The sequence below is a fragment of the Phaethon aethereus genome (assembly GCF_964289735.1).
Source record: "Phaethon aethereus genome assembly, chromosome: 3".
NCBI classification, from domain to species: Eukaryota; Metazoa; Chordata; class Aves; order Phaethontiformes; family Phaethontidae; genus Phaethon; species Phaethon aethereus.
Window position 1 is genome coordinate 3,649,811 of NC_138576.1, and position 71,452 is coordinate 3,721,262.

Genomic DNA, 71,452 nt, shown 5'->3' on the forward strand with positions numbered 1-71,452 from the left:
GACTTTCCGTGTTCCGCTTAATCGGCGTGGGGTGTTCTGGCATGCATTTATACCCCGGACTCTCAGCTGAGATGCTGTCCTCCCCAGCGCCTCTTAAATAAGCTCATGATATCCCAGGCTGAGCATCCCACTTCTGCACAATTCGGGCTGCGTGTTCGTTGCAGACAAGGCTATCAGCTCTTTCTGCTTTCTGGCTTTCTTCCCCATTGACCTTTTGGCCTTTAATTCTCAGTGGCACCTTTATGGACAGGTCAGAATCCAAAAAGGTCTTGAGGCTGTATTTAGGTGCAGACCAGGCTTTTTTGTCATCTCGGTCAGGTGTGGAAACAGGTCACCATGGATTTCACGGGGGTCACAGCACTGTGTTGAGCAGAGTACAAGTTTTTGGGCACACTATTACTTCATCATTATTTGCTTTCCTTCCTTCTCATTCTTTCCATTCTCTCTATGTTAAAAAAGGAGTTTCCTCATTGCTCTTCCGTGGTTGACGAGACTCTGGAGGCAACCAAGCATTGACTCCATCTGGGTGAGCTCCCCTGTAGTCAATCGTTTCCTGCAGGCTCATGGGGTTCAATCATGGGCAAAAATTTTGCAAGATACCTGGGACTAACTCCTGCTAGAGCCCTCGGGAGCCCCAAAGTTTCCATTCATGGCTTCATTTTATGTGGTGCAAGTCAGCTTTCTCATTAGGTCTGCACCATACTGCAAGATTAGAAGTAGCTGAGGGGATACAAGAGGATGCAATTCCCCCTTGGCAGAGGTCTTGGCAACAAATTACAGCCTCAGGGTACTGCTGCTCATTGTGGAAGAAGTGGCTGCCCTGCTGGACTTCACTGTGAAATTCAAAAGAAAGTACATCACCGTATGAAACAAGATATACAGGGTCATGGTTATTGCTTAAAAATAAATGCTAAAGCGCAACATATGCAGTACAAACGTAAAACAGACCTCCAGTACTTCATGCTGGACAAGCCATTTGCTTCTCACAGGTCAGCCTGTCTTCCATGTCAGGGTTAAATCCAAATGAATTCATTTCACTGGCCAGCCAAAAATATCCCCCCAAAAAACCCAAAGCTCAAAAAACAGCAGCTCCTTGTGTTGAAATAAAAAATAGATTTCTAATTATAATTTTTTCCAAGAAAATGTTGCAATTGAGTGAGAGAACAATGTTTCTGTGGTTTTTACAGAGCAATTTTTCTTTTGTTCATGGTGGTCAGTTTTAATCCAGAAAACATTGTGGGCTTGTCTATTCAAACTTCCAAACCCAATTATAAATGCCCGAAGGAAAGGGACACAGTTGAGCAAAGGTGTGGAAAGTGTGATCAATGAGGAATCTTTGCAAGAAGTAATGTTGCTTCATTTGCTAGAGCCACTGCAAAGAAAGAAGGAATAAACTTCGTGTCCATCATGGCCAGGAAAAGCAGCAGCAGACAAGGAAATTAGTGCTGATCGTTGGGAAGTCATTTTAAGGTTATGGGAATTGGAGGACTGGCATAGACTGATGAGGAGCAGTGGGAATTTCCATCATTAAAAACTTTGAAGAGCAAGTTAGGTAGTCTCTCAGATGCAATGTAGGTCCACCAGATTATGACATTCTAGGGATCAGTCCTGTATTTCTGCCATCTTGTGAAATATGTGGTCTCTACTGCATTTCCCCCTCTTTATTTATTTACATATTTATGAAAATGTTCTCCAAATTTGACCAAATCTTGCTGATCATTTTGGCTCCTCTGGAAACCATGAAATGTGGATGAAAAACTGGACATGAGCCGGCAACGTGCGCTCGCAGCCCAGAAGCCACCCGTGTCCTGGGCTGCCCCCAAAGCCGCGTGGCCAGCAGGGCGAGGGAGGGGATTCTGCCCCTCTGCCCCGCTCTGGGCAGACCCCCCTGCAGTGCTGCGTCCAGCTCTGGAGCCCTCGGCACAGGAGAGACACGGACCTGCTGGAACGGGGCCAGAGGAGGCCCCAGCAATGCTCCGAGGGCTGGAACAGCTCTGCTGGGAGGACAGGCTGGGAGAGCTGGAGGGGCTCAGCCTGGAGCAGAGAAGGCTCCGGGGAGACCTTAGTGCAGCTGCCAGGGCTTGGAGGGGCTGAGGAGAAAGATGGGGACAGACTGTTTAGCAGGGCCTGTAGTGACAGGACAAGGGGTTGTGGTTTTAAACTAAAAGAGGGGAGATTTAGACTGGATAGAAGGAAGAAATTTTTCCCAACAGGGGTGATGAACCCCTGTCCCAGGTTGCCCAGAGAGGTGGTGGATGCCCCATCCCTGGAAACAGCCCAGGTCAGGCTGGACGGGGCTCTGAGCAACCTGCTCTGGTTGAAGATGTCCCTGCTCACTGCAGGGGTTGGACTAGATGGCCTTGAAAGGTCCCTTCCCACCCAAACTATTCTGTGATTCTGTGATCCTATGTCTTATTGATCAAAAAGCAGCGTGCATGACCCCTTGGGTCCTGCCCATCAGGCACGCAGGAGACAGAGCAGAAATATAAAACACATGGTTTACGAATGAATCCCTTGCTACCTAATGAGAGGAGGAGTCTGAAAAATTATTCAGTTTTCTGAGATGTCTGGTCTGCCTTACCGATGGTTGAATATGTGACACTTTGGGTGGATGAAGGTTGTTGAAAAAACTCTTTGTGCCGTCTGTTTAAGGGTCCTCATGGCCAACAGGCAGAAGAGGCAACTGGCCCTGTGCCCAGGTTCCAGGGGTCCCAATTTCCTACATTATTGTGTATCCTCATACACAGAAGGTCACATCCTTCCCTTTTCTCAGACTTCTGTGCTTCACTGTGTTATGGTGAAGTAGTGAAATAGTAGTGAAGGACCATCAGGTCACTCCAGGTGTCCTCATAAGAAGGTACGCCTCTTCACAACAAAACCATAGGGTGAGAAAGAAAAACCTTGACAAAATGTTGTGGGCAGAGGAGCTGCAGGAATTTTTTCAGCCCATCTGGTTGCCTGCCCAACACCTGAGCTGTGATGGCATCCATGTTTATGTGTATAACTACTAATGGTGAATGACTTGGAACCATAAAAATTTGGGGCAGAACATCTCAAAATATGTGTATGAGAGGATGACGCTTGGGAAGTGGGCTTTGAATAGAGGTTAAGTTTGATCTGTGGAAAAATCAAAGCATCACCACAATACGTGCTGGAAGGAGGGAGAGCTAAGGTCACCCTAAGCAAATGGAGAAATTGATATAAAAGCTTTAACTTGACTTTTATCTCAAGAGTTTTTCCCATCTGTCTCTTACGTATTTGGCCTTCACAATTTTAGAAGCACAGGAAGAAGACTGCAGCTGCTTGAGACATTAATACAGCAAACTTGCATGGGGAATTATTCTTTTTCCAGTGGAATATGCCAATATGCATGGTGTTTTAGTGACCGAACCTTTTCAAGGATGGTGATTTCCCATGGAATGCTTTTTTTCCTGGAAATTTTGGTGGTGAAGTGGGAAAAAACATTCTGTGTAAAAGTTGCTGTGCAGGCTGCCAATTAATAACAACTGTGCACAGAAAGGAATTGAGATCATGGGACTCTGTACAAGGGAGGTCTTAGCCAGGTGGGAAGAAAACCTGATTGCTTAAACCCAGTGCTGCACAGGCATTAACTTGATGCTAGTGAGAGTATGGACACTGGGAAAGCAAGAAACTCAAGGAAATAAGATTTCTTCTGTCTCTAATGCAATAGAATTAGACCAGGTCAAAAATGAAGTAACCTGACAGCGGATCAGCCCCATCACTTCTGTGTTATAAATAATAACTTCTGCAGTAGACCTGGCTGTGAGATTTGACCTTGTTCTGCCACATTTCTACCTCCCTTGAGCGCCCTAGGGAAGTTTGAATATTCTTTTAATTCTGAAAGTCAAGCTCATCTTCCAACTGTGAATAAGGGATTAAAAAATGGTGGTGTTTTGCTTTTTTTTTTCTTTACTAGAATCAAAAGGAAAATAATATTGAGGCAGGGTCTTGGCTGCTGCAAGTAGCCAAGAATAGGCATGGTGTGAGCAGTGTAGAGGAAACCTGGCAGGGAGGACTGATGCAGGGAGGAGAAAAGAATCAGCACTGTCATGTCCAGCATGGGCAGGCTCTTGGGAGCAAGGACCATAGGCTCCTCCAGCAAGACTTTGTGAGGGCTGATCCTACCTCGGGGCAGTCTGTTTTCTGCAAGTGGTTGTACTGATTCTGGACAGTGGAAATTCCCACTTCCATGAGGTGACCAGAAAGGTGTATTAAGATATTTGCATTTCTCCTCATTAGTTGTCTTATTTATATGCAAGAATAGGGGGAAGGTCGGGGAAGCGGGGGCAGGTGGAGCCCATCTGGAGTCACCCAGGAGCTGCGTACGAGAGACTTTCTCTCTTTTTAGTGCCCATTTTCACATGCTTTCTCAGTGGTGTCCCACCAACTGCTTTCAGAGGACATCCCTGGGCTGTTGCTTCATGATTTCTGAGTAAGCAAATAGCAGAAGGGCATTCTCTGCCTGGGCTTCTTGACTCCACATCTCATCTCATGTCCATGAGATGCCCAGTCTGGAGGAAACAGAGGAGGCACAGAGATGAAGGGATGTGCCCCAGGTGACATGCAGAGGCATAGCCGTGATACCGTAAATACCAAAGAACCTCTGTGGGGCAGACTACACTGTATCTAATGCTTTTTATTTTTACTTCTTTTTTCTGAGCCACTTGAACCATGGCCGTCACAGGAGGGGTCTTGGCAGCAGCCCGGCTGCAGCTGCTGGGTTTCCCCATTTTCAGCATCAGGAACGTGTCTCAAATCAGAAGCAGGTTTCTGTCTGGAGCTGCCACACTATTGCCCCATTTCCCAAGATGGCTTGGTAGCTGCCAGCCTATTTCTCAGTCTTCGCTGCACCTCATGGCAGCTCCTCCTTCCTACCACAGTGGTGGATGACAAGCAGGTTTCTAAAAAAGCAACTTCCCTTTTCATAGGAATAGGAAGTGAAGCTCGCTTAGCAAAGAGCGATCAGGTACCTGAGATGTGCTCTCCACCAAAGGACAAGCCCCTGCCCTAAAGCTCAAAGTGCTCCAGCTAACCCTGAAGCTGCCCCCTCCTTCCTCAGCCCCAACCCCACTGTCCCCATCTGTCCCCCATCTCCCTTGCCCTTAGCTGGAGGAGAATTGAGCCAGCAAAACGCAAACCGGCAAGGGAGATGTTTGATGAATCTGCAAGGGCTTCCTCATTTCTGTATCTCCTTGGTATGCAAACAGCAGGCTTGACTCTGCTGAGCAGTGATGGGGTGGGTGGCTGTCCTGGCTGTCTTCAGAGTCACCTTGTGTTGACCCTCTAGGGTAAGAGGCATAGCATGATGCCCGAGAACTTGCCATGGTTGCAGACCACGCTTATGGCCCAGACAGCCTTGCAGCCCTCCACAGGGTTTTCTTCCTTAGTCAGGAACACAGAGCGGTTGCAGAGCCACAGCTGATTTCCATGCCTTGTGTCCCATGGGGCTCTACCGGAGAGGGCACTTCACAGCCCCACGAGCAGTGCTGGGGCATCAGGCACCTGCATCCTGGAGCAGCTGCTCCCATCTCACGTAGCATCATGTCCTCATCCAGCCCCGTCTTCTCCTTGGGTCTTATAGCTGGTAAATGTCCTTTGCCTTGACCTCAGCTTAGATCTGCTCCATGAAGCCTTTCCTCCTGTAAACAGCATCATCAGCTTGTGGGTGACCTTTAGGTTGTGCATCACACTCAGTGGATGTCAGCTTGTGTTTGTCCTTCTCAGTGAGAGCAGCCGAAGTGCAAACTACATGAGGTCATTCCAGCCTCGAGGTGGCTGAGACCAAGAGTCCCTTCCCTCCTGCTGCCCCATATAACGCAAAAATTATGTCATGCAGTTACCACAGGAGTTTACACAGTGGTTTTTTTTTGGGGGGGGGGGGGGGGGGCGGGCTCATCTCTGCAAGAGATTAAACAAATAAAAAAAAAAAAAAACCCAGAGAAGCCAGCTCTCTACGCACCCTACAGGAAGCCTCAGGAGTCTGTAGAAACAAATCTTGCTTCTTATACAACTTTTAGCTCCTAAGGCAGAGGCGTTTCAGTCTCCCTATAGAACATGCTGAGGCAGAATGAGAAAGTCGCTTCCTCAGAGTCACCCACAAGTCCGTGTCCAGGTCTTCATTCGTTAGACCACGCTCAGCGCTACAGATGAGTAGGTTCATAGAGGATTGGGGCTCACTGGAAGAAGATGCATTTCATCTGAAAAGGTCCTTTTTTTAATCGCAGAAGGGAAAGATCATTGCAAAGCCAGTTTGTTCAGCTGTTTCCTAAACTTTGGTGGTTTGCATAGTGGAAGCACAGCCCATTCACAGTCACTGTAGCTGTTTTTAATGACAGCTGTTAATAGCCTGTGGGTTTTGCTGGGTTTTGTGTCTGGATTCTCTTTGGGTTTCTCGCCTTCCTCGCTGCTGTTTTCATTGGCCAGGTTGTCTGGGAAGTGCAACTCCCACCCCCTCCCAGATGATCATTTTTATATTCAAAATAGAGCAAGAAATCCTTGGGGGGAAGAAAAGAGTCAGTTCTGACACAAAGACCTAATTAAAAAAAGAAAGTCCATTAAAAGCATTTGCAAAATCAGGCTGCTCCTGCAATCTGGGGGTGTAACATTCAAAGCGGTCGGTCTCATGGATGGTGTGGACACGGTGGGAGCCAGAGGTCTCTAACAGAGAAATTCTGCAAGGGCCCTCATCCCCATGGAGCATCTGTCATGGGTCGGACCAGTGGTTCGTCCGTCCTCGGATCGCGTCTCCAGGAGCAGCTGCGTAGGAAGCAGGCAAGTAGGGAACATCCCACCCTCATCCACATTCCCCTGAGTGTGGGGAGAAGCCCAGCAGGTTTTTCTCTGTCCTCTTCCTCTCTCCCATCTCTCCTTCATGTGATGCCCACCCTGCCCTGTTTCCCTTCCCCAAGATCTGTTGGGTAGAGAGACGCTGGGGGCACTACCCAGCAGTTGCTAAGGTCCAGCCCTGGGGGTGGTTTGCAGGGATGCTGTTCCCTTGGTTTACTGCAAAAGGAGGGGACAAATAAGCGCCAGGCATGCACGCCCTGGTACTTCCATCCTCCCCTGTCCCCCCAGGGCTTGGGAGGGAAGAGGGGGTATATGTGTGGGGAAGGCTGGCCGAAGCTGGACACAGATGTGATGAGTAGGGGAAGGGCTCTGACATCCAGTAACTATTTCTGACATGGCTTGCCAAGAGGTTAGAGGTGTTCAGGTGGGGCACTGGAGTTGTACATCTTTCCCTACAGCCCATTGCCTTGTCGTGGTGGGAGGGAGCATCATTCCCAATGAGACCTGACCCAAGGCAAGGAGGGGGTCTCTGACAGCATTGGGTGCCTGAGCACCAGCCTACCACCAGCTTCATTGCTCCTCTTGGGACACGGCTAACAAGTCCTACAAAATGCTGTCCTCTTGCTAGGAAAGGGCAGCCTCTGGGATGTAGGGCCTCCAGGAAGGGCCTTTTCCAGGACAGAAATGTGGGTGGCTACACACAGAGGTGTGGAGAACAGCCTATCCATCTCCTCATGTTCCCTGGGCTGTGAGGGCCAGGGCCTCCCCACATCCCTACAGGCCACCGTGATGTACCCTCAAAGCTCTGTGAAACAGAACATCAGGGGTTCTGGCCAAGCGAGCATGGCCTGTGCCCACTTCCATAGGACTTAGATGTCAGACAGGGCTGGCCTGCAAAAAGGATTTCTCCCTGCTGTGCTCCAACTCACCCATAGCCCATCCACAAGTCTGGCCCACACCCACATTGGGCAGCAGATAGATCTGAGCTGAAATTTGGGTTGAAATTCCAGCTGTTGCAGAAATTGCCATCAAGCAATGCACTTTCGTGATAAAACCTCTCACACCTGAAGAACCCCAGAGGTGCTCCAGGTACCCAAAGAGACATGCCTGCTTCTCCTGGCCCCATCCTCCTTCTTCCCCCTTTCCAGTGCATCGCACCTCCCTGTGCTGCAGGACCTCAGGTTCCGCAGAGCCATCCCCGACAGACGTCCCAGCTGCCCGACGCAATGCCTGGGCAGAGCTCAGGAGGAAAGTATGTTTAAGGGAGGCGGGATAAGCAGCCTGCCCTCCTGCTCTTCCCTCCCCAGGACCCCAAGCCCTGGCTCTGCGTCCCGGCCCGCAGCCTCTCCCAGCTCAGCCGAGCATCTGCCGGGTGCCGGCAGGGTGCGGTGCTCGATGTAAGCAGCCATTTTTCCTCCAGACAGATGTTTTGATTAGTGAATGACCCCTCTGGCAACAGGCGACTGTCTTCTACTTCTGGAGATAGCAAGAAGCTTTTATTTTTTTTTATTTTCCCCTGTTAAGAAACTTTTTGCATCCATTTAAACTCGGGTCCTGGAAACCCGTGTGCTCCCACCCCGAAGCTTCGCACACAGCCTTCTCCCATGGCATGACCCTGCTCTTCAGAAAGGCCTGAAACAGCCCGATTTTCTGCTTGGTTTGTTTGCTTGGGCCAGATTCACCTGCAGAGCATGGCTTAGGAAAGACGATAGATTCGGGGCAGACTTAAGTGGCGACGGCAATGGCAAGCTGGCTGGGATTTGCTTGTAGCAAGGGATCCCAAAATAAGGCAGTGGTCTCCAATCTCATTTCTGCAGTGCGGACCTTCACCGAGGGGTAGATCACAGGAGCACAAACCTCCTCTGGCTTCGTCTTCCGGCTGCCCTGGGCCGGCTGGGGACAGACGTTGCCGAGACCAGTTTGGCTACACTGGCTGTGCTCGAGACTGGGAGCTGCAGCGGCACAGCACCCATGTTAGCTGGAGAGCCTGGCTGCTCCTGGGGATTGCCCTTCGTGCTCCCTCAAAGACCTTTGGCACGGGCCGGAGTGTTTGAAAGAGGCCTCAATGCAAGCACGAATACAATCTGGTATATTTATCCAACAAGGACTGGGACTGGGTGGGAGCTGAACATTGCTAGATATTCCCAGTTCTCCAGCAAGGATGGAACATGCAACTCAGCCGTTGCTTCGCTCCCCAGCAAAAACCATGATGCTTCTTGCTCTGGGCGCTCCAGCTCTTCATGGGGACTTTCTACATTGCTGTAGTTCCTCCTCACATGGCCTGGTCCTACTGAGCAGCAGCTTTTGGCCATGAAATTCCCCCTCATGCTAGCTGGAGACCCGGCACTGTGTGTGTCATCACAGGACGTCTTGCTGCCCTCCCTCCTGCAAGGAGGGGTCTTCAGCAAGACTTTGGCCGTAGCCTCTGAGACAGACCTTCTGCATGGTCAGTGCTGTTTATGGCACAGCACACTCGTTTGTAGCTGTCTACCACCTCCTAGCAACAAAGTTCCTAATAATTAAAAAAAAAAAAAAAAAAAAAGAAAAGAACAATTTGACCAAAATCCAGCAAAAGTAGAAAACAGTCACAAGTATAAAATGCTTTGGTAGCAAGTAAGTAGCTGATCTCACCAAGATCTTCAGTAATTATCCGCTGTTGTGTCTTGCAAAGCAATCCAAGGTTGCCAGGTTGGGAAATGTATTGAGGAGCTATTTTATTGAGGAAAGAGAGAATTTAATGCATCTGGGATGTGCCTAGAACTGGGGGAAATTTTTTTTCTACTGAACTCTTTTGCTACTTGCTGATGCAAAAATGCAATCTGGAATACTTAAATTATTGTATCCAAAGTGAGCTGAATTCAGCAATTTTTTCTGGGCAGGGGACGACTTTCAAAGAGAAATTCAGTATTCAAAACCCTTCATAACTGGCTATATCTGCATTTTCAAAGTATTTTTTTTAGGGTTTTTAATGCCATTTCCTTTTAAAATGTGTTTTCTTAAAAAAGACATTCTGAAGTTTTAAAATGAAGTGAAATATCTAATCTTGGTGAGCTATGAAAACACTTTGTTGGACCCACCCTAGAATGTGAGTGGAAAGGGGGCTCATTTTGTGATTTTTGCTGGGTTTGGGGGTTTTTTGGAGCTGCCCTCACAGTGAAACACTATTGGCTTGCTTGAGTCTTAACCTATTTTTCCATGGCACAGTTTCATGGGGGTGAGGCAAATGATGAGCCGAGACTTCTGCTTTTCTGCTAGGTTCTGTCTTGTTTTTTCCCCGCGCCCGCCCATGCAATCCCAAGGCCGTTTGTCTACGTCATCCACATCCCTGTTGCAGAAGACCCTGCTGCATTCACATCAGAAACAACTTGTGAGCTCTCTTGCTCTGCTAGCGGAAACCAGCCAACCGCAGTAGATGGTGTGCCCATGGTGCAGCGCTGCTTACTGTAAAGATGGGATGGGCAGTAAGTCCATTCTTGCAGTGTCTGGCTTAGCCCAGGTACCTCCATCCTACCTTCTGATCTACTGCAACAAGAGGAGTGAGTGCATCCAGTAGGACCGCTTTGACACTGTCCTGTTTGCTTTAGTCCACCCTGGGCACTCAAAAAAGGCCAAATACAAGTACAAAGCAGGTCTCCAAACCCTGCGGTTAGCAAAGACTTGTGTCCATCTCTACTGGACCTTGGTCCCCCTGGAGTTCCAGGTTCAGCTTGATGGGTTGCTCCTGTAGGGTATGTTCTGCAAACCTTTTTGAGGATGGGGGAGTGACAGGACATCTTGTCACATCCTTTCCTCTCCACCACAAAGATGTCATCCAAATGCCATGCAAAGCATTGCTGGACCGGGGCCTTTTGGTGGGATCTTCAGAAGACCTCCCCTTGGTCCACTGATGCAAGAACATCTATACCTGCATCCAGCTCTTGATAGCCAAAATGTCACCTCAACTGGCCCTCTGAAGGTTACTGAAATCACCTTCTGTTGTCCTACGACACAGGACACACAGCATGTCTTCGGGGTCCTATACATGCATCCAGTGTTCCTGTGACATGAGTGTCTGTCCCACACGTGTTCAGAGCTGGATGCTACACAGATCTCACTGTCCTGGTGTCTATTGACTTCTTCAGCAAAGACTTCCTTGACTCTCCCAGGAAAGCTTCTGTGTCAAATATTTTTACTCAAAACTTATCAGCAGCTAAGCCAGTCTGGTTTTTGCTAAAACTTTTCAAGCATATGGAAAAAATTTGCGTTGCCTTAAAATTTTTTTGTTCCATTTTGATTTCTGGTTGCTTTAAAAAGAACTTGTTTTATAAATCTTCTTTTTTTTTTTTTGAACTTGAATAAAGCTGAGGAAGTTAGTTTCCCCACTCTCAGTTATTAAAAATAAACAAACATTTTTAGATGTGAAAAACTGTAAATTCACAAAAGGAAATTTTCATGCTTTTCTGAGTTACTATTTTCTCCCCAGCACTCTTCTACCAGGAAACAAACAAACAAACAAACAAATTGCTGTAAGAACTATCAGTTACTTTTCTCAAAATATTTTTGTGACGCTGATTTTAAAAAACATTAATAAGAAGCAGAAACACTGCAGAACAACGTACATTCAACTCAGCCACCTTTTTTTGGAAAAAAAATAGAAGTATTTTTTAAGAAAGGAAAACTCCACCAGCTGTTGGCTGGGAGCTGACCAGTAGCTCTCCGCATCTGACAACATTGTCAGATACGTCACTATTTGGGGATTTTGTGTAGCACCTGCCAGCATGAAGGATGGTCACATTGGCTGCCAAAGGCTGCGGAGGCAACCTGGAGAGCGTGAAGGGTGGATGTCGTAGGGACTGTGAATACCCAGAGCTGTGCTAATGCTTTTTGTGCGTGGGTGGGAGCGAGTGACCTTTGTGGGAGACTCTTCGCTGGTTCCATTTCCCACCCATGCTGGGAGATGCTCTTCACTTCTCTGTACCACTTTTTGCACGAATGTCTCTTCGACACGTGTGCGGGGAGACAGCTCAGCTTGTGCAAGCATGCAGAGAGGTGCTTCCAGTCTCAGCGTGGTGCAGAAAGGATTTAAATTTCCCCTTGGACACAGGGGCACCCTGAGGAGATGCACAGAGCATGGTCCCCACTCCGCTCAAACCCTGTCAGAGGAGTTGGGATGGCCACAAGCCCCTGGTGGGACTTGCTGAGGTTGACCTTCTTCCACGCCCTTTCCCACTCTGTCCCACCACTGGTGTCACTGAGAGCAACTCAAAACCCCAAAACGTGCATCCGTCATCCTGCACATGGTCCATCAATCCTCTCGTAAGATCATTCTTGTGACATGACCAGTGGTGAAAGCATATTGCTGACTTGTGCTATATCTTACGACCCCTAACTGCTGAAAAGATGGTAGTTGATATGTCTGTATCTCCCATTTGAGAGCAGGGTATATCAAAGATCCCGAGATGCTCCTGTGAGATAGTAACAAGGACTGTAGATAGATGCCCAACACTTAGGTGGACTTTGTGCCTTTCATGGTTGGCAATGAGTGGTATCTGAAACTTGTCTATCATCCAGCCTTGACTTAAAATGATACCTTGCAGTTCCCTGGATGAAAAGGGAACTCCGGCTACTCTCACTTACTATCCCGGCAAATAACACCATTCAGAATCATAAGCCTTGGCACAAAGTTATCTGCCAGCAGTTTGCAGGTGGAAGAGTGGGAAAAGCTCACTTAGTAAATCATCTGCCATTGCATGGCAACCAGATCTTCTAAGCAAAGCAAACCCTGGTTGCAACCTGGAGGTGAGGCTGCCAAATTAAAATGAACTCGCTGCAGGAAATGCTGTGGCTGATTCAGTGGGCGACACTTCCCTTCCAACTGTGTTGTCAGTGCCCGGAGCGGTGCTGAAACCTGGGTACAGATGGACGGGCCATCTGTAAACTCAGGGCAGAGAAGAGCTGAGAGAAGTTTGGATGCTGAAAAACTTTTGATTTGGGGGGGAAAAAAATGCGTATTGGGCTATCCTGAAATATTTCACCAATTCCTTCCATTTTGCTCACTTTAGTGAACATAACAATGAGGCGGAAGGGAGAAGATATTTCAAAAAAATAACACTTTAAATATTGGGATGGCTCTATTAGAAACCTCATTTCACAGTCCCGTTTTTTTAAATATTAGATATGTGCTAGAAAGCAAATAAAATTAGCTTTTACCGGAATATTTTTCCCCACAACTCTGGTTTGCTGGAAGCTTTTTTGAACACATCTGTGGGAGTCTGACTATTACGACGCAGCACCAGACTGACATTTGAGGAAAATGACTAACCACATTGATCCTTGGACCTCCAGTCCCTGATCCTCCATGTTCATTGCAGACCTTGAGGTATTTTGGCAAGAATAGAAGCCAATGTGTCTGCTTAGCTGCAAGTATTCGAGGGCTTGTGGTGGGTTTTTTTGGACATGTAACCCACACCTTTCAATGCCTTTGGTTCAAAGCAGGGGCTGGGGCAGAGTTTGGTGCTTGATGATGCGAATACCTTATATACCCATGGCAACACCACCGGTAATGTTGGCTTCAGCTGCTCTCTATTTTTTTCCAGGGGCTAAGCAGGCTGAGTGTGCAATGATTTTGTTATTTTGGCTACCCAGACCCAGTGTTATGCTAGAATTATTGACCAGAGCTAAAATTACATTTCTGGGTGGCAAGTTAAACCAGCCCTCAAGCTGTACAAGTGTAGAAACCCTAGTGTGGACTAGAGGATAGCGCATGGAAAGGTTTGATTCATTTGTATCTAGTGCTACTTGAGGTGTCCAGAAGTTCTGAGACATACACATGGGGCTGGGAAACAAAATCCAGGATGTACAGGAGACTCGTGCCTTGTGAAATGCCAGGGCACATGAAATGGTACTAGGGCATTGCATATGGACAACTGAGTCAAGCCTTAGCCCCACACTTTACAGGCAGGATGGATGCAAGCTACACCATGTTTGACTCCCTAAGATCCTTGCAGTCCTCCAAAGTGTCCCACCAGGTCCCATGCCTTCATGGACAAGCTAAGAGTGTGTCTGCGCTGCTTAAGCACAAGGAAGGGTGGGACCAGTACCGTGCAGGTAGCGACCAAACGTGTGTGCTGCTCTTGCTGTGTGGGAGAGGCATGATCTACTGAAACATGGTGGGATGTTTCTCATGACTGGAGTGCTGCAATGGATGCCTATAAGCTCTTCCAAAGGGATAGGCAAGGAGGCCAACAGCATCCTGGCCTGTATCAGCACTAGTGTGGCCAGCAGGAGTAGGGAAGTGATCGTGCCCCTGTACTCGGCACTGGTGAGGCCACAGCTCGAATCCTGTGTTCAATGTTGGGCCCCTCACTACAAGAAGGATGTTGAGGTGCTGGAGCGTGTCCAGAGAAGGGCAATGGAGCTGGGGAGGGGTCTGGAGCACAAGTCTGATGAGGAGTGGCTGAGGGAACTGGGGTTGTTCAGTGTGGAGAAGAGGAGGCTGAGGGGAGACCTCATCGCTCTCTACAACTACCTGAAAGGGAGTTGTGGCAATGTGGGTGTTGGTCTCTTCTCCCAAGTAACTAGTGATAGGACAAGAGGAAATGGCCTCAAGTTGTGCCAGGGGAGGTTTAGATTGGATATTAAGAAAAATTTCTTCACCGAGAGAGGGGTCAAACATTGGAACAGGCTGCCCAGGGAGGTGGTGGAGTCACCATCACTGGAAGTGTTCAAAACACGTGTGGATGTGGCGCTTCAGGACATGGTTCAGGGGACAGGGTGGCGCTGGACTAATGGTTGGACTTGATGATCTTGAAGGTTCTTTCCAACCTTAGTGATTCTGAGATTCTGTGAAAGCACTGAGCAGCATGAGTACACCTCAGTCTTGGTCCAGGGACTCTGTGACACTCTTGAAGCCCTGGTACACCTGAACAGCTCAGCAGAGTGATATTCCCCAGGATCTCCAGCATCCCCTCTTCAACCCTTCAGCAGTGCGTGCACACAGCATCGCCTGGCTCTGGAGCAAGTCTGCTCAGTGCCAGCTGGGGATCTCTGCATGGGAGAGGGGACATATCCAAAGCAGTCATTTGTGCCCATTTTTTTCTGGTGACTTACAGTGTTTGTCTGAGCCTCATCTGCAAAGCGTGAAACACCAGAGTTACAAGAGAACAGAAACTATGGGGTTCACGAGGTCCAAGTTAGTAGGAGGACTGTATGTGGGATGATTTTAGATTCTTTTCTCCACAGTACCATCGCCCTGCATTCTCACCTTCTCCAATTTGTTCTTCATGAATGAGAAGAACATTTTGTCCCTCAGTGCCTGCCCCTTTCCTCAAGAGCAGTCTCATTAAAAAGTCATTTTTGGTCCTCCTTCCAGGATGGGGTTGCTCGGGAGCAAAAATCAGCTGATGTTGAGTGAAAAACACACTTCTGGAAGCAACCCAAAAAACAAGACTAAACCTCCTCCTGCTCCACCCAAGGTAAGCCTGTCCTTTTGGGAACTTCCACAGCTCAGTTAGTTAGTCTGGAGTGATGCAGGCAACTCTTGTGTGTGCCAGCAGGAACTTGAGTACTTCTATTTCCTAAAATTTGGTCACCAGTTGGAGAATGTTGTTCAAAGGGCAGAAAACAAATGCTTATGCGTGGCTTCCACCCGCCTCCACAAGCCTCTTAATACAAGGTTCAATCAATCCTCTTTTGCTCTCGGTTTTTTCTCTGTCATAAAGGATGCCATCTTCTCTTTGGAGATGCGCTATGGCCGTGAATTGTCTGAGTGGGCTGGGAATGGTGGTGTTCGGCAAGGCTGTGTTGTGTTGCGCCTGGCATAGTTATTTGCATGGGCTGGACTGGAGAGCAGGGCAGGAGACAGGGAGAGAAGGTGCAGAGGCCACTGCCCCGTGTGCCCTGCAGAGCTTGGACACAAGTCCTCCGAGCTGATCCCCACACCTTTTCGACAGGGCTGCTGCCCTCAGCACGCTGCAGCCCAAGCTGATGCGCTGGCTCGCAGCCAGCACGCAGATGGGTCAGGTTCAGGCAAACATTCAAAGCGGCAAACCACAGCGGAAACTTTACCATCAGGGAGGACAACAGGCTCACTGAAGAGGGTCTACAGCTAATCTGTGTTGGGGTGGGCTGAGAATCAGCGACACTGGGCATCTGCTGCTCCCTTTGAACTCACACAGCCTCTCCTCATGTGGACACAGATCAGTAAGACACTGGGATAGGATTTAGGAGACCTCAAAAGACAGACTCCTTGTTTAAACCTGGGAAATCATTTTATCTACCTGTCTGTTGCTGTACAGAGGACATGAAGTGGCTTTCTCTTTTCTTGCCCTTGTCAACACTGCATCCAGCAGCTAGCACAAGAGAAACTCTAGGTGCAACCGTCATGTGAAAACCATCTCGAGTCTTGAGCTCTGAGAGGGGGGAGGAATTGCCTATCGTTGCTTTTGATGACAGGTGGAGATGTTTTTTGCTCCTTTAGTTTAATTTCCGAGTTATCCCATGGTTATGAAGCACATTTTTCATGACAGCACATGTGAGATTGACCAAGAGGATGTTCTTTTCCTAAATTTCCTTCTCTCCAGCTCACTGGAGAGGAGCTGCTATCAGTGTGAATACAGTACCATCAATCACCTTCTGACGCTCTTTTTTTATTTTTGCCACAGGCACTAAGCTCTGACATATCGGGGGAAGTCCATATTTCTTTCAGTTAAATTAGAGCACTGGGTGAGCAGCTCTCCCGCCGCACACTGATGCTAAGCAGGAGGCAAAGGGTGATGTGGACAGAAAGCACTAAATGTTTTTAATTTAGTTAATTTAATTTAGCATCCATAGTTCACTCCTTTTGCATGTGTATGAAAGTATCTGGCAGTGGTCAAACATCGACTTTAGTCACTAGGTACTGTATCTTGGACTGATCACAGGAATGGCGTTTGAAGTTGCGTAGAGGCCAACAGAGCCCACCTGGACATTTCCATAGTGTTAAACTCTTAGCCCACAAAACAAGGTAATTGCATCCCAGCTGCAGATTAGGAGCGGTCTGTGGTCAATTGGCCGCTCTCAGGGTCTGGGCCAAACCAAACTATGGACCATGTCAACATTTTAAAAGTATGCCTAGATGAGTTGCAGTACTTTGCTGCTGTTTAATTTGCTAATATAATCACTGCCTCCATTTTTTGAACATACCCCTGAGCAAAGGATATTCCAAGAGCCCTGGGACAATTACTGCAAAGAGTATCCTTGGTTTTCTGCCTCAAATAGTATTGCAATTGTCATTTCTCAATGGGACCATTCATGTCTCCCCATTGACCCGAAATCTGGCATCAGTGAACAAGAGGTAGAGAGACCAGGGTCTAAATGAGCGGGTAGCAGATTGATGCTTTTATTTAGAGGGGAACCAAGGATTAATCAAGCTGACAGACAAGACAGCTATGAACACATCATGGCAAAATGTGCCAAAAGTATCACGACACATATGGAGCCAGATGCAGGGATTGTAGACTGACTACAGTGGGCTCTGGATCAGACTCCCACCCATCTGTGAAGCTGAGAGCAAGTCTTCCTGCAAACACAGCAAAGTAATAAATGTCTTATTTTTTTTTTCTATTTCTATCAAAGGGCAGACAATTTATCAACATCTCTCATCTAAACCAAGCCTCTGTACAAGGTAAGATTCTTAGCTCAATTGCTGTTTTCTTCGCCTTCCCGTGGGGTTTTGCAAGGTGGTGGTCCCCCAGCAGCAGGTCTTGAGAACAAGCCGTCATGTAACAGGCGTGCGGTTTCTGTATCTTTAGCATTGCCAGGCAGGGAGTTTATCAGTGTGTTTCGGAAGGTTCAGTTTACATCACTAACTGTTTGTAGCTGCCAGTTTCCCCTGCTCATCAAAGAAATTAAGAGGGAAAAGCACTCCTTTTTCATTGGTTGAGCAAAGTGAGATCTGAGACATCAACTGCATGAGATTTCTCTGTCTGCTGCCCTGTCTGCAGCGTGACAACTTGTTGATGGTATATCCAGCCAGCTGGAAATTTCAGAAGAAATAGCAGGCATCAGAGAACCCAGAGAGACTACAAAGAGAATGAGAAGAAAGGAAAGAGTATAAAATAAGGGTGCACAGAGCCACTGCTTGGAGGCTGTTTCTTGGCTTCATCCACCTCTGCAATTATCTGCAGGTCGCAGATGGCGTTTTGGTAGATGATTGCCTTTTAGCACGAAGCCCTCTGCTACCTCTGCCCAGCCTCCGTCAGCAATCTATATATATTTGTGGCAAAGAAGTTTTGCAGATTAAGGGCAAAGAGAGACTGAAAATTAGAAGAGGACAAAAAATAGAGGAGGCTTGGAAGAAAGCAGTTAGCAACATGCAGAAGTTCCTCACATGGGTGAAAGTGAAAGCTCCCCTAGGATTAGGGGAGGCAGGGCATGAGGAGAGAGAAAAGTGGGGTGACACATAAATAAGATGGGTGGAATGGCAGACTTCGATCCTTGCGGTATTACGGATGATGATGGAGGGTCTCTGCCATGGGGCAAAGAGAGGAACTCCTGCAACATCAAAATGTTCTTCAAAATTGACATTTGTTGTGGAGATCAAATTTGTGGGAGGTGTAGCTCTTCAACCATGTGAATCAGGATATGTTTCTGTGGAGTACCATTTTTCCAGAAACCACGCTTTCTGTTGTAAAATTGTTTTCATGGCACATTTCCAAGCGGCTGTGCTCTCCTACCTCCACAACCAAGCAGACGTTGCCAGTTCTTCATGGGGTTTTTATCAACCTTCTCACTCTGGTGAGAAGCACAACAGAAGCTATATTCAGGGAGGCAGCTTTTACTTCTGCTTCATGCCAGAAGGCAGAAACAGAAAGATGCTAAAAAATGCATTAAGTACCATGCTAGCCATTTTCAGCTCTCAAAAATATTTTGGTTTGTTAGGTTCAGTTCCAGTTTTGGAGCAATATTCACAGTGACATTCTGGGAAATATCTTATTTTGCTCTACCAGTGCCTGAGTTTCCAGAAATGATGCTATGTCTGACTCTGTCCTATGTGTCAAAATGGGCTGATAGGAAGCATGCAAGATCTTTGAGATATGAGACATTCTCATGAAAGAAGGCAATTCAAGTGAGTTGATAGAGGAAACACAAAATCCAGACAATTCAAACACGTACAAAAATCAAAGAACTGAATTATATCCTGTGAGAGCACTTCAAGTTCAATCAGGCAAAATGATTGACTACGGAAGTGTGGCATGTAATGTAAAATAAAAACCTTTTTCTTTCAGCTGGTTTTTTTTGTTTGTTTGTATTTTTTTGCATTCCTTGCTTTTTTTTTTTCTGATCTCGGTGTTGTGCGATTGCACAGTTGCCAGCTTTCCAACTGCTGCCTCAGATTTTTTATTTTTTTTTAATCGTTAACAAAAGCCTAATTCCTCCTGACATTATTTAGCTCAATGGAGATAACACAGTCAGGCAAGCAGTATGTACCTCTGGATTCGACATCAATCGAATGTCAGCATCACCAATCCACTTCTCACTTGGGGTGGGTTCTTCCTTCGTGTGAGTCTCTCATTCGTTCTACTGTGGTTCCCTAAGCACTGATGATGTCTTTAAGGCTGGCTCTATATCTCTATAGGGTCAAAACTTACCTTTAACCCTGCACCCCTAAAGCTCCCGGCACAGCAAAGCCTTGGCCCGTGATGGTGGTTCCCAAACTCAACAGCTCTATTGCTACAGCTGCTGTTATTCGCTTGCATGAGATAGATCACAGCTGGATTTATCCAGCTGTTCACAGCTGGATTTAAGTGCCACTGGTGGAGAGAGCTGGTTGTTTTGGGTGTTTGTCCTCAGGCATTATAACAACCTGCAGCTGCACATGGAATCGGCCTCTCTTGGAGGCCGTTTCATCTGATAGAGGAATTGCAACTTCTTCTTTTCACTTGTTTTTTTACTAACCATAATATGAATAGGACTGAGTTTCAGGGGTGGGAGCTAAGCATGCTCTGGAAGTTGAGGTCTTTTGAGGTGTCTCAAGATTAGCATCAAAGCCCTTCGTTGTTTTTATTGTTGTTCCCCGAATATGGAACTGAGTTTGAAAGGAATGCTATTAGAAATGTGGTTTGGAGCTTAACTGGAAATAGGAGGGGTTGCTTCTACCGAAAAGGCTGACTTTTCATCAGAAACGGGCATTTCTAATCAAAGTAAGAGGGGGAAGGAAGATTAGAGGGAATTGCCCAAAATGCTGATTTCCTAACAAAAAAATTATGAGTTTGGGTCTGATATGATTTTGTGAGGGAAGCAGAAATTACCCGCAAGAGCATGCACTGTGTCAAAACACAAGGCAGAAAGGTATTTGGCAGAAGCATTCTCCCAGGGCAAGCCTGGGTGTCCCAGGAGATGTCACCCACTGACACACGCGGGCTTGCTGGACGGCTGGGAGATGCGAGAGTCCCGGCCCTCAGTCCTCTGCATCTCCACCAGTGGGATCTCATGGTGCTCCTCTTGGTGACAGCAGCAAGGAGGCCGACGCGCCGCCAGCAGCTGTGTGGTTTGAAGGCATGCTTTTCTAGCACACGCTTACCTGGGTGAACCAGCCCGTGCCGCGCTGAAACGGAAAGCTGGACCCATTTTCAGCAACAGTAACTGATAGTTCAGTGCACCCGGCCAACACGTGCTGCGACTTGTCATTCGCCCCACAACCATCCTAGCATGGCTCTAAACCAACTGACGGTCCTCTGGGGGACCATGGCACAGTCTCAGCCTGGCTCCATAGCCGTGAGGTGGTTGCAAAGACCTTCCATTCATGATGGGAGGACTGGTTGAATCATTTCTATTAAGCCATCAAACCGGCACTCAGCCTATGCAAACCAAGCTGGTATCTTTAACTTTCCTGACAGCAGCTCTGAGCCAAGATGTATTTGGCTTGCCATCAAAGCCTCCGGGCTGCTAGCGTTATCTGCAAAGCTGTCACTCCTAGCAGCCCCGACGGCTTCTCTGCTGGAGAGTCACTCATGACCCAACTTGATCAAATAGGCCAAGAAAGTATTATCGACTCTGTTTCTCAGTGGGGCGACGGCTGAGACGGCAAGAGTCACTTTCGTCATAAGATGGCAAGTCTCGCTGGCTGGCGCAGAGAGAGCTTTTCTTCTGGTTCACCGAAGTGTGCAGTGTTTCTAACATCTATTTGGAGAAGGGGATAAGAGGCGATCATAACATTTTTTCAGTGTATGAAACTTTTTGTCCTTGCTATATTTGCTCTCTTTCTTTCTCCTTCTCTCCTTTTTGTTTGTTTTTTGGGGTTTTTTTGTTTCATTTATTTGTACTTATGTCCGTCACTTCATGATCAAAACTACATTTTTCGTTTTACTTTCTGGAATACACAGCCACTCTGTTCTTGAAGATGTTCACACATGTGCGCTATTTTTCAAAGCAAAAGTGTGACCATGGCATTATTTTACTTCTAAGAGGAGCAGGATGGTGCTTGTACATGAACACATCCATTGTAGACACCTTGCAGCAGGCACATGCCCAGAAACCTCTCATGCCAGTGAAGCTGCGTGATAACACCTTTCTCAAGGAGGCAACAAGAATTTGGGTGCATTGCTAATGCCAAAAGCTTTCAGATCCCTCACGGGGAAGCCTCCAACCATGCAAGCTATTTCAAGACTTCAAAGCTTCTCCCCTGCGACCAATCATCCTTTTCCCCATACGTAGGAGAGAGCGAAGCTCTGCTGAAACTTCTTATGGATCTCCAAGTTCCTCCTCACAAGCCTGAAGGGAACTGCTCAGGGCTTGGGTTTACAAAGCTGCATTTTCTCCCACGCTGACCCTTTCTCCTCCCTCCTCTCCAATAAATGGCCAGCAGAGCAGCAGCCCAGCCTTGCACGGACACAAAACCCAAGTTGCCCCAGAGACACGTTATCTTGCGATGACAAAGGGCCAGTCTGGCTCTCTTGCTGGGGGCATTATTTGGAAAGGTCACACAGACACTGTGGCTTGACAGTCTGTTTTGAAAAATGCTATTTATAGACTGTCCATCACTCTCAGTGCATTAATTAGGCTGTGTACAAGCTAAAACCTTTCTGCAGCAAATGGTCTCCTTTTCCTTTTTCTTTTTTCCCTTTCCCTTTCCCTTTCCCTTTTCCTTTTCCTTTTTTCTTCCTCTTCTTCTTCTTCTTCTTTTTCTTCTTCTTTTTCTTCTTCTTCTTCTTTTTCTTCTTCTTCTTATTCTTTTTCTACTTCTTTTTCTACTTCTTTTTCTTCTTTTCCTTCTTTTCCTTCTTTTCCTTCTTTTCCTTTCCCTTTCCCTTTCCCTTTCCCTTTCCCTTTCCCTTTCCCTTTTCTTTTCCCTTTTCTTTTCCCTTTTTTCCTTCTCCTTCTCCTTCTCCTTTTCCTTTTCCTCTTCCTTTTCCTTTTCCTTTTCCTTTTCCTTTTCCTTTTCCTTTTCCTTTTCCTTTTCCTTTTCCTTTTTTCTATTTCTTTTTCCTTTTTTCAATTTCTTTTTCCTTTTTTCAATTTCTTTTTCTTTTTTATTTTTTCCCTATTGTTTAAATTGTTTTATTATTTATTATTTTCTTTTTCCTTTTCACCATTGTGTTTTGGTTTGATTTTTGTGTTTGTGTGCATGTGCTGAGCCTCTTCATGAAGTTTGATCTGCCCCAAAATAGCTGCTTATTTCTGCTTCAGCGGCTGCGGGCCCGCAGAGCACATGTGAGCAGTTGTGCAACCCTCTCCGAGCGCAGCAGTGGCACAACCCGGGCGTGCAAACGTCACGATTCGGCTCCAGCCACAGAGACCTGCCCCAGAGAGGGTTCGCAGCCTTGCAGCGCACGTACCAGGCGGCAGCTTTGCCAGGCACAACGCCGGAGGGCGAAAGCTCGTTTTGCTCTGCCAAAATCCAGGCTCGAGCAACGTGGCTAGAGCACAAGCGAGGGTGTAACCTGGTGGCACATCTGCAAGGAACATCGCATAAAAGGGATGGCAAGATACAGGCTGAGTCGAGAGCATCTGCAGGGAGAGCTAAATCCCAGCGATGGGCTCAAGTAACAGAAACTGAGATGACTTCATGCCTATTTCAACCGAGAAAGCCTCATCTTTTTGAGTCAAATCCCAGAGCCACCCTGGGAAATGTTTCATTTACTGCCATGTAAAACTCGGCCAAACACCGACAGGTTATTTATGACCCTTCTTATTCTTCACAAACCCGTTTTTCTTGTTGACACACTGGGGTTTGTGGATAGCGGGGTCTGGAGTGCTTTAAAAACACGCAGAGAGGAAACACTTTGGTGAATCAGCGTTGGTCCCCAAGCAGGGGTTGTGGTTGGCAGGAAAGCTGGCTTGGTGGAAAGCTTGGCTTTTGGGGGAAAGGGGGGGTTGACAGCCCCGGTGTGCAGGGGCTGAAATGTCCCACCACACACCCGGGTGTGTATCACCCCCCGGGCAGGGAAGCGGCTGGATTCAATGGTGCTGCTGCTTCTTTCAGATCACTTGGTTGTGATTGCACTGTACGACTTTCCTGCCTCAAGTGACCGTGACCTGCCGCTGGTCAAGGGGGAGAAACTCCAAGTCCTCTCCAAGTAAGTGACCTGCTGCCAGAGGGAGGTTCAAAGACAAGCGTGGTGAGGCTGGGAAAAGGAGGACCTTGGAGTCAGGCACCAATGTGCAGCTCACCATAGCTGAGCCTGTGTCTTGGCTCCAGCGTGTGACTGTGGGTGCCCTCTTCTCTCTGCAAGGTGGAGAAGGTGACACTTCCATGCTTTCCTTGGGTTAAGGAGGGGTCAGGTGGTGTCCCTGCCTGGTTACTACTGGGGCCTTCTTCACTGCCAGTGCACATGGGCGCAGAAGTACCATAAATAACAACAATAACCTATCTCCTGTTTCATATTTTGTGCTGATTGTGCTTTTGCAAAGGATGTGGGTTGGGTGTAGTCGGAGGAAAGGACAGAATCGAGCCAGAGAGGTGTGTGGTTTCATTTCACCTTCTTCTCAAACTCATGAGAGAAAAGGCGGGCAGTCCGTCTGCCCAGTCCATTACAGGGCAGAGGTGGGTTTGGGTCCCCCAGTCATGTGGCCTTGTAGGGATGTTCCAACCTTGACCTCTCTGAGACGTGGCCTCCGGAGGTGACATTTCTCACCCGGATGCCATGGGCTGGGGCCCATGGGGCAGGGGAGACCGCTGGGTGGGGCTGGCTTTTGGTCACGGCTGATGGCTGAGTCAGTGGTGGGAGAGCAAAGCAGTGCGGTGTCTGGCAGATGAAGGAAGGAACAGAAAGGAGGAGCTCCGATGTCCCTCTGCAAAAGACAAAGTAAACCCACAGTGACCCAGATTTCCCTCCTCTCGCTTGGGGCATGTAGCAGAGGTTTGGGTCCGTGGTCACTCTGCGCTTCCTCTGCATTCATGGAAAGAGGCTGTCACCTCCAGAAGTCCCTGAGAGACCAACAGCCTTCAACTGGTGGTCCTAAGAAATCGAGCGAGACCTGTAAAGTGGATTACAGAGTGCTGGCCTATTTGCAGGGCTCAAAATCCCAGAAGCCATGCCATCCCCGCAGCCTCAGCCTGTCATGAAACCTCCTCCAGGCACTCATGCTTTCTCTTCTACTTGCTTTGCAGTGAGGGGGACTGGTGGCTGGCAAAATCCCTCAGCAGCGGGAGGAAAGGCTACATCCCTAGTAACTTCGTCGCACAAGTAGACAGTTTGGAAGAGGAAAAGTAAGTGCGAAAGCTTATGAATGGTGAACACTAATGCAGGGCTTTGCTTTCCAAAAGAGCTCAGTCCCTCAACAAGCTACAGGAACAGCTTTACTCGACGGCAGGAAGACGTGAGTGCTGGGCTGGATGGCAAGAGGTTTTCCACCATCCCCAACAGTGCTGACCAAAAGTTCAGGAGAAGTTTTAAGCACCATGTGGGTGCAGAGCAGGAAGGATGAGGTTGCAATCGGGAAAGTGGGCAAAGACTCCTGTCCCAGCGATTGCACCCACCATGGAAAACAAGAATTTTGTGGGACAAACATAAAGGTTATGTTTGCACTGGTAAATTAGTGGTGCCAGGGACCATCATCTGGCCCCACTGGGCCAGTCCACCCACACCCATACTGTTAAACACCCTCAGCCTCCAAGAGGGTGTCCGTATGCAAACTGGGACTGGGGATCACGCGAGAGGGGTTGCGTTGATCCAGGTCTTGGATGTGCCAGGGACCACACAAACAATTCAGTGGGGCGGACAACTGAGTGCCAGTGCCCAGACCCACAGCCTGGTGCTATTTGTTTCATTATCCCAGAGGCAGCTTTCATGTTTGGCTCCCTGCAAAGAGGGTGGTACGAAAGACTTAGGCCAAAAGGGTTTATTTTGCCTATAATACAAACAACAGAGGAAATTGTGTCCATGACTTATTCTCCTCTATGGCATTCAGCTATAAACGATCATCCCTGCTTGCAACCTCCTCTTGGAGGGTCACAACCATCATTGAATCCAGCAAATATTTAACAGCGCACAGAAATGTAGTTGAGACATAAATGTTCTTTGCATCCAAAGGGTACATTTAAATGGTTATGATCATCCTATGTTCAACGTCCAGCCCACGTATCTGCTTTATTTGCAGCCTGCCTGGGCACTGCTCAGGGCTTGCTCACTTGCCAGGTGAGCTGTGGGTCCCTGCGTGCCTCAGAGGCTGTGCTCTGGCTGAGTCTGCACCCCTCTCCTGTACAGGGTACTGCACATGCCACACTCTCTGCTCTGGTTGAGTTGCTAAGCTGTGAAACAAACCCAAAACGACCCAAATCTGGTGTTAATCTACTGAAAACAGTCTATTACTGGCACTTTCCAGCAGATAAAAAACTATTTGCTGATAAAAATAACCTACAGTTTCAGACTGTAATGGTAAAAAAAAAAAAAGGAACGAACTGGAAAGAATTTGCCTTTTTTTAGAGCTTTTCCTTTTCAAACAACAATTTTGCCTTTTCTGTCTCCCAGGTGGTATTTTAAAACTCTGAGCAGAAAGGATGCTGAACGGCTGTTGTTATCTTCCGGCAACAAAGTTGGCTCTTTCCTTGTCCGAGAGAGTGAAACCAGCAAAGGTGAGGTCCGCAGAGCAAAGGTAACTCCTCGTTCTTGCCACGGCTTGGAGAACCTTTCAGACCTGAGCTGCAAGGTCCAGCTTTGTCAGCGTTTCTCTGATCTGGCTGGGCAAAATGGCTTTTGTTGGGCTCAGCAGGGCTGTAGCAGTGAACTGGGGATTTGGAGGGCAGAGATTTGCTCATGATGTGACTTGTACGAGTAGTTCAGGCTGTGGTAAGGGTGGCTCTTGCCACCATAGTTTGTGGCAGAGATGCAGGAACACCAATAAGCAGAAAAGATTTTCCAAAACAGTGTGTAGGGTGTTTCTTTTCCTTTTCTCCCCAAGGAAATGTTACTCTTTTGGCAAATGGAGATTATTTTATGCACTCTTGAAGAAGTATTTCTCCTGCTTGCAGCAGAAACTTGCAGAATTGTGGGAAAAGCCTTTTGGTGAAACATTTTCTCAGAGGAAACATTTTTCCTGATAGTTTGTAGCTGGTGGAATTGACGCAAACCAGGAGTTTTGGAAGGAGACTGACTGGACCAGGAAAGATAGACTTCATCCACTTTCCTTCCCCACAAACATGTCTGACTTTTGAAGACATGACCCAGTGAGGATGGAAAGGGCAGAGCACTGTGGTCACTTTTCTTGGGCAGTGGATAAAGTTATTAACTGTAATACTTAACCATGTAATTGCAATTTCTTTGTTCTGTGCTGTTAATTTGTAGACAATCTGGAAGTTAGTTTAGGTTCACAGAATCACAGAATCACTAGGCTGGAAAGGACCTTCAAGATCACCAAGTCCAACCATTAATCCAGCACCACTGTGTACGCTGAACCATGTCCTGAAGCGCCACATCCACATGTTTTTTGAACACTTCCAGAGATGGTGACCCCACCACCTCCTTGGGCAGCCTGTTCCAATGCTTGACCACTCTCTCGGTGAAGAAATTTTTCCTAATACCCAGTCTAAACATCCCCTGGCGCAACTTGAGACCATTTCCTCTTGTCCTATCGCTGGTTACTTGGGAGAAGAGACCAACACCCACCTCACCACAACCTCCTTTCAGGTAGTTGTAGAGAGTGATAAGGTCTCCCCTCAGCCTCCTCTTCTCCAGTCTGAACAACCCCAGTTCTCTCAGCTGCTCCTCATCAGACTTGTGCTCCAGACCCCTCACCAGCTCCATTGCCCTTCTCTGGACACGCTCCAGCACCTCAACGTCCTTCTTGTCATGAGAGGCCCAAAACTGAACACAGGATTCAAGGTGCAGCCTCACCAGTGCCGAGTACAGGGGCACGATCACTTCCCTACTCCTGCTGGCCACACTAGTGCTGATACAAGCCAGGACGCTGTTGGCCTTCTTGGCCACCTGGGCACGCTGCCGGCTCATGTTCAGCCGGCTGTCAACCAGCACACCCAAGTCCCTTTCCGCTGGGCAGCTCTCCAGCCGCTCCTCCCCAAGCCTGTAGTGTTGCATGGGGTTGTTGTGACCCAAGTGCAGGACCCGGCACTTGGCCTTATTAAACCTCATACAGTTGGCCTCGGCCCATCGATCCAGCCTGTCCAGATCCCTCTGCAGAGCCCTCCTACCCTCCAGCAGATCAACACTCCCACCCAACTTGGTGTCATCTGCAACCTTGCTGAGGGAGCACTCGATCCCCTCATCCAGATCATCAATAAAGATATTGAACAAGACCGGCCCCAGAATCGAGCCCTGGGGAACACCGCTTGTGACCGGCCACCAGCCGGATTTAGTGCTGTTCACACAACTCTTGGGGCTCAGCCGTCCAGCCAGTTCTTTACCCAGTGAAGAGTAAACCTGTCTAAGCCATGAGCCGCCAGTTTCCCCAGGAGAATGCTGTGGGAGATTCTGTCAAAGACTTTACTAAAGTCCAGGTAGACAACGTCCGCAGCCTTTCTCTCATTCACTAGGTGGGTCACCTGGTCATAGAAAGAGATCAGGTTGGTCAAGGAGGACCTGCCTTTCATGAATCCATGCTGGCTGCACCTGATCCCTTGGTTGTCCCATTTCATACTGTTTCTTTCCTACTTTGCTCCCCTTGCATCCTCTGGGCCAGAAAGTGTGTTTTCAGCATGGAAAAAATGACGCTTATGGTAGTCTCATGGCTACATCATTACCAGTAAATTAAATAGTGCCAGAGCCTGAATGCGACAGCTGGGTCATCCACACAGTCTCTGTACAGGTTTTATCCTGGCATCAACCAGACGCCATTCCCAATAGTCAATTTGAGTGCGATCACCCTGTTCCAGAGGTTGAGAGAGTTTCATGATGTGACCCCAGGACTAGAAAGCAGGTTCTGGCATAGTGTGGTTTACTCACAGGTGTAGTCTGAGCCCTGGCTATGTTGCAGACCTGACCGTTTCAGGCACCTCCAACGGCAGGATTTGACAGAGTTAAGCTGGAGCACTGGTGTGATATCTAGTGTGCTAAGTGGGGCAACAAGATGCTCATCTTCCTGTAGGTCTCTCCCTTAGCCATCAGGCAGGGGTGCTGTGTTAGTGTTATAGCAGCCTACTTTGACTTACCCCCCTGCCCCATGCCTGGACTCACCTCCACATGTCCCTGCTGAGCTCATGCCACGTAGGAGGGCTGCTTTCCATGCAGATTTACAGTTTCCAGAATTTTTAGGGAACATTCAGGCCAGGAAACATTGAAGAGACTTCTTTTTAAACATTTCTCCTTACTTGTTTTACTTGTACATTGCATTCCCCACTGCCTTTGTGGTGTCATTGAAATGACTAGCTGCAGACTAGTCACCACATGCTGCTCTCCCATTTATCCCCTTCCCACTCCCCCTTTCTTTGCTGGGTTATTTGGGTAGCTCGCATGACTGTCCATTGCACCAGGAAGGGTAGGGAGCAACACACGTACCATGCACAAGCCCAGCAGACACTTGTGTGTTGTACCTGAAGGTCTGGGAAGGAGTGAGGCCCTCTGTCCACACATGATCCAAGTCTCTGTGGCATCTCTAGATGCCGCACATGGATGGGATCAGGCCTTGCCCTACAGTTGCTCAGGACAATTGCCCCCTACTTCTGCTAGCCATGAACTGCAAACACAGGATGAAATAATTCCTTGCAATTCTCTGGAGTGTGGCTGGGTCTAGGTCACATGGGGTTTGGGCAGAGGTGGTGGAGTCCTGGAATTCAAGGAGAAATAACTAGACTAGACTCGATCTTTAATGCCCCGTCTCTACTGTCTAGAGCAGACTTAGCTGGAGGTGTGTGATATTCTGCATTAGCAGATGTGGCATATTGCACTCCATGAAAGTCCCATGTTAATCCCATGGTCACAGTGGGTTAATCCCGCTGTGGGCTGAGACAACCCAATATGAGACATCACCCTCCAGTGCATGCGGCTAATGGGGATACTGCCCTTAGTTTGATTCAGTGCTCGGCCCCGAGGCTTAAATGTTGCTGGTGATGTGTCAGCATGTTAATGGTCAAAGATCAGCTTCCACTCTGAAATCTGAGTCTCACCTGTGCCTTTTCTGATATTTAGTATTCTGTCTCAAAACATGGCTGTTATTCCTTCAAACACCTCATCCTTCTCTGAATCATCCTGTGTGGTCAGCCTCTGCCTCAATACCCTGTGCCTTAGACTGCCTGAACGGCCATGGGGACACCAATCGATCCATCTTAACCACAGCGCCTTTGTCTCTAAAGAGAAGGGGAAAAGAGAAAACCCTGCATCTCCAAATGTGCTGTGAAGGTGTGTTCCCTAATGTAAAGCACCCTGTGATCCACCAGGAGATGTTCAGAACAATGTCATGGAATTAACCCTGCCCTTCAAGCCCCACAGGTTCTTCCTGTTTTCTGCCTCCACGACTATATTTTCCTTCACTTTGCACATCACCAGCAACATCTAACCCTTGGGGCCGAGCACTGAGTCAAACTAAGGGCAGTATCCCCATTACTGGAGGGTGATGTCTCATATTGGGTTGTCTCAGCCCACAGCGGGACGCATTCTGCACCCTGCCAAAGAGCAGCACCTATTCACAGCCCTTCCTAAGCAGTGTCTCATTTTGCTTATGGTTAAAGACACAGAAACTCTGCAAACCTGGAGGCTTCGCTTCCAGTCAATGTTTTGCAAAGACCATGAAAGGCACATTCAACATCCCAGGAAGATGGGTCCTTGTCGAGACAGTGTGGGAAGGACACCAGCAGTGAACTCACAGGCGAAGAGCCAGCCTTGTTGAAGCTGCTGGAAATAAACAAATCTTCCCTCGAAGTAATAATCATTCTGAAACTTGCAGGAACACCGTCACACAGCTGTGCCGAGTCACGAACTCCTGGCTCGCAGCAAGACTGCTGCGTCTCTGCTCCCAACAGGAGGGACCTCGCAGAGCTCAGCCGCTGCATCCAGCTGAGCTCCTGCATTTCCCATCGGGAAGGAGTTAAGAGCCTGATGAGACCTATAGGAACATGCCACACGTGGTGGGACTCAGTCAGGGATGCAGGCATCTGAAAGGTAGCTACCATACGTGGCAGTTGCCTGAGCTCCCACTGTGGCCAGTGGGTCTTGACTTGGTTGCCAAAACCTGGATGTCCTAGAGCCATCTCCAGGTACTCCACCAGCAGGTATGTTTTTGTACCATATCTGCCAAGCCCATGTAGATGTCCCAGAGCATCTCAAGAGGTACCAGACACCCGTGTCTAGGTGACTGAATCAGCCCTAAGTATGATGTGAAGTTGAATCCCACCCTTTACGCCTTCTGTTGCTCTTTCCCGTACAAAACTTGCCACCCTTTGAACAGCAGGGATCTGAGAGGGAATCTCTGAGGGATCTGAGAGCCCTTGTAGGAATGTTTGGGGATCCCAGACCCAGAACAGGAAGGTCTGACACCCAGAGCCGACCAGAGCAAGATTCGGTTGTGCTCATGCGGCTCTGAGCTGGTGTTGAGGGCAGGTGTGGACGGCTGTGTGCCAGCCCAGCTCGTTGCCACCATGCGATGCAGGACTGTAGGACAGGCAAATGTCCCTTGTGGCTGAGGAGCAAGAACTCCTTTCAGCTATCCTGGCTATCATCGGGGAGATTAGGAGTCCTGCCATCTGTCTGGCTCCACTTAACATTTTTCATTTGCTGCTGTCTTTGGGAGAAGAGAGAATGGAAGCTTTTCGGCCCCAGTGCTTTGCCTTTACCCTGGGGCTCCCGCGGGAACAGTAATCAGCCACGGTGAATGACAGGGAAAGCTCTACCACTCTCCAGCAAACTAAACTCCGACCTGGGGTGAAATACAGTCATTCGCTCTAATGATGGGACAAGTATTAATGCTGGTAGTAGGCAGCTGATCGACCCGGAGGGTGCCCGGAGCCCCTGTCACCACTGCGTGCTGCATGTCACTGGTTTGAAAGATGTGGGAGGGTTTAAAGGGTCAGTGGGGTCTGGAGAGGAGGTCCTGCAGGAGAGCAGATGTTTTGGGTATGACCACACTAACAGATCAGGCCTCCTCTTCTCGGCTGACTCCCGGCTCCCAAACAGCCGCTCGCACACGTGTTGGTTGTTGATTCTTGCTCTCCTTTCTGCAGCGCTGTCTGTCGTCAGTACAGCTGGGTTCACACCACGTTTGGCTCCTTCCTCTAGCAGGCCTTGCGTTGTAAAGACCCCATGCATGCCCTGAGCCTTGTCCCAGGCATGCAAAGCACCCTCCCAGACTTGTGCCATATAAGCCCAACTCTGATGGGCTGCAGCCTGGCCTGCACCTTGTTTCAATCACTTTGGAATTAAAATAACATCATCATCAATAATAGAAGATGATAATAATAATTATTGTGCTAGTGAGCGTGAATGTGACTAATCCAGTCTAGAAGGACTTATGCTGAGCACTGCGAACACAAGTCATACCAACACCTCTCTGCACCCATCAGGGACCAAAGATCACTCCCTGGGAAAGACATCCTTAGCTGTGAAGTGACCTTTGGTCACCCAGACATGGGCTGCAGAAATGAGCCTCTCCTTTGTCCTTCCCTGGAGTTTTTTGTTGCCCTGCTGAAGATGCTGCAGGGCTGCTTCTGAGAGGTTCAGCTGCAGGAGTGATAGACCCAAAAAGGCTTCTCAGGTCTGTCTTCTTCCTCACGCTCACAGTGAAGGAGAGTTTCAGAAGAGCAACCTTTGTTGAGAAAGAGGCTACCACGCCGAAGCTGTGTGCTTCCAATTTTGAGGTTCCCTGGCTCTGCATTTAAGCCAGCAGGTCTTCCATGAACATTATGCCACCATATCTCATAGTCTGGTCTCTGCAGAAAGACAGTCCCCCCAAAATGACTGCTAGCACTTGGAAAAATTTTAGACTCTCCCAAATTCTGCTTGTAGAGATTTATAATCACTTTAACAGAGCAAATATCTACAGAGGTGGTTTTCTTTTGCTACTTTTTAAAAATGCAAATGGTTTCCAGCCACAGTGTAGGGAACTGCTGGGGCCAGCGAGTGTTGTATGTTAGTAAACTTTCCCCACGCACGCAGGATGAGGGTTTCAGAGTCACTGTGGAAGGGCCCACTTCTGCTTATGATCCTACATGACAGATACGTACTTTTCAACACATAAAGCTTTGCCTTTTCAAATGTTAGAAAAGGCAGACCATCAACCCGGGTGACGTATTAGTCTTTTCACAGCCCAGCAGGCTTGTAACAACTTACTCTGGAAATATGATCCAAAGGGAAAAAAACCCACTGCTAAGCTGTATTGAAATTTATACTGACATAGGCTGGAAGTTCCTGCTCTGTAGCAACATCTAGTGATGTTTTTGCACACAAAAAACCAACCCCAGGGTTCAGATTATAAACCCATTATAAGGAGAGAATAGCAGGTTGGAGTGGTAGATCATTGAGTAGCTCCCCTGAGATCAAAAGGCACCTGAATCTAGATGCGGATCTAGATGTGGTTTAGCCATAGTCACAAGTTTATGGCTGAAGAAGACAATTCTCCTGAACCCCCTTTCTGTATCTCTTTCTGCACCTCCCAGCTGAACCACTGACATTGGCACAAAGTTTATAGGGGATAACAGGGACATGGGGACCTTGGATAATGCTGAGAAGGGACATGCAGCCCTTGACCTTGTCTCTCCCGCTAACTGCAATTCTGGTTGTGCTGGCAGGGTGGTTCAGCTCCTTGTCAGTCCTGTGTTTGTACGAACTGGTGAGACTGCAGTCACTTGTTTTGTCCAGATGAGATGGTGGGGTTGAGAGAGCTCACATGGGAGATGTGGAGCTGTGGGAAGACCATCATGACCTAAGCAGCGTCTGATTGCTCTGGCTGGAGATGTGCTATTGATTGCCGTGTTGCTTCCTTGGGGCTGTTGACCATGGTGTAGGCAGGTCTTAACCAAGCTTCGACAAGCCCAGTTAAGCTCTGATGAACTTTTATCCTCTCCACTTGCCTTGGAGACAGGGAGCCTTGTAGCTTTGCAGTCTGGTGGGACTTGCCCTGAGAAGGCATCAGCAAGGGCTGGGAGAGGTGTCTGCAGCTGTAGGCAGGCGAGGAAACAGGAGGTAGCCAGTCCCTGAGTCTTCTTGTTCTCACAGTTCCTTCTTCTGCTCATTCTCCAGGTGCCTATTCCTTGTCTGTGAGAGACAGCAATTCCGCTCATGGGGATATCATCAAGCACTACAGGATCCGCTCCTTAGATGGTGGGGGGTATTACATCTCCCCCAGGATGACTTTCTCCAGCCTGCCAGAGCTAATCCATCATTACAGCCGTAAGTTTCTTGCCTTCTCTAATGGGTTTGTCTCCTAGCAGAAGGTGGGCCTGAGGGCAGAGGGAGGACGGGCTTACGAGCCACCACCATCACTCCACCCACTCTCATGGGCCAGGTGTGCTTCTCCAAGCAGACCTTGGGCACCCATGTCCCATCTTTCATCCTAGAGCACGGTGAGTGTGAGCTCTGCCCATAGCCCTATCACCAGGGCATTTTTCCCACCAGCAAAGGAAGGAGATGAATGCTGAAGGGATATGCAGAAGGGATGCTTGGAAAGCAGGATTTGGACTTGCTGGGCAGGAGAACCTTCTCCTCTATGGCTCCCTTTGAGCTTTTTCCTTTCATTGGGTCCATTCTGGGTGCCTTGATCCCCATGGCTGAAACATATGTGTGGCTGTGGAGGTTTCCCATGGGTTGACTTTTTCGTGGCTTGTGCAGATGGAGGAGGTTAGCTCTGGGGCTGAAAGTTCAGCCCACCCTATTGAGCTGTCCTGTGCTTTGTCCTTACACAGAGAAGGGGGATGGCCTGTGCCAGCGGCTCACAGCTCCCTGCATATCCCTGGCTCCCCAGAGGCCCTGGGCACAGGATGAATGGGAGATCCCACGGGAGTCTCTGAAGCTTGTAAAGAAACTTGGCAGTGGGCAGTTTGGGGAAGTGTGGATGGGTAAGTATAATTCCCCCCATTCCAAGAAAGTAATATATAAACAGAGGAGATGGAAAGCCCTCTTTCCCTAAGACAAGACCAGTCTGGGTGTGGGGATCCTAAAGTATGAACACATATTTATGGGTACACAAGCAGCAGTAGATGCTACACTCTACAGGTTGTGTTTGCACAGATCAGTGGTTGACCGTGGGTTTCATAGGCTAGATGCATGTGAGAGGTGTGCTTATCTCCTGAGACATGCTCTCATTCTTCCTGGGAATCCTGGGTGTGGTTCTAGGATCCTAAATTACACACAGCAGGGTACCTGTGTGACACTATCCCACTTTTTCTGCTTCCCTGTTCCACTTTGTAGCCCAGATCTGAGTCCCTTGCGCCTTCCTGCCCACTGCTAATCAGTGGGAGAGGAAATGGGGTGAGCTCAGCTTCCTTTGCTGTCCTCTTTGTGGTTGCCTGTTGCCTTGGTAATTGAGATTGTGGACAGGACCAGTGAGTCCTGACTGCAGAGTCATGGCTTTTTTGATGGTAGTTGGATTATTTGAGAACCCAGCTGGTGGGAGGCCCCTGGGGTTTCACCCAGAAAGAGTCTTGCAGGGCTGGGATGACTGTGTGAGAATGGGCTCATTGCATGGGCATCCACCACGCAGAGTAGGGATGATCCCTGATGAAGCCACATGGACTGACAGTTGTGCCATGTCTCTCTCTTCTCCTCTCATACCTACTGGTTGCTCAGAGCCCACTGGCACTGAGATTTTCCATTTGTTCCTCATTGGGAAATTGAAAGCTGTTGCTGTAATCCACAAGCTCTTCTGCTCCTTGTTGCATGGCCTGATAGAGCCCACAGAGAGGCCAAAATTCCTCAATGCGTCATTATCTCTCTGCAGGCTACTACAAGAACAACATCAAGGTGGCTGTGAAGACCATGAAAGAGGGCAGCATGGATCCTGATGCCTTCTTGGCAGAGGCAAACTTGATGAAGAGGCTCCAGCATAACAAACTGGTCCGGCTGTATGCAGTGGTCACAAAGCAGCCTATCTACATTGTGACAGAATACATGGCCAATGGTAAAGAGCCTCACTGACTTATTTGTTGGGTTTCTGCAAAATCACATCAATGATCTGGCTGGTACTCCCATCATGATGGGGATGAGGAGGAGGGCATTGTACCAAATCCGTAAGCAGAAGGACTAAGTGATCCACAAGTTTGTTTCCAATACTGGAAGGGACTTTCTGGGTGATGAAATCCTGCTTCTCATGGTCTCGTATTTCATAAACTACTTCACAAGATGGTGATGTTCCATTTGAAGAATATTTAAAGCTTGCATCTCCACTGTTCCTACTGGAAGTTTGTTTCAGATTTTTACTCCCCTCACAATGAAATTGTCCTTTCCTTTGTTCCTTTTTTCTATAAGGCTTTGAGTGAAGAATGACCAGCACCTTGCAAAAGGTCTGTGCAAAATAGAGGGGGAAAATGGGCTGCATTTGGGAACTGTCCTAATGGAAGATGCTCCAGCAGACACTGGAGGTGTCCCACTGTGGTTCCTCAGATTTTCTCTAGGCAGATTTCTTGTATATATTCAGAGAAGCACCAGGAGAAAGCAAATGCATAGGCTTATTCAGAAGAGTCACAGCAGTCTTTCCTTTTTTACAGGGTGTTTGCTGGATTACCTGAAGACAGAAGAAGGAAGCCAACTGAATCTCCCAAAACTCATTGACATGTCTGCTCAGGTTAGCGAACAGCCTCTGGGACACAGGCTCAAGACCATGATTTGTTATTGCCTCAGTGAAATTCTTGCAAGCCTGAAGTCTGTCAGAGCATGTATTCATGGAGAAAAACAGCACCTCCTGGTGTGCTCTCTTAGGGTTTCTCTCTCAGCCTTCTTGTGTTGATGTGCATGTCAGCTCAGCAATGCTCTGCTGTCTTTAGGGCAGCCTCTGGGGAAACTAGTGCAGTGCTAGAGAACTGGGGGTTGTTTTTTGGTGCTTGGGTTTGTTTTCTTTTGTTTTGTTTTTCTGTCTTGCTGAGCAGGAAATATGTCTTTTTCTGTTTTTACCAAAAAGAAGAAAAAACTTAACAGAGAGACTTTCAATGTGGAGACATGCTGGCTTTCAGCAGTTCTTCCCTTCTGATGATTGGGCATAAAGGATGTTCTGACCCTCAAATCTGGCAATATTGCTCCTTATGAGAACAAACATTTTCCTTTGTAGGGTTGTTACCTTCTAAGTGTCCCCAGACTGTAAGTGTTAGTAGTTGCAGCTATACTGTAACATTTTAGTCTAGAAGTGCATCTAAACTCAAACAGGTCAACGTTAGGGAAACCACACCTGGGGTGGCAGCATCTTGGCAACAAGTTGTACGTGAAGGATGAGGTTGGCAAAATCACTCCACTTTAGTCCTAGTCAGCTGTTGACAGAACTTGGCTCACCCAGAGCAGAGCTAGGCTAATTTGGGAAATATTGAAAAAAAGCTGTGAAGCATCAGTGTGACAGCTGAATACGGTTATTTTGATGTGCAGGTCTGGGATTTACCCATAAGATCACTCAGCCTCTCTGGGTCCAAGTGAGCCTGAGCAAACTTGTAAAGGCTGGCCACTTAGTTCCAGCCATCATACAGAGTTATTTTATAGTACATTAAAAATGGAGAATCTTAATATTTGAGCAAAAGTTACATGATAGCAAAAGATCTCCCTTCTTGCTCTAACCAGGATGAAAATATTTAAAGCAGTGTCCCAATCTGTCATTTTTATTTTCCTCTGCACCCCTATGAAGGGTGCAAAGGGGAATAACCCCTATGAAGGGTGCAGAGGAACATGTTTCAGTGCCTTCCCTCTTCACTACTGATGTATCTTCCATAGCTGCATCTTCATCTTTGTTGTCTGTGAGAGGTTATGGGGCCACCTGCAGCCTTCTTGTTTAGTACCTTTCCCTTAATTTCTTCCTTCACTCCTTCTCTCTTTACCTCCTCATTTCCCTCCCTCCCTCCCTTTTTCATTCTTTCATTCCTTCTCATGGAAGGTATAGCCTCTGGTTTGTTTTAAATTCCTGATGATAAGCAGAATGGCCCAAATTCATCCGTATTACAGAGCCCTTGGGTTTGGTGGGAGCGTTACGCCAGAAATTGGTTTGATGCATTTCTATGTAAGGGGAAAGTGCTGTAGCCAGAGCAATCTGCACCCAGCTATAGTCACAGGGGTGACCCAGAGCAAAGCTGTTGGCCAAGATTATACCCAGCTTTGATGCAGGGGCAGCAGAAGCTACGACTACTCATGCATTTATTTAGCACAACATTACAACTTGCATTGAGCATGTGGGAAAATGAAGCGTTTCCAGGCAGATGTGTGTAAGGAGAGGTCAGTGATCCTGTCTGTCCCAGGCACAAGGGTGATATAGGTCTGACAACACCTTGGCTGCAGGAAGCCCTGGGAGAAACCCAACCCAGGGCAACCTCATGCACCCAAACCCCCGCTCTGAGCTCAGGGTCTTGAATATATTCACGTGGCATGACCTGAGCTGACCAGAAGCCCATCTACTACAGTGGTCAAATAGTCCCCACAGTGGGCACCATCACTGGGATTGAGCATGTCCACGTGAATGTCACCTCTCCATGGACCAGGATAGCCAAATGCAGACCAAACCCACACACTCCAGCAATGTAATACCCCACACAAGCTACCCGCAGCACATGGACTAAGAAGGATTTTGCCCATCCATCAAGACACGGGTGTCAATCAGAAGGACAGCTTTCATTGATCCCCCTCCCACCCCAGCACCACCTCCCCAGAGCAGGGATTCAAACAAGGCCCAACAGACACCCAACCCTCTTGAGCGCAATTTTGGATCCAATAGCATCCGTCGGAGTTAAAATTAGAAATCTCTGGGCCAATACACTTGATCCTGTGGTCAATCTTGAGGGTACATGCTCAAAAGCATGGGCTGGAACGGGCCCATTGTCGGGTACTATCTCATTAACATCAGGACAGGAAATTACATCAATCCTTCCATTTTCCACTGCAGCAAACAGCACTTGCGCTGAAGGGGTGTTGACACAGGTTAGAAATGCAGCATTGGAAAGTATGTGTTAGTATCCTGTTTAAAACCACATGTAAGTCGAGATGCTGATGTGAATCTCTACAGAGTGGAAAATTGCTCTGCCCTCACCCGCAGGCGCACAAAAGCTTTAATAACTGCTAACCATTATTAGCGGGGGTTGCGTGCATCCATTCACTCTCCCCATAAATGCCTAGCCTGAATCTGAGACTTGACTGACAAAGCAACTTTGCAATCTCTTTTTTCCATAGCACCCCGCAATAAAAGATTGCTGCCATTATTTATCGGGGCTTGTCACACACCAGGCACGTCCCCAGGGCTACTCCCTGCTCTAAGGAGCTAAACAGTGAAAGATGATCTTGGGAGAAAGAACCTCCCAAAGGAAAGTTTGGAGTTGGTTGAAGGTGACAGCACATGCCCAGGACAAGGGATTTGTCCAGGGACAAATCTCTATATCAGTCATATTTCTATGGATCTGGGTCTTCTGCTCTGTTGCATCCCCTAGGTATTAGAGGGGAACTGTATTGTGTCCTGGGTCCTAGTCTGGATCCGGCACAGGGAAAGAAAACACCAGTCTCAGCTTTATTGTGGAGGCATCTCCAGGGCTCTCCTCCCCATCCCAAAGCAGACCAGTGAGGCAGAACAGAGGAGGTGGCTGAAGAACATCTAGTTGTCCTAGGTCTGGACTTTGTCACTGTGACTGAGGGACAGATGAGCTTTTTGAGGTTTTTTTTTCTTTTTTTAATTCACATATTTAATCTGGAACGTTTGTGATTAAAATCCCAACTAGAGGGGAGAGTCTTGTGGCAAAAAATGGGAATCCAGTGATGTGGCTTCAGGTTTGCTTCAACTTTCTGCGTCTCACTACGGACACGACTCACAGCCGTAACTTCTGAGCAAAACAGGGAGTGATGTTTCTGTTCTGCTTGACGTGGCTGCTTAAAGCTTTTGGAGGCCGGGTGCACGCTGGTAGAGCTGCACGTATGCACACGTACACGGGCAATATCTATCTTTGTATGTGTCTGTCTACCTGATCATCTCTCTGTCTGTTGATCTATCTGTCCATCCACGGAGCAGCCCTATATGCATGCTGTGCTTTTGTAAATGTGGGTGAGACGCAGGCAGGCTTGTTGTCACGGGGAGGTGACTCGTGAAGACGGACGCTTCCTCCTCTCCTAGGTAGCCGAGGGAATGGCATACATCGAGCGAATGAACTCCATCCACCGCGACTTGAGGGCTGCCAACATCCTCGTCTCAGAGACGCTCTGCTGCAAAATTGCTGATTTTGGCCTGGCCAGGATCATCGAGAACGAATACTTGGCACAAGAAGGTGGGTGCCGTTCCCAGCATTGCCTCACCAACACATTTCCCTTATCTCCATCCCTCCGGCCGTGCAGACGTGCCAAGGTGTGGCGTGTCCAAGGGCTGGGTGGGGAGCAGGCACGGGGCACTACTGCCGATGGCGTGAGACCAGAGCCCCCATTGCTGCCCCTGTCAGCACCCAGCGGCAGGCAGAGCAAGCAAGAGAGCCAAAAATGGGGTCCTGGGAGAGGGAGCAGGGCTTTGGGACAATAAAGACTAAGTGAAGTCTAAAGGGGGAGACGGGGAAAAAAGTATTTTGGCGCTGTTTGGGGGACTCCTGCTGAATTTCAGGTTGTGTTACTGGAGAAATTTGGCCTCTACTAACGAAACCTGCTGCCTGTGCCTACGTGTTCACAGCGAGTCTGTCTGAAGGGAAGGAAATAGCAGTGTAACCCAGTCACTGCACACCGCGGGGCTGCAGAGGGCATCTGGAGCCATGAATCTGGTCCTAAAGGCGGTTTCCAGATGTCCCAGGCAAACCGAGACCTTTGCATCTACCTTGAGCATCTAAAAAAGAACCAAAACAAAAAACCTCCTAAAAAACCAAAAAAAGGCATACAAAACCCAGTATCCCCCACGTTAATGTGAAATCTCCTTATGACTCCACCTGCAAAACCAAGCCCCTTGCTTAGGCTGAGTCTCTGAAATGGTGCAAGAGATCATGGCCAAGAGAGGTGACAACTGGTTTGGTTGGTACAGAAGTCCATCTACAGCCATTTGACAACAGGGTTAAGTCAAATTTCTCTGGTGGCAGCTTTTTCTCTGTACTTTGAGGTCAACTATAAGATTGTGTCATTCAGATTGCAAAGAGTCTTTACAGAGCACCAGGGAAACAAGCAGAAAGTATTGGAATAAAACAATTAAGTCTGGCAAAAGTGTCACTTTTTTTTTTTTTAAATTTTGGAAATCCACCCTTTCTCTAGAGATGAGTTGAAGCTAAAATTCCCTGTGAAGAATACTCTGGAGAAGGGAAATCGAATAGATTTTTTTTTTCTCTTCTAAGATAGGAAACTTTTCTTTCCATTTGCTGTTCCCAAAATACTTTATGATACAAATTATGCCCATTTCAACATGTAAAACTATTTCAAAGTAGTAAAAGCTCACAAATGTAATTTGTGAAATGTCATGAAAGGGTACTGTGAGATTGTTGCAGTTTTTTAAGGCAGTTTTTATCCTTAAAATAAGTTCTGATGAAATTAATAATGTAATTCTGTTAACATACCCAAAAGAGCTACATTTCTGGTGGAAAACTGTTCCTATCAGCATTTTTCCAGCCAGCTTTCATCTGAGAGAATAACTGCCCTTCTGTCTACTTTTGACAATTTTTCACTTCACAGACCGCATTTCTGAGCCTCGTCAGTCCACGCGTCAGAAGGACGATGTGCAAGAGCAAAGGCACTTATTTCACACACTACCTTTGGGCTTTCAGTCCTGAAAGGATATATAAAAACAAAAATGTTTCCTCTGCAGTGGTTAACACATTCCGTTCCTCCTTATCAAGGTGTTTGGGGTTTGGTTTTGGGTTTTTTTTTTTTGTTGGCTAAACTGAAACTCCAGTCTTGTGGTCATTGCTGCCAACAGCGTGCAAAACAAGAATTCAGTGGACAAAACAAAATGGGATTTTTTTTGTTTTGAATATACCTATGCAGCTTTAAGAACTGGATAATTTATATTCGCTGTACCATTTATGCACTTTTGCTAAAAGCAGCCCCTTCCAGTGATTGATTTTATAGAGAATAAAATCCTGCCATTGTCATCCTCTGATAAAGCCACTCAAGGCATTGACTTTGAATCACAGAATCACAGAATCATTAAAGTTGGAAAAGACCTTTAAGATCAAGTCCAACAGAAACCTTGGTCTACAGGGACCCACTGTATTCCCTGTGGCAGGTTGCTACCTGAAGAGCAATGGGTCTCTCACGAGAGCTCCTTGATCACAGAATCACAGAATCACAGAATCACTAAGGTTGGAAAGGACCTTCAAGATCATCAAGTCCAACCATTAATCCAGCGCCACCATGATCCCTAAACCATGTCCTGAAGTGCCACATCCACATGTTTTTTGAACACTTCCAGAGATGGCGACTCCACCACCTCCCTGGGCAGCCTGTTCCAATGCCTGACCACCCTCTCAATGAAGAAATTTTTCCTAATATCCAATCTAATATCTCAACCTTGATGCCCAAGGGCTGTGGCAGGCACATGCACAGTGCTGGTCCGTGCTACTGTTCCTGGCTCCATTCCTGAGATCCCATTGCTAAACACACAAGAGGTGCAAAGGTGTTATAAAAATGTAGATTCCTCTAACTTCATCAGTAGAATAGTTTACCTAGCTTTTATTTCATAAGCATATCATCAGTTAATTAAGGCATTAAGTTTTTTCATTATTTGGCTTCCATGTATCCATATCTATAGATGCTTATAAGCATATACATATGAAAAAGTATTTTAAGACAAAATAGCCTTGATTGCACTGGAAGAAGAACCAACAAAGGCAAAGACATGCCAGGTAGAAATGACCTTTTTATAAAAGCAGGAGATAAACAGCAATTACTTTCTTCTGCCCTTATCTCCGTAACTCCACAGTACCATCAGTAAGTCCCATCGCAGCCCCCGACGCAGTCAACAACCCGCAGGACCCAGGGCTCGGTTTTGGGGAACTCCTTGCCCATGCCTGTGGGAGCAGAGGGAGATGCCGTACCTCTACGTGCTATTTCCCTTTGCTTCCTCTGGACAGGTGCCAAATTCCCGATCAAATGGACAGCGCCGGAGGCCATTAACTTCGGAGTTTTCACCATCAAATCTGACGTGTGGTCTTTCGGGATCCTCCTGACAGAAATCGTAACCTACGGCAGGATCCCTTACCCAGGTACAGCGTGCTGCGAATACGGGGGGAGCGTGCATCAGCTTCAAAGCATCTAGTACTGCTTTACGCTTGGAGACACGTACCCACATGTGTACCCAGACACACCCCCCCGTCTCTCCATGCTGGGTTTCCTCTCCTAGGTTCCCACGAGCCTCAGTTGTACCTGTGTTAGGAGAATCCTGTAGAGGGGAGTCAGGGAGGGGGCGGAGGGATGGAGACGGGAGAGCAACCCTGAAGAAAGGATGATGCCCAGATACGGCCCAGCATCGTGGTCCCTCATGCCCCTCCAGCCCTGCCTGGCTGTGAGCTATGGGGAGCACTAAGCTTCATCCCCAGGGTGCCGAATAACTCCTGTTGGGCTGCGTTTCCCTCCAGGGATGACCAACCCCGAGGTGATTCGCAACCTGGAGCGGGGCTACCGCATGCCTTGCCCAGACATGTGCCCTGGTGAACTCTACAACATCATCCTGAAATGCTGGCGAAACAAGCCCGAGGAGCGCCCGACCTTCGAGTACCTGCAGTCAGTCCTTGAGGACTTCTACACTGCCACGGAGAAGCAGTACGAGCCAGAGCCTCAGCAGTAAGCCATGGTCCCACCAGTGCCTGGGGACAGGTCTAGAGCAAAGCCACCATCCTGCACAGCCTGGTGATGGCTCACTTCAGGCCTTTCCCTTCCTCCTGCGTACCACCACAATGCACTCAGAGACAGAGGACAAGGAGGGACATGAGGGAGGTGGATGCTGCCAGCTCTGTGGTTATCGTGGAGGCTGAAGTGATGCCTGAGAGCTGGCACAGCTCCTTCCCCACCCACCTTGGAGGTCTGTACCCACGTCACAGATATCGCCTCTGCCACGAAGGACAGCAGACTCCTTCATGACCCACCCAGAGAAGGAAAAGCCCCTCAGCCCTGCAACCGCAGCCCCAAGAAGAGGGCACCATGGCCGGGCTGGTGGTATGGGGGGTGCACAATCTCTCCCCCCTTCCGATGCCACTGCTGGCAATACTGCAACGCCCTTCGTGCCATGGGCAGGGGTGGGAACGTGTCCTGTCTGCACCTCCTTGGGCCACGCCAGGCCCCCAAGCGCTGGGGCAATGTCTCCAGGTGATGCCACCCCTCTGCCCAAGTCAATAATAAAATACTGGGTTCGACCATTTCACATGTCTTTATTCGGGCCTCAGGGCGAGAACTGGCCCCTGTGCTTCCCTTGCCCACTCCCAGCCCACGGAGGAGGAGGGGAGAGGCCGCGGGGCTCCCCGGGCAGCTCGGGGCGATGCTGGGGTGGTACCCGGAGCAGGGAGGGGGGATGCCCGGGGTGCCCCCCACCGATCGCGGGTACAGGCGGTCCTGGAGCCTGGAGGCAGGCGAGATGTTCGCGGTGTGGCCACGAGATGTCCCTCCTTCCCCGCAAATCCCCTGGCTCCTGTCATCCAGCTGGTGTGGGGGGATTGAAAATATATATACTAAAATATCACAAAGGTAAAAAATACCCTCCCTGCTTTGCTAAGCCCTTCACTGCACAAGCTCTTGACGCAGCATCACGCCAGCATCACGCCAGCTCCACAGCAGGTTCCACTCCATGCCCAGCACCAGGAATGTTCAGATGCCCTTTCCCTGCTCTCTGGTGCATCTCTGACCCACAGCTCCGGTGGGAAGGTCCACATTAGGCTGCAGGGTGGTCTCTGATCAGCAGTTGCACGGGCTTGGGGAGTGGTGGATGGAGAAGTAAGGCACAGGTGGCAGAGGTGAAGGGGTGTTAGGACCACAGGATTGAGCATCAGGCTGGGACCCAAGTGGACTCCCCTTCGGGTTATAACGCTGAGCAGCATCTCTCTCCAGGGTCTGCTGTTTTCTACCCCATGAAGCAGATGTCTTCTGTAGAGGGTGCTTTTCCTAGTGTAACAAGGATGCTACAAGAAAGAAACAGCAGAAATGACCCCCCCATGTGCCAGAAAAAACACCTGACCATCACCAACATGTGACACTGAGCTACCTGGGCACATCATTGCTGCAAGAGAGCCTAGAAGGAAAAAGGACTGGGAAGATTCAGAACAAATCCGTAGGGACAACTGGGCTATCGGCAGCTACATTCAGTCCAAGGCTTTGATCTTCAGTGCCGTAAGGCACCTGTCCATTGCTTGGGATGAGACAAAATCCTGCACCATGATGCCAGCGTCACTTCCCAGGTGTTCCTGACAGGGCAACATCGCTTGTGTCAACGTGAACAGCACTTTGCCTGACTTCAAATGCTGCTCGTCCCTCCTTTGCAGACCCACAACTGAGAAAAAGAGCACATAGGGACTGGTTTAGCATTCACAGGAGATTGGATGGGTTGCACAGCTTGGCAATGTCATTCCTTGCATTCTCAGGAGGCAAAGGGGTGAAATAGCAGAAAGCAGGTGTCCCAGACCAGGATGAAGGGAACTGGGTGAGATGATACACCCTCAGAAATCCTAGACCTAGTGGAGACATCCTAGACATCCTAGTGGAGACTAGGATGTTTTCACAGGGCTGGTGGGTAGGGTCCTATGGGAGACCTGCACCCCTCTAGGACCGCAGCTGGAGCTGGATGGAAAACCTTGGGGTGCGGAAAAGAGCATTACACACCTGTGTTCAGGAGGTGGGATTTCACCCCCACAAAATGTCCAAACCTGGATGTGAATCAATCCCTGGTGTCTGAGAGCTCTTTTCTTATCCCACCCATAACACATCTGATCTGCAACTGCTTTCCACAGCAGCTTCACTCCTTGTGGAAGAAGAAGAAGTTTCTTCCCAAGCGTTTCTGTGAGCCATCAGAAGTCATCTTCCAGTTCAGCATGAACAGCTGGGGAGCAGCCATGTGGCCAGGGCTTGGGCATGGTTATGCAGACCTCTTCATCAAATCACCAGCAAACCTTGTCCACCCATCTCCATCTTCACAACCTGGTTCCTGGGCCCCCTGAACCCAGTGCTAGTAGGACCTAGTGCTAAATTTAAGATGAATCAGGGTTGGTCCAGTTGTTTCACAGCTCCAAGGGATAAGTGGCACATGCTATAACTATACAAAACTTGTTTTAAACAAGAAGCAATTATTAGCCATTTATTCAATAATTTCACTGGAGTTGAAGAAACAGTCTTTCTCCCTGCTTGAACTCCAGCTTGGTCTTTCACATTTACCAGGAACTCCATGCAGGACTAGCAGATTTCTATTAATGAGATGACATACTGCAAACAAATACAAATGAAAGATATATGACGCCTTGGCTGCAAATATTTTATTGACTTGAAAACTGTGGATCATTTGTGCTGGACCACAAAGAAAGAAGAGTTACAGGGTGTCTGCTAAACACTTGTGCATTTTCTTATCACCCAAGGCCAAAGAGTCAAGTATTGTAGTTCAATTTAGAAAGGAAATGGATATTTTTATGGCCAATAGCAACGCGTAGCCAAGCCCAGAATGAACACAACAAAGAGCTGTGCTTCCTCTGCACTGGACACTACAGCTTTTTTTGTTAATGCTGCACAAACAATTGTTGAGTTTCATTCCCTGCTATGCTTGTGATAAATGGATGGGGCAGACAGTCACCTGGCTGCATAGTCATGTCTTCTTCCACCACAAAGCCATTGCAGAAGCCCCTGGCAACTCTTCCTTTGCTTAGGGGAGTGGGGCTGGGGGCTGTGCCACCAACTTGGGTCTCTCTAGGGGGTGGAGGGAGACTGTGAGCCCCATGAGCAGCCATGGTTTTATGCAACAGCCACCAAAACACCTGGGAAATGGACTCCACAACTCCACCACAGCAGAGATCAGTCAGTTGGAAAGAAAAGGACCTGCATTCCAGTCCACATCATGGACATGTCTATCAAGGACCTCAGTCAAAAACCCAGGTGAGAAGTGGGATGCTGTGTCCTGTGACCTCCAGTCCAGGAGGCAACTGTACTCCAGGGGACCAGGATGTCTCCAACAGCCCCAGCAAGCTCTGCAAGAAGCCCTTCAACCCACCCATACCTACCTGGCAGCCTAAGAGGTGTCTCTTCATCATGGGTGAACTCCACTGAGAGGCTCACAGGTGGGTCTCAGAGCAGGAGAAAAGTGATAAAAGTGACCCAGGCTCTCACACTCAGTTTGTGATTCTTGACTGACCTGCAGCAAGGACCTTGTCACTCACACAAATAATTCAGTTACAAGAACCCTGTGAAGCTACCCAAGAAGATCATGTTGTTTATTTTGCACAGGCATTGTGCTGTGCAAGGTGTTTTACAAGATAAGAGGCAATTCCTGCCGAAGACAGAGTAGGAACTCTCTGAATAGCCAAGACAAGAATTAAAAGAGGTACTTAAAGATATGTATCTTGCATGACAACCAAGAGAGTCCTTTCATTTCTTCCCCAGATGCCAGGTGGTCTTTCCAAAGACCACTGGAATGGTCTTTCCAATTCTCATACAGAAAGAGCCAGACTCTGTTATTGCTCTTTGCTACGCTTTCCCTGTGCAGCCTTGGTCCTGCTACTTCAACCCCATCCTCTGGGATTTCTGCACATCCATCTGTGCAGAAAATGCCTGGTCTTCTGTTGGTGTTGAGTTCATCTGCATTAATATCCTCTTTGCAAGTGGTTTGAGGTGCTGGAGGGAAGGTTTCTCTGGTGTTTCTCAGCTCTCCACCTAGCAGATGTGGAAATATCCCTATGGCTGCAGTGTAAAACCTTCTCCAGGCAGTAGCTGTGCACTGTGACATGGAAAAATCAGCAGATGCTCAGAGGAAAGAGGTGGGAGTAAGAAGGAGAGCAAAGGAAAACCAGTGAGAGGGCAGCGCTGTGGGGAGCAGCAGCCCTGAGCAAATCAGGTGGCTTCTGGGATGTCTACTAAAGGGTGAGCTCCAGCTGAGGAGCATTCAGAGCAATGTCGATTTTCTCAAGTCTAATGAAAGATTAAGCATACCATACACTATAGGGTCTCCTGAATGCCTTTGGGAAGCTGGGTTAAAATCAGAGGAGGGCAAGAAGGAGGTTAATGGAGATGGAAGAGCAGGGAAGGTAGAAGGAAGAGGAGGGAGCACATGGCCCTACCCATGGGATAAAGACCTGAGTCTTCTCAAGGAAGGCTCCTCTACCCTCTTCTTTTCCCCTTTTTCTTTGTTTTTCTTTTTAACACCCTGATCTGCCTAACTCTGGCTCACACTGCAACACTGTGTGTGCAGTATTGAGCCAGAGCAGGGGTAAAGAAGAAAAGTCCATTACATTTCCAGATCTCTGGCTAATGGGGCAGCTGGTACCCTTTTTGGGAAGGAGGTTGCCCAGCAGAGAGAGGTCTGCATCTACTTTCGCAGGCTGCAGCTGGACCCTGGAGGTCTGAGGTGGGCTTGGTCAAGTGGTGTAAAGCAAAAGCAAAGCAGCGACGTATCAAAATCATGTCTTGGGAAACGAGCTTTTTTCAATGTCATCCCATGCTATGCTCTTGTTTGGTCCTGAGCAGAAGAGAATTGGCAGACCCAGCCTCTCCACCAGTGCACGGTAGTATGTACCAGGAGCTCAGGATGTCTCCCAGGCTGACAAAGAGCCTGGCACCCTGAGGATCCGAGTGTCCCCACCCGCTGCTCGCTGGGCAGGGTGCCTGGAGCTTGCTACACTGTCACCGAAAAGCAAGACAAGGCCAGCAGGGAAGGGAGGTGGTGGGGAGCCCTCACCTTGCTCTGGTTTACCTCCACCCACACACGGCAGAGCAAATATCCCCTGGCAAATACTGCAGAGTAAACAAGGGCATCAATGTCCTGCCAGGCTGAGCTCTGGTCTCCAGACTGCTCCACCAAAGGGAACAATGACCACTTTTTGGCCAGGAGGGCCCCCTCGCTGGCCAGGCAGCTATCTACCCTAGTGCTTACAGCCAAGGGAGACTTCATCTGTCTTGCTTCTCCAAGAAGAAGTCTTGGTTCAGAGCATCCCCAAGGGCTGGTCAAGCACCAGGCTGGGTCTGAAAAGTGTGGGCAGCCATCCCTGAGCACCCCCTAACCAAAGGAGAGGCTGGGCCCAAGGCCGTGTGAGCAGCAGAGAGTAGAGATGTGTTACTGGTGTGAAGCAGAGACAGAGCTCCCAGCAGATCTGCCCAAGGAAAGGACTCGCCATCCCCAGCGGCTACTCAGCGCAACGTCCCACCTCTGGCGGCAGCCAGAAACCACCCCCATGGATAACGAAGCTCAAGGGGAGCATTTTCTTTATACAGTCAGGGCCCATAGCTGCTCCGGAAAGGTTTGTGGGATGTGTCAAAGACAATCCCTTCAGTCCTGCTGGGTTACAGGCAGGAGTGCTGGAGCTGTTTCTGGATGATTGCCCATCCCTCAGCGATTTGAGTCAGGTGTTATGACACCATCCCTGGCTCAGAAAGTCTCTAAATTGCTGATTTCCATGTTCTGTTCTCCCAGGACTCTTGCTCCCCCTTTCTTCCCATGGTATCTGCAATTGCCCACCGCTGGAGACAGGCTATGACCTGCCATGGGTTCTCCTTTTCTAGGCTGCTTCCAGACCTCCTTCCTCCAGAGTTCCCTTCCCCACCAAGCTGCTCAAGGTCACTCCCAGTTAAAATTAGCAGCTTATTCAGCGCTGGGGAGAAGGGACAGCCAATGTCCCTGGCCCGCTCGCAGTCCTGGGAGCTGGCGTCAGGGGATCCAGCTCCAAGTCCCCTTGGAGGTAAAGGAGCGTGTGCTTGCCCTTCTCGCAGTCATAAGTGAAGGACTTGCAGCCAGAACACCCTCTCTGCCTTAAATCTGAGCTCCAGATCTGTGCCAGCGAAGCAGGAGGAAGGAGCATCTCCCTGGAGCCTCCAGTTGCCATCATCATCCTCTGAATGCCAGATGTCACCCCTGTTGTACCCAAGCCAGACGTTTCACTGGTCATAATTATCTCTGTGATAGCAAGAGACCAGCCTTTCAGAGCTATATTTAACTCATCCTCACCTGATCCCTCTTCTTGGCCTTCTGACCTTTTTTTCCAGGGCAGGCTGAAGCCACAGGGTGGAGACACCAGAAAGGCAGCCATGGCAGGGTGATGGGAGCTTTGCTGTGGCCAGTCCCCTACCCTGGGTTGGGGATGCTCGGGGGAGTGACATCTGGTCCACCAGGAAAAGGCACAGCTGGTAAAGGGAATCCAGGCCTCCATCCCAGCTTGGTGCGCAGCCCAGGGAAACATCCCCGGCACGATGCAACGGTAACATGCATAGCTTGTCCCTCTCGTAACATATGCACCAAAATTTGGTCCCAAAGAGGAAGAGCAACCTTCTCTCCCTGATCTACCCAGTCAGGACATCTCCTGCAGGCTGAACTCGACCCTCAACTGGAACATCGGGGCAAGAGCCGCTGGCAGTTGATATGGGCAGCAGAGTGGTGGCAGGAAAAAAGGAAATCAAGTGCACCTCACTAGGAGGAACGAATGACCTCTGCACTGGGCAGCTGTGAATGAAAATCCCTGGGGTGGCACTGCTTGAGAGAGGATATTCTTCAAAAATAGAGGTGCCTCTATGATTAGGAAGAAGCCAAGAAAAACCACGGTAACACCCAAGCCTTTCCTTATCGCTACATGCCACCTGAAAACGTCTGGAGAAAACCAAGTTTTTCACAGGGAAAATATGCTCACTTGAATTGAATCTGTCAGGCAGACTCTTGGGGTAGACAAACAACCACAAAAGAGGGGTAGGGGAGATTCATATCACAGAAGTGACAGAGTTTGGTGGACTTTCTGGGGCAAAACGTGGATATTTGGAACACTAAATGCCCAGCCTAGTGGTTAGTGCCTTGGAGGACAGCTATTGGGGTGAAACTCCTGTGCTACAGATCTCCTACACAAAGGGGAAGAGCTGGAAAGGATGAGGTTAAGAGAAGTTGTCCTGGACTAGCAGAGCATCATCATTTGGGTCTAGAGAACAGGTCCCTGGGGATCTGGTTCCTCTGAACCCTTGTCCTTCTGGCAGCGCTGCTGAACCTCATATCACCTGGCTTCTGGCCACCCGGTGAGGCAGGAAAGTGACTCTTGCTCTAGCCCTGATCCCCTGGCCAGAAGGGTGAAGATCGCAGCAGTATTATGTTCCTGTGAGCTTCAAGGAAATGGGCAACTGAGAAGAGAGAGGATGGATGTCCTTTCTGAGGGAAAGTCTGTAGCATGAACACAGTCCTTATTACAGGACCTGAAAGAGATGTTATGAACGCCCCAGATGCAGAAAAAGCTTCAGGTTGGAGGACGCACCTTATTAGACAACAAATAATCCAACTGCAAGGATCCCCCACATTGAGAACACAATTCCTTCACCCACATTTCCCAAAACACCTCGTTTGGATGGAAAACTTACTGTGTCTCAGGCCGATCGTGCAAACATTTCCAAAATCTTAAAAATACTGAGACAGTAGGAAAAAAACCACTTTGCCAAATCTTCTTTCTGTACCTTGAACCACCATGTGCCCCTGTGGCCTGTCTACAACAAGATCCCTTACAAAGCTCTGGAGAGCAACAGTTTTATTTCAGTTTCTGGTCCTGTCTTGCAGCTTTCATTCTGGCTTTTCCTTGCCAAAGGTGCCACTTTTTTGAGGAAATTCGTCCTAGTGAGGTGTAAAATGGAGGTACCTGGAAGCAAGTCAAGGTGCTGAGTCCTTTTGGCAGCCAAGCCTGGGCAATGTGGGCTTCAGGACGGGCTACCTAGTTTAGCTCTCATGTCGATACCCAACTCAGGTATTAAAAATACGCCTTTCTTTTGGCCTCATGAGGGCCTGAAACATTATTGCTTCTGGATTTAGACATTGTGGTGGTCACCACTTCTCCATCAAGAGCCAGCAGGCAGTAACAGGAAGATGGGGTGCAACTACCAGCTCGTAGTGAAGTCTTTGAAGGGGAAAATGCAATAAATGTGATAAGGAGGGTCACACTCTGAGAAAGGTTCAGTGCATGTAGGTTTGGGGCAGTTGGACCCACTTACCCAGAAATGGGAGCTATAGCCATATTGCTGTCTGGGAATGAGGAGACCTAGTTTGAACCTGTCTGTTACTGCTGGCATTCGATGCTCACATCCCAGCATCCCTCTCTATCTGACATCAACAGGGACTGCAGTCAGTTTTCAGAGTTTTTGAGGTATTTGAGTGCCTGCCTGGGGACTCTGAGCAAATAACAGAGGAACAACTCCAGATCAGGAATTTCAGTGTATTTCCAAGTGGAGCGCAGTATGTAGGAACCCAGCCCAGAGCTGAGCTCACGTGATTTATTTGGGAAGAAACCCTTGCAAGAAAGGCCTGGCCTCCAGGTTACCCTCTGCTAAGGACTAGCAATGTGTTGTGAGCAACAAGATTCCTTCTTCCAGCTGAGCCCTACATGCATGGCGTGCTGCTTTCCCCTGACCCACAAGCTAGTGGTCCCAGCCAGGACCGCAGCTCACCCACAGGGATATATGAGGAAGAGGAAAGACTGGAGCTATATGGGGCAGTGCCCGCCGCCAAGAGGATATCCCCCTTGCCAAGAAGAAAGGCAGAACAAAGAGCACCCACAAGCCATAGGGATAAGCCTTGACTGGGGCATGTGCTCTTGCAAGCAGAGAGATATTCAGCTGCTCTGAACAAGTAAATGCGAGAGCTTTTGCCCTGCATTTTCTTCTAGATTAAACCTTCAGAACAACTGTCCTGTCCTGCCCAGCAGTTCAGAAATTAATATCACCAGCCCTTCTGCACTTGAAATTGGACCCTGCCCTAGAGTGAGGGTATGCTCTGACCTTCCTTTTCTACCAGCACCTTGCCTTTGCCATCTTCATCTAGTGACTTTTGGCTTTGCCATCTTCAACCAAGGACCTCGAGGGCCTTCCTTCTGCAGGACGAACACTGTTAGAGCTGTTCTGGGTAGTGCTGACTCTGCAGTACCTTAAACTTTTGAGCCCATTCGTTACAGCCGTGCTGGCAAACAAAAAAAGTACCTGGCCTGTCCTCTGACCCTGAGGCCAGCTGGTCTGGTAGGGCCACGTCCAAACTATCGAATTCTCTAAGCCTCTAGAACAAGGTGGACATACCCAAAATACACTTTGGGAATGGTCCCTGTTGTATGCTCTCTCCAGACCGATTCTCAGGGAATGGTTGGGTCTATGCTAGTTGATCAGGTCCAAGCTGATATTAGGAGCATGTTAACAATTTAGCACTGCAGACGATCAGATTGCTTGCTGTGTTGAATTTACTAGTACAGATATATCCACCAATCACAATTTTTCCTGAAATCACCAACATTGTTTTTTATCTGGTGGACAGAACCACCTCGCTCCATGGGCCAACACCACAGAGGAGGTTAATCAACCCAACTGGATAGACTGGGAAAAAGCACCTCTGCCTTCTATGGACTGGCAATTATTTATCCTGGGTGTTTAGATGCTCATATAGGTTCCAAACCCTGGATCTATACGGGTCAGGAGCCCTCTGTGTAGAATGTATCTCTAGATCTCTTCTCCTTGAGCTGTGCAAGATCGCCACACAGCTCATGTCGCACCGTAGGTGGTCCTCCAGCCCCACCACATGGTCGCTTCCCTCTGATAACTCTGAGGTCTTAAAGGTCAACCCAAGGGCAGCGGGTGGACATGTATCAACCAGCTTCGACATGCTGCACTCCAGGAGTAGCTGTGTTTAGACCCAGCGACTCTCTGATCTTCAATAACCTGGCAGCAGCTTGTAAACAGTGGGCTTGATGTGATAGCATCCTCAGGGAGCAATTTACACCCTTCCCCCCGATCCCCCTTCCCTCTTGTCACTCCTACAGCTTTGAGAGCCTCAGGGAGAGGCATGCTCAGAGCCAAAATTGCTAAGAGAGGCTCAGCTTGTGGCTGAGTGTCAGCTGCATGGGGTGAGGAATCAGGGAAGGCTGAAGGGATGGGAGCACTAATGTGTGTCTATAGTCTACATGCACAGCTTTGTGTGTGTGGTGCTAGAGACAAGCACTTATAGGTGCTTCTAAACCTTTGCCTTGGCTTCTCTCTTAGGTATTTGGTCTAAAAAGAGGGGGACAGTAGAAGTACACAGTCTTCTACTGTGCTGTACCTTCAGCATATACCTATATCCTCACCCCAAGATACAACTTGCAAATCTGAAGTTATTTGTTGCGATAAAAGCAACACCCACCAAGCTGGTGGTCTGGACATGCCTTCTGTTTCCCAGTCTCAGCTCCCTGTACACCAGTAAGGAAGGTCTGTGCCCTGGGGATGGGCTGTATTTCGCTCAGAGGGTTTCTGACAGCCTTGTCCACGGTCAACACAAAAGGACTGGATGTCAGGATGGTTCACCGCAGGGGAAGTGCGCAGCCATTGTCCCCTCTGAAGCAGGAGGAACTCACAAAGACACATGGAGGGAAAAGAACCACTATGTTGTGTCCGTTCTCACACTGAAACGTGAAAAAACCCTCCATCTTGGAACTATCCATCCCTCTTAGTCTGGCACAGGTCTGGCTTGGCCTGGCTAAGACTGACCCAGATGAGTCCCAGGCATGGTTTGTGGGTTATCATGGGCCAGGGACCATTCCCAGTAGTCATTTTGAATGTGGCCATCTTTTTCTGAAGGTGAAGAGACCTTAACAGGACAGATCCAGCCCATGCCGGTCCGCCTGCCTTCAGACCAGCATGTACACCCCGCGTTCCCATTCGCCTACACCTGGGGAGAAAACAAAGCATGAAGGCAGGAGAAATCAAAGGGCTCCCCAGCCTAGTCCCCCCCTTCCCTTTTCTCCTCGCAGAGCACGAGGTGAAGGCCAGGGACAGAGCCCAGCTGTGCCGGGTATTTCCAACGCAGTCTCCCGTGTAATCCCTGCCGGCGGCTCCGCTCCTCCTCCTCCTCCTCTTGCTTGGAGTAGGACTGCAAAACAAGCCGACCGTATCCCTGCTCGCTCCGGAGCCGCTCCCCGGCGCTCAAGGTAACAGGCAGCGCACATCTGCACCCCGGCCCCCCTGCCCACCCCTCTCCTCCCCATGGGAATGTTCTGTACCCGGGCGCAGGAGCGTCACGGAGGGGGAGCCGCCTGCGTCAGGCTCTCCTGCCGCAGGGACCTTGACTTCTCTCTGGGAGCAGCAAGGGCTGTGCTCGCAGGCAAGCGTGCAGTAATGGGGCTCGGGCGTGGGATGCTCCGCTCGAGTCACCTCTCCGAGCTGCTGGCTCCGGGGTGATGCTTCACTGGGGAGTGGAGCAATTGCCAGATACCCTCAGGAGCAGGATGAGCAGCTCCCATGGGGTATTTCTTCTAGACCTCATGTCCCCTCAAACATAGGTGTTTGTGTCATTTACAAAGCCCGGGCATATAATTTAAGGTCTTGCCATTATAACGTCGGATTTTCTCGCTATTTGTGTGAACATCCCCTCTGTTCTCAGGTGGATTGTAAAGCCACCGTGACCCTGTGGCACCCTGTGGAAAGGATTTCCCGCGGTTCACTACCCCAGTCACCTGTTAGTGCTAATGGCCTGGGCCTGCATGAGGACAAGGAGATACGCCCAAAGCTGCCTGGAGATCTGAAGGGCACTGCAGATGCAGAAAGGCGCTTGAGCCTGCGCACACTACGCACAGGACAATGTCTCAGCCTTTGCTGCAGTCCAGCCAGCCCACCCTTCACCAGTATCGATAAGGGGGGGGAAAAGGGATTTTTCCATCCTGAATAGAACGCCGGTTCTTAGCCAAAGAGCCTCTCCTTCCCTGGTCATCCGTTGACCACAGCCAGCCCAGAGGAGGTCATGCCACCTTCTCCTGCCTCTTCTCCTTCAGCCTTTTCTCTGGGATGCAACATCAGCAAAGTCCCGAGGGCTCAGTAGGGCAGAGCCACCTCCTTCCTCCTCCCTGTGTGAACCGGAGCCTCAGAGCTGCTGGGAGCTCAGCCGTGCATGAGCAGGGCAGCCGCTGTGGCCCATGTCCTTGAGAAGAAAACTCGAGGCACCAGGAAGCACCACAACACCTCAGAGATAGATAATGCAGGATTTTGGTGGGTCACCAAGCCACATCCAAGCCCCTAAAAACACCTCACTGCCCTGTGGCTTCCCATTTCCACCTAAACCCTATGCCCTGTGCTCCTCACCACCAGTCTTCAGGTAGCTCCCACCTTACCAAGTCCCCCTCAACCTTTCCTCAGGGGCACCACAGAGAAGGATAGGTTTTAGGGTCCCTTATACCCATCTACAACAGCCCCAGCCCAGCGAAGCTCCAAACTCACCTACAGCCCCCAGGTATACTGTAACTAAGTAGTCAGTCCTCTAAGGCTCTTAACACAACACTTGGTCCACGCTCAGCAAGGAAATGACAACGTTTTGGTGAAATGCAATGTCTGATCTGCCCAGAAATGCTTCTTTCTGCTCGCTCACACCTCCTCCCGTTGTTTCAGGGGATGTCTACATATCTGCCTGGCTTGTGAGCTGCCTTTTCTCAACGCAAGCCAAGAGCAAGAGAGGTTGGCCGCCACGCTGCTGAACGGATATGGGTAGGCAAGAAACTGCTTGGCAGGCAGAGTTGACATTAACTGCTCATGCTATTTAAAAGGGGTGATTTAATCAGCTGAGGTATTTCTACCCAGCTCCGTGCATGGTACATTTGGCAGTTTGCTGGAATCAGACCAGTGTTTTTTATCAAGAGGAGTGAGGAAGGGAAGGAAAGGGCAAAGCAGATGCGGGTGCAGATGAAAAAAAAAAAAAAAAAAGAGGTCTTCCAAGGCTCTTCCATAAAGAAAAGCAAAGAAGAGAAAACAGAGTTAAAAATAATATCATGGCATGTTCTGGGCAGAGATACCAGCGTCCTAGGAAAAATATACGTGTTTATATTTTGCCAAGAAGGAAATAAAAGGGAGGATGAGGGAGGATGCTGAGGCTGTTCTTTGATTTGAAAATGAAGCAAGGCCAAAGAGCAGAGCTAGACACTGGGATTTTTCAGCAGAATGTGCATTTTGGGCTTGAAACCTGCCAAGTGCAGAAATTTGCTCCTAGGGAGAAGGGCCAGGTCTGTCAACATCGGGTGGTGTGCTACCAAACGCTGCTCAAATAGTACTGTAAAGAAAACTGTGCAAATCCTTGGACGGGGGATGAATAGGGCTAGTGTGAACTCTGCTTTTTGCTCTCAGCGGTTGTTGGTTCAGTCCCTTTGCTGTCGAAAACAGTCGTCACCATATAAGCATGAAGGGCCAATGTCATCCAAGAATTAAGTACTAACTCTCCATCATTTGAGAGGGAGTTAGGTACATGCATTCCTTTAAGAAGCTAACCATAAAGGCTGTCTGGGAAGACTTTTGCACCATTTTAAATTTATCTCTTCGAAACAGCTCTGGGTTTTGTCTGAGCTGGCTGAAATTTTTCATGACAATCATTAATTCACTGAAAAATGCAGGTTTTGGCAGATCCAGTTTCTTTGTAAGTTCAGGCCAAATTTGGTAAGCTCTTTCAGCCAAAAAACAAATGGAGAAAACTTTGAAGCATTTTGCCTTGAGTTTCAAAATGAAATTTCTCGCCTTCTCTTTCTTGTGCAATGGTTTTGCCTTGAAATGAAGCAATGATCCTTTTATTCAGATTCTTGTGAGAATAAGTGGGAAAACAACATAAAATGAAATATTTGGTATCATTTCTCTTTCACCTGCAAAGAATGATGTGGATTCTCTGGGGAGGAGGAAGGGATTTGTCCCCCAAACCAGAAGCCCATTCCCTCCTCACCATTACACCATCCAGTTTACCCAGGTGGGGATGCCAGAACAGAACACTGGGAAACAACCACCGCAAAACAGCAAATACCAGCTAAGCTGCAGCTTAAACCTCTGAACAAAACAGACTATGTGTTAGAGACTCCAGTTGTGCCAGTATAAATTGCAGCTGGTCTGGGACCCCTGCCAAGCGCAGTTTTTTCTAGGCAAGGACCACAGCTCTTCACCTCCGGCTTCGGGAGAGGTTGTGCGGACACAGTCGCAGTTAAAGCAGAGGAATCTCCACCAGGAGATAAAGTTATGTAAAAGTGAAGGAGCTCATACCTCCACGGCTTGTTTCTTTGCATGTTCCTGCTATCCTGTTCTTCAGTCTCCTGCCTGCCTGGCATCCCGGCACCAGTCCCCCTCTGCCTCTGAGACCTGCATGAATAAAATATGATATCCCTGAAGTCTGGTTTTCTGGTCCTTTCAACCCAAAGCAGAGCTGATTTCATGGAAAAGTTGGCCCCAAGGTGCAGGATTGTGGTGTAATTATGCAGCACGGGACCCACAAGGGTCCTCGAGGGCACCAGAGATACTTTGGGGTGCCTTAATCATACATTTGCTTCACAGAAGACCATGATATGGCCATGGACAGAGGAAGAGACTGGTCACATCCCTCAGGGTAACCTGGTCTTTGTCAGCCAGAAAGACCCCACATCAATTTTGCCTCCAGCTGGGGATGTGAGCCCCATCATGCAAAAGGGCATCCACAAAAGGTGGGGCCACAGAGCTGAGACACCGAATTCAGCAGGTTCCACAAGACACGGTCCTCTGAGAAACTCACCCGCGCTGTCCTAACCTGGCTCCATCTCTTGTCCCCACTGCCTCCATGGGGAGCCTATTTCCACCCCGGTGGTGAAAACACTTATTCCCATTTCTTCCCTACTGTAAACATAAGAAGAATCATTGCAGCCCAGGACAGGTGAAGCTACAGCCCCATATCCCACTGCTATATGGACAACAGCACACTCCTGTGCATTCCTCGCTTTGGTGGTTGTGTTGACCCTTTTTTCATGGGTAGCTCTTTGGAAGAGGGGACTCCTCTTTCTGATGCCTTTCCGAGGCTGAATTTGTTCATCATGGCTTTGTAAACAGGAGCAAGTTTGTGCACAGACTGAAAAACACAGCTTGCAGAAGCTGAAGGTTTCCGAAAATCTGTGAGAAACGAGCAGAACAGGCCTGCAAAGTCATTTCTGGTTTGGCACAAAATAGGAAGTAAAAAATGTGGTTGCACCACAGTTAAAGAGAGTCTTCTGACACCCCTCGTGTAGAGGCAGTAACTAGTATTTCTCTCCCCAGTGAATTTCATTATTCAGCTCAGTTCACTGATAAAACATCAGTTCCCACTGTAAAATCTGAAGGTGGAAAGTGCTGAGCCACTGGTGTCTGCAGAAACTACTGGTTGTCTTTCAAGAAAACCTGCACACCCAGAGGTCCTAAACAGCTCCGGAGATTACCAAAAGGCCAGTAGATGGGCTCCCATTGGGAATTCTGGTTTGTTTTCAGCCCACGATGGCTCTACTGGAAACCCTTGCATCAGCTCTTTGGTACAGAAATGCTGATTCTGGTCCATTCTCAAGCATCCCTCGATGCCGAGACACAAAAACTGCCACGCCAACTCAGTGCTACAGCTGTTTCCAGAGCGCTCCTCCGAAAGACGGTCAGACGGACATGCACTGGCTTGAGGGACAGCACTTCATCAAATATCGCTGCATATCTGACTAGGACGTGACTCTCCGCGTGAGATCCAGAGGTACCCCCAAATGCTAAACGCCCGTGTTTAGGCATCTGAACTCATCCCAGCCACTACAGTCAGTGGAGCCTGGGGAGCAATTCAGCGGGATACAGGTGTCTGCTTTAGCGTGAGCTGAATCCCTCCAGGCTCTGCTGACTGTCTGGACGACATCTCCAACGGCTGCCATAGGACACATTAAACAGCCACCGTGAGCAAAAGGGAGCTGGAAAACTGCTTTGCTGTGATGTTTTTCAATGCAAAGGCAATAAATGATTAAATCTTATCCTTAGTCTGGAGTCTGAGTGGGAGGAGGTGTTGAAATGTGTAGGAGGATGCCCAGTGTCTTAAGATTTGGGAGGCTCCTTGTAGCACCGGGTTTTGCTTGGAGGAAGTGGAAAATCCCCCACGGCTGCTGGAAGCTGCAGTCTTCATTACATTTTTGGGGCACAGGGCAGCCGAGCGACTCATGACGAGGCAGGGACCAAAAGCCAGGCTTCCCGTGATGGGACATTAACTCCTGAGTCACAGGCCACTCTGCTCCCTTTTCTCCTCGCATTCGGAGAGAAGGTAGAAATCACAGCACCGCGAGAAGAAACTAAAGCTGTCTCCTCACTCCCTCCTGTTACAGTTTCAGCTAAGTCATGATGATCATATTTTTTGTAATTGGACCACACGGCTTCTGAGGAAGGCAGCAGCTTCTAGGGGATGCTGAAAGCACCGTTTCTCCAGCATGGTTCCCATCGTGACCTCTCAGGTCCTGCTGCCTTCACCATGCATGTGCCTATCAGGACAATAAGTTGTCCCGTGACTCAGGATGCAGTTCAGCGACATTTTCTCTGATGAGAAAGCTGGTTTTGGAGGGTCAAGTAATAGTATACAGAAAACAGAGGGGAAGTGAAGACTCCTATCCTACTGTTTTGAGAGCAGCTCTTTTTTTAATTTGTTTTTAATTTATTCTTTTTTATTTTGTGTTAGTCTGAATCATTCCAATGACCTAGCACAGCACCAGAAATCTTGTCATCGGGATAACCGCAGGTTTGGCAGCTTGGGGCACCGACCTGGGGGAGGTCACTAGGGCCAGACACTCAAACTGGCTTCATATCCACAAAGAGTGAAAACCTGGATTTAGGCCCTTAGTGGCTGGATGGGTTTGCTCACAAACATCTGTAAAATGCTGCTGACATTGACCAGAAGAACACCTCGAAGAACATCTCCACTTCCGTTACTTTCTCTTCTCCAAATGTGGTTGCTCAGGCGAATCCACCCCTTTGGACCGGCAGCTCCAGCCAGTGACGGAGTAGCTTTTGTTCTAGATGTCCATGCGATCCAGGTGGCATTCTGGATGGCACCAACATCCATCTGTGTTTCTTTCACAAATAGAAGTGCAAAGTCAGTTTGTCTCAAATGTGCTGAGATATCCTGGGCTGGAGCAGAGGCAACCTGGGAGCACACAGGCAAAGCCAGGCTTTGTGGCACCTTCCCACGTGCCGTGCCTCAAGTCCCTGCAGAAGCTATCAGATTAGCATGAAAACCATGAGGTTTTAAAAATGTTGCTGAGTTTCTTTTTCCCTTCTAGAGAATTTCACTTTTTCTGCACAAAGGTGAGGACTAACAACTTTTGAAGCTGAAAGTGTCGGCTCAGCAGCTTGTGCCACAATCAGGGGGCTTCCCAGAAAGGCTGAACCAACAGTGGATTTGCAGCAACTCTGTTATGGGCAACATCACTTCAGGGCAGTTCCTGAGGCTGGTGGGGCAGAAGAACCCGAACAATTGGGTCTGAGACCATGTCTCTAGCAGAAGTCCGTCCCTGATGCCTTCTGTGGTGTCTTTACCTCTTGTTCCTTCCACCCAGCGAGCTCCGTTTCTAGTTGTCACAGGTGCTTTTGGAGTATTTCTTGGTTTGGATGGGTTTGTTTCCAGGAGGGTTAAAGGGACAATCAGCTTCTGTGTTGTTCTTGAGGAATAACGTACATTGCAATCAACCCTCGGTCACAAGACACAGGAAGAGCAGTGAACGCTGGGGTAAATGAACAAAATTATGATGTTAAAAATGCAGAGGGATTGCCAGGAAACACTTGGAGGATATCTGAAATGCAGCAGGAGAAATGAGATGGAAGCAAGGTCTAATTTAGGGATGGTCTGTCTGATCTGCATTTATTATCCTTACCCCCCACCTTGTCTTCCCTTTGGCCATTTTTAGATCCAGAACCTTTTCTTACATTCTCAGATATTCAGGACTGATTTCATATTTACTCCAGCCACCCACAGGAGAATGATCCTGCATGATTTACTGCCTGGCCAGAAACCAGAGGTGAATGAAATCTGCACAACAGGGATGTACACAGCTTCATTTAGCCCCCGCCATCTGGCTTGTTCAAAAAGGAGGTAGCAGACCCATTGCTTCCAAATCCATGTCTAGGAGCTTCCTCCCTCTGGGGGAAAGCTGACTTTCTCCTGGCGTTTCAGATCTTCTCCATGGACCAAATTTCCAAAGGCAGGGGAGCTGCAAAACACACAGTTGAGCAAGAAAAATATTTTCCAAGATGTTCTTGCAGGTTAGGTTTTGCTAGTCTGTATTTTATCACCTTGCACAAGAAGTGCAAATCACAGAAGACCGTAGGGAGAGAGCATCTGTGTCTATAAATCAGAGTGTCTATAAATCAGGGTGTCTATAAATCAGAGACTCCATTCCCACCACCTTACTGCATCAATGCAGATGCACAGACAGCAGCAGAGTCCACCTGTGCAGGGGAGCACCCTAAGGATGAAATGCACAGCCAGCCTCCCCTCCCCTCGGTTACCTTCACGGTCTACAAGTCACTTATTTTTTGATATAGATTTGGCCAACATCAGCAACAAGGCAGGAGACAAGGTCGTGACTCCTTCCTGGGAAACAGATGATTTCAGTCTCAATTTCCTGAGCCTGCGAGGGACTATGAACTGAAATCTCTTCTTCTCTCCCAAACAGCTCATCCACAGGGCTCTCCTGCCCCTTTTCTGCAGTGTCACAGGGAGGGTATCCACACTGGGACGGTATTCGGGAACATGGTGGGGATGGGGACCCAAACCCCTCTCTCTAGGAAATCCCTCAGTAGCTTTTAAAGAGGGAATTTGTCCATTTGCAGGCAAAACACAAAGGCCTTATAGTTTTCAACCATTCCTTCTGGCGATAACAAAATGATTTTTACCGTAAAAGAAGGCAAAAAAGACCAAAAAAGCATTAAGAAGAAAACTGAATTCTCAGGCCTGTATCTGCTTTTCCCTTCCAAAAACATTTCCAGTGAATAACTGCTGACTGCGGCCACTGCAGTGCCACAGGCAGAGTGAATGGAAGCAGCTGAGACTGGCTAACTCAGTGCATGCAGGGCCAGGACTTGCAGCTGGGAAGACCCCCTGAGCACTGGGTCCCCTTCGCATTGCTCTCAGATCCCCGATCACTCATCAGCAGGCCCTGGAAAGAGATGCAAGTCACTGCAAAGAGTCTCACTGATTTGGGGGCAGGGGATGGGGCAAAATCAGTGTTTTCTCATAAATCCGGACAACGTGTATATCACTTTAATTGATGTCAAACTTTCAGCCTGACATGCTTTATAAACCCTGGGCAGCTTTGATCTCCTTGTCTTTGCCTATAAATGCAAGGATTACAAAAACATTCTGAAAAAGTCACCAAAAATGTCTTTCACCGAGGTACTTTGCTCCAGCAAGATAAGGCTAATAAGCAAAGAAACCTCAGGTATTAGGAAACGAAGCTTTTCAGGAACATACTCTGGGGTGGAGAGAGGGGGGCCGAAGCGTCTGAAGGATATTGATGCTTATGCTCCCCCTGTCATTATTTCACGATATTGTTTATATCCACGAGATGTGGATAAAGGTAGCTGTCACTTCTGGCACCGCTCTCCCCCCCAGGAGATTACAGCGAACTGTGGCTGACACTGCCCAATGTTGCGTTGACTGACAGCTCCCGTGGCATGGTTACTGTCAGAGTCCTCGGAGGGCCAGGGGTGCCCGGGTCTGTGGGGCATGGGGAAGGGGAGGGGAGTTTCCAGAGAGCAGTGGGCTCTGCTCAGCCTCCGGCACATCCCCATGCAGGAGGAGGCAGCTCCCCTCCATGTAGGGCTTGACCGTGTTAGTAGAGTTGAGGGAAGGTGTTTTACCACCCCTTTCATCTGTACAAGACTCAAGTCCCAAATGTCGGGGCCCCTCTCAGGTGTTTCAGTGCTCTGCTCCTCAGGGATGCTCAGGGCTGGAGACAGGATGGGGTCCTGCAATGCCTCAGCTGAGCAGGGCAAGGGGAGTCTCTTTGCATGGGGAGAAGAGATGGAAATGGACAAGACAGACATGAAAACAGAACGAAGGAGGCTGTAGGACTTGGCACACCAAGTCAGGACGCAGTTGCGGATTAAGACTAATAAATTTCACTGGGCCAGTGTCTCCCTGTGAGCTGGATGTCTAAATTCCCTTTATGTTCCTTTTATTCCCCATGGTGTCCTTGGACACAATTCAGTTGGCCAAACAGAGTCACTGGGAATGTCTGAAAGCACCTGAGATGTCAACACAGGGTCAGAAGATACAGCACAAGACTCACACTCATCTGAATGGCAGCAGGATCTCCAGATAAAATGACCACAGGCAGCCATGTGGCAACCAAATCCCACCCCAGTATTGACTGGAGCCACCATAGCTACTTGCTCCACTCAGCAGCAGAGAACCAGGCTTGGCCAGCTGGTTGACTGATCTGTGGACACCGAAATGTGGGTGTCTTATACCTGCAGACCAAGAGCCCTCCCCAGTCTCCTTTCATAATGGGAACCATTCTTCCCAATCCCTGGGAAGCTGGGAAGTTTCTAAGCCTTTGGGGAGCACTGTAGAGTTATGGCGTTATAGTTGTTAGCTATGAAGTTATCTATCTCCCTGGTGCTGCGAAGGTCTCAGCTGGAGCATTGGGCTCCCTCCTGGGCCCTGGGCTTCAAGGGAAAAAGGGGTCAGGCTGGGGACAGCCTCAAAAAATGCAAAGAGAATGACTAAAGGAGTAGAAATGACAGATTAAGGAGGAAGCACTGAAATTGGTTATTCTCCAGAGACACTTGAGGAGTGACATTCCTTCATGAAAGGTAAAAGAAGGGAGGGAGGGAGGGAGGGAAGGAACTTTTAATGGCAAGGACAGGGAAGCCTAGGAAGGAAAAACTGTCTTGGAAACTCAGCATCCTTCAGAACAACCTCTGACAAGTATAAGTAGGTAGATACAGCTGAGACTGCGTTGAGACAGGAGGATGGGCGAGATGCCCTCAAGGAGCCCCTTCCAGTCCTGCAGTGCTTTGACCCTTGTTGGCTAGGGCTGTGGCAATTGTCATACAATGTGACTTGCCCCAGGCATCTCAGGACTTTTGGGGTGGAGCAGGGACCAAGACCCATCTCTGTGGGCACCCACACCAGTGTCTGGCTGCAAGGCCACCCTCTGTATCAGCCTGCATATGTCAAACAAGCTGATTAAGACATCTGAGAAAAGCAAAACCCAGGGGCTGGGACTGTCTTTTGAGGGCATTACTTGGGTCACATTGGGTGAACTCCAACAGGCTTTGTCAATGAAAACAGGGGGCAGGGATTTCCAGCCCTGGCAATCACAGCCCTGACTGTACTATTCCAGGCTTTGCCATATTTCTCCAGGACATTTTCCCCTTTCTCACTTTGTAGGCTTCTATTTACAGACCACAACCCCCACTGCAAATTAGATTTTGCACTCTCCTTTCTATAAGACAAAGGAAGGCAACTAAACTGCCCACACGATGGGTTTTGGTAGAAACATGGGCTTCAAAAAAAAAGGAATCGGACATTTATATGAAGTAAATGACATTGTTAATTAACATGATTTAAGATGACAGACTGTCTAGAAGGGACGTTAACTCTCCTGCTTTGGGGTTGATAGCAAGCTTGAGTTTTTACTAGTCCAGATAAGTCTTCTTGAGAAATGGGAATTTGGGTCCTAAATCAATTAGTCCTGCCAACTCTACAAAGGGGAATTTAAAACTGAGCACAGAATTAACCCTAGACCTTGCAAACTGTATGTCAAGCTGCTGATCACTGCCTCTCGCCTCTTTGCCTACTAGAGTTGCATGGCCTGAAGAGAGAAATTACTTTGCAGTAATGCTGTCAAAGACCAAAGCAAATCTGATGCTCCCAGAGATGTGGAGGGCACAGGCCTTGACCTTTGACTGTAACCATCTGCAAACAAAGGATCCACCCATCTAAGCATGAGAGGAAACCAAAGTGTGCTGTTTTCTGCTAACTGCTTCTCCACTGGAACTGAACTGGCTGTGTGATGAGCCCTGGCAAAGGCCAGGGTTGTTCGAAGACCCACCAGCACGGTCCTCAACTCAGCTCCATACACATCATCTGTCCTCATGAAAGATAGAGTTGGGACCTTTCAAGGAAGCATGTTGGACCACTTTGTTTGCCAAGACATCATGACCACAAAGACTGATGAAGGACACACATGGTGCAGTTTATACCTAAACAATCTTGTAAACATGCCTTTGCTTTAAAGCAGTTGGTGTGCTCTCTTCTAGAACAAATGGGTCACTCAACAGCCACTTGCAGCATGGAAACACAAGTGGTGGATTGCCAGTCAATCTGGCCTGAAGCCTGACTTTGGAGCCACTTCTTCCCAGCCATGTACACAAAACTTGGTCAGCTAGGGCCAGACATCCAGAGCCCCAGTCATCTGCTTTGACTTCATCAGCTTGGTTCAGTTGCCCATAAGTAGGCAGCAAGTGACATTTTAGATGCCCTCAGCCTCCAGCTGCTCTTCAAGACATGTACAGGTCTCCCACAGACCTGTTGTCATACCTGTGTGACACCAGATAAATGTAAATGTCTCAGAAAAAATATGTCTTGGGGTTAGAACTAGGTGATCTTCACTACGAGGGTGATGAGACAGTGGAACAGATTGCCCAAAGAAGTTGTGGATGCCCCATCCCTGGAAGTGTTCAAGGCCAGGTTGGATGGGGTTTTGAGCAACCTGGTCTAGTGGAAGGTATCCCTGTCCACGGCAGGAGGGTGGGAACTAGATGATCTTTAAGGTCCCATCCAACCCAAACCATTCTATGATTCTATGATAAACCCTAGAGCATCTCAGAGGGCACTAGATGCCTCCATATGTGCAGCTAAATGGATGTGTCCATTCAAGCTAATGACCTGTAGGCTCCCTTCCCAGCCACTGCAGACCCTTGCAGACAAGCAGGCATGAATCATTTGACCTCTTTGAGATGCCTGCCTCAGGCTGAGATGAACTGTGCCTTAGAAGTGCCTGTCTCCCTTTGCTGACTACAAAGTGAGCTCAGGGTGATTAGCTCAGCTCTGGATGTTTATAATGCATACAGTAAAATTTGACCAGAAGACTCTCGCCCTTGGGCCTTTGCTATTCTGCATGTCCCTGTGTCCCTTCCAAGGCTGGGTTTCTAAGAGAAAAAGAGAAAAAAAAAAGATGAAGAGGCCCTCCCACTCTGTCTCTGCTTACATGGTCCTTACACTAAATGGAGAGGAACCTAATAGGATATTTAGAAGAGGTTAACTCTTCAGAAGCCTCTGTCTCTGCCCTACATCCTGGACGCCTGCCAGAGCAAAGCCAAGGATAACAAACCAGCTTTCGTTCAAGTATTCTGAGCCAATTAAAAAAGACAAATTAGTTTGGCCTTATCTCTCCCTCCTCCTCCCCCTTCCCACCCGAGAGACAAGAGGGGATTCACGGAGGAATGTTTCTCCTCTGTGATGGCTCTGCCTCGCTGAACTCTTCAAGGTCTATGATGGATGAAAGCTCTCTCTTCCATTACGCTTCCGACAGCCCACTGGGTCCTAATGGGACGGGGGGCAGGGGCAGTGGTGGGGGGACCAGAGTGGCAAAGTAGGGAGAAAGCTTTATGCAGGGAATGAAGGCAATGGAGATAATGGACTTCTCTTCCCCATCCAAGCTCAGCCTGAGGATCTCTACAACCTTGCAAGCCTTAATGTGAGATAAACAAGAACTACCCTGCACTATCTGCCCTTTTCTTTTGGTGTTCTTTCTTCCCCGGCATTTTTTGACGCGCAGATGTTGCATTTTCCATGTGTTGCAAGCAGAAACTCTGGCATGGCCTGAGAATGCCAGGAGTGAAAAAAAAAATAGCCAGGAAAGGTTTTAGGGAAGAACTATCTGCTTCAGTTCTGGGGTTTTTAAAGATATCATGTGATGGTTTGACCTCTGCCATGGTCTGAGCTCATCTGCCTGAAAAGCAGAGAAAAAATATCTGAGCAGCCGCAATGAGTCAGAACAGAGCTCTATCTGCTTACGCGCTCTTTCCCAACCCTGACCACTAGCAAATGTTTATGTAAAGGGTTTAAGAAGCAGTGCAAGAGGAGTGATACATCAACAGGCTCAGCTGTGCTGTGGCCACATGCTTACTGCACCCAGAGGTGGTTCAGATGAGGCACCCCAAAAGACTGGGTGCTCCATCTGAACCTCATCTGGATGAAGCAACATGCCTGTGCTCGGAACACAAAGACCCTGTGCAGAGTTAGGATGGCTTAGGTTGGCACTAGTTGCTTTGAGCCAAAACTGTGCCAAGCATCATGCTAACAGTATAGACAATCAAGTTCCAGTATCTCTGCTTGGCACTCTTTCATCTGGTAGTAGTGCTATGTCCTGTGACGGAAAAGATCATCTCCTTCCCAAGATCAGAAAGACACTTGTTCTTGTTATTCATGGTAACGCTGAGTTCTTTTCATCCCTCTCGTGCATGGTCTTTGTTTCACAACTGTGGAGACACATGCCTTACCTGATGAGACACTGCAAGGAGGGGAGTTTAAATCCCATCTCACTTCCCAAACTAACACTCCACCCACTGGGTAACTAACTATGTCTCCCTTGGCTAACTGGTTCCATGGGGGACAGGACTCAACACACGCTGCATGGGCCTCATGCTAAAGAAAGTCAAAACATCTAAGCAATTCAGGAGAACGAGACTCCTTGGTTTCCATCTGGTCTCCCTCTCCTAGATTCTTTAGGGCTTTTGCAATATCCTGCTTCTGTGAGTCTAAGAGAAACACTCCAGGATGTCTTCAAAGTAAGACTGTGTCTTTTCAGATGGAGCAAGAAAGACTTATAGAAAGGTCCTGGGGAAGTCTCCAGTCCCTTTTGTGAAACACCTATAGGAAAGGAGTTGCATACACTTAACTTTCTCCTAATGTTGTCCAATAGTTGGAAATGTGGAGAAACAGCAGCAGACCAGGAGGTATGGGGACAGCAAGAGGATGAGCTCTCAGAGACAGAGAAATGATGAAAATATAAACCAAGTCATAGGTCCATGCAGAGAAGAAGATTCTCATTTGCACTTTGTTAGTTCCATCTGATTTGGGCTGAGTTAGGTTTGAAAGCTTGGCAGGAGGTTGTTCTCCCTCGTTGTTATTTAATTGGCATGACCAGCCACTGCTGTTAACTACAGAATGCCAGAGAGGCTGAGAATTCCCACGGCACAAGCATCTCTCAGACAACAGCAATGCGAGGCTCCTCCTGCCTCACCTCACCAGTCGCCTCTTCCCCATCACCGCCACTGCTTTGGAAGGAGATCATCTCAGGGTTAGTTCCTGATCTGCATCCTTGCATCTTCCCTGCAGGGACCCTGCAGGCAAGGGTGACTGGGAAGGTATGAGCAGTCTTGGGTATAACCTAGACCAAGGAAAAAAGGCTCAAGAATTATCTACGAAGCGGTAGCCAAGTAGAGCTCCAGGAGACAAGGAGACGTGCACAACTGAGGGGGTCACACTTGATCCTCCATAATGTCAATTTTTTAAGGACCTGGACTCTGCATAGCGTCTGCAGCAGCAGGAATTTTGCAGAGATGCCGGCCAACGCCAGGCACAGCCTTCCCAGGGCAGAGCTGCGACTATGCCCCATGGGCAAGGCGCCAGGAGGGTTTTCTAGGAACCACTCAAAAGGACCTGCGGGGCTTGAGGTCAACACTGCAGCACTTTCACGTCAGTCCCAGGGACAGAGAGTGTAAAAGACTACTGGAGGCACAGGAGCAGTCCCTCGGAGGGGCTCTGGCCGGGCTATAAAAGGAGCTGGTCTCTGCTAAATTCCGCAGGGAGGGAACGTGCTGTAATTACACTGATGCTGTCTCAATCAACAGTGGCACAAACCAGAACCTTCCAGTTCTGCGGTGGAGAACAACAGCAAAAAAAAAAAACAACGCCTCGTGCCCTTGAAACAGGGAGCGTGCAAATTAAAGTTTAGTCTGAAGCTCCACTCCTCTGCAAGCTCAGCCCTGGCCTTGGAAAGGGGGTGTGCATGTGGGCTGCTGGGAGACAGAAACACTGGGAGAAAAAGCAGGAAAGCGAGAGGTGGAGGGGGAGACAAAAAAAAGGAGAAAAGAAAGATTTAGGATAAACATATCCCAGTTGATAAGCAATCAGGGTCAAGATGGGAGGGGCTGGAAAACCTGCTCAGAAGGAATGAATGGAGGGGCTTTCTTTTCTTCAGACATGCAATGAAAGGCATCAGGGCCTCTCTATATGCAAGACCCTACAGCCCCTCCCTGCCATGCCGCAGGCTGCGTACACAGGGCATGAAATACTTGATGCCCCCCAGGGTTGGGAGCCCACCTCCATCTCATATGAAGATGACCGGCCTGATTTCCAAAGGGTCTGGAGGTGTCAGAGAAACTTAACAAGAAGAGAGCACAGTATTACCATTGGCATCTTGATATAGAAACTCTGCTCTGGGAGCAGAGTATTTGTGAGAATACAGGGTAATCTCTGTGGATTGAAGGGTCATAGGAAAAAGGAGAATTTAGTAAAGAGACCCTGCATGCAACAAGCTAGGATTGATGGAGGCCAACCACAAGGCAACAGATCAACAGGAGCAGAAGAGGATCTGCATTGCAGATCAGAAGTTGAGCATGAGTCAGCTCGTGCAAAGGAGGTTAACTCCACACTGGGAAGTATAACTGATGCATAACCTGGGATACAGGAGGTCCAGATTGCTCAGTGCTGGAGCACAGGGTCCAGCTTGGGGCATCACACAACGATACAGGGGAAGGGAATGTAGAAGACAGTAACGGGGATGAGCAGGGGAGAGAAAAACATAGACGATGAGGAGCAGTTGAAGGACATGGAGGGTTCAGTTCAAAGATAAGACATAGGGTACATAGTAGAGAGGAAGAACAGTGTCTCCATCACCGGTGGTTTACAGGAACAGGCTGCACAAGGAGGAAAGGTTATGGAGGTCTAATCCAGCTGAGGGAGGAGTGTTTGGACTAGCTGAATTTTTCAAGGGCCCATACCTGTTACAATATCCTTCAGTTCTGTTCTCTTTTTATTCCTCCATTGCTCAAGATTTGCTCAAGTTGCCCTCCTCATGCTCACACCTTGCAGACCATAGTCTAAATGGTGGTTTTAGACCCTATTTAGAGGCTGGCAGCTCTCACCAGCGAAGATCCATCAAGAGCTTTGCTCAGAATGGCAGGCAGAACTTGGCAAAAGCATTTTCCAAGCAACACATTTGGCAAAAGTCTGTCCTGCAAATCTTGCCCAGCGAGAAAACTACACATTGATAATGATGCAGCCAGGAGTGAAACAAGCCTTTAAAGAAAAAAATAAAAGTGGAAAATTAAGAACAGAATGAGTAATAAAGAAACAACAAGTCCATTTTGAAGAGGTGAAGTACTAAACCACACAGCCTTCCTGTTTCCTTATGACCTGCAAACCCAGCATGACCAGCGTAATAACACCAGTATAAAACTGCAAGAAAACATTTCCCGGATTACTCCAGGTTTTCCTGGTGAAAATTCTCACTCTGGTTTCTCTATCACCTTGACTTGCTGAGCCACTAACCTTAACTGAGCAGAAGCTCCATGACCATGAATAAGCTCTTGTAAGCACTTATGAACTGGGCAACGAGTAGGTGCCAGTTCTCCCTCAGCAGTCCTTCCAGGTTTGCCGAAGCAAATCCAGCTGGAATCTCCATCCATCAGCTGTGTAAGAAAAAAAGTCTGCCCACATCCTTTTCCTAAACCCCCCTTCACTTTTCATGACTCACAGCATTCAAGGCCCAAGTGGTCTCACCTCCCGTATAGCTCCACCCATTATATTTCAGCACTTTAAATGTGATATTCAGATGTAGCTCCCGCCTGTAACTCAACAGTTTGCACTTGGCTAAAACGTTGCTTCCAGAAAGGCATCTGCCCTTGATTTAAAGGTATCCAGGGATGAATAACCCGGGTAGCCGATTGACTAATTACCCTCAGTGGTAACCACAAGCCTGGGTGGTTTGACTCTGCTTTGCAGCCATGGGAAGGCCAATTTCGCATCAGGCATTTTTCTCCCCGAGCAATTCTTCTTCAGTCACCTCTCCATCTCCTCTCCTGATAAGCCGACCAGAACAAGCTTTCTGAGCCTGTCATGCTACGGCTTTCTCTTCACTCTTCAGATAATTTCTATAGCCCTGTTTTCCATGCCTTTTTTAATTTTTCAGTACCTTCTTTAAAGCAGCAATGTGTATGTCTCTGCCTTCACAGACAGAAGACCTCTCTGTTTTAAGTTATATGGC

General features: G+C 48.5%; 1 protein-coding gene across 1 annotated transcript; it reads left to right on the forward strand.

Annotated features, from left to right (window-relative positions):
* Positions 1–6,712: 6,712 nt before the first annotated feature.
* On the forward strand, positions 6,713–43,056 carry BLK (BLK proto-oncogene, Src family tyrosine kinase; the record flags this gene model as incomplete). The annotated part of the gene is made up of 13 exons (XM_081997861.1): positions 6,713–6,792; positions 15,158–15,260; positions 17,401–17,449; positions 23,249–23,342; positions 24,377–24,475; positions 25,737–25,840; positions 33,387–33,536; positions 34,049–34,201; positions 35,083–35,262; positions 35,849–35,925; positions 39,424–39,574; positions 42,344–42,475; positions 42,848–43,056. 13 exons carry the CDS (start codon positions 6,713–6,715, stop codon positions 43,054–43,056), a joined length of 1,581 nt encoding a protein of 526 aa, XP_081853987.1.
* Positions 43,057–71,452: the final 28,396 nt, after the last annotated feature.